The 71,100-nt window shown below is 45.5% G+C and overlaps 2 protein-coding genes and 1 long non-coding RNA gene across 3 annotated transcripts; 1 reads left to right on the top strand and 2 right to left on the bottom strand.

The window, feature by feature from the left end:
* The first annotated feature begins 2,387 nt into the window (after positions 1-2,387).
* On the top strand, positions 2,388-23,558 carry TIGAR (TP53 induced glycolysis regulatory phosphatase). Its single transcript, XM_006261540.4, has 6 exons — positions 2,388-2,518; positions 9,589-9,626; positions 13,740-13,861; positions 18,751-18,828; positions 20,845-20,955; positions 22,501-23,558. Exons 1-6 carry the CDS (start codon positions 2,487-2,489, stop codon positions 22,936-22,938), a joined length of 819 nt encoding a protein of 272 aa, XP_006261602.1. The 5' UTR covers positions 2,388-2,486; the 3' UTR covers positions 22,939-23,558.
* Positions 13,895-36,980, bottom strand: LOC106739917 (uncharacterized). Its single transcript, XR_001373281.3, has 3 exons — positions 36,862-36,980; positions 36,283-36,359; positions 13,895-17,865 (listed from the first exon to the last, which is right to left on the bottom strand). It is a non-coding gene; the product is annotated as an uncharacterized LOC106739917 (long non-coding RNA).
* Positions 36,981-45,993: 9,013 nt separating this feature from the next.
* Positions 45,994-53,943, bottom strand: FGF23 (fibroblast growth factor 23). Its single transcript, XM_006261542.3, has 3 exons — positions 53,513-53,943; positions 51,267-51,370; positions 45,994-50,518 (listed from the first exon to the last, which is right to left on the bottom strand). The coding sequence occupies exons 1-3, from the start codon at positions 53,733-53,735 to the stop codon at positions 50,078-50,080; spliced, it is 768 nt and encodes a 255-aa protein (XP_006261604.1). The 5' UTR covers positions 53,736-53,943; the 3' UTR covers positions 45,994-50,077.
* Positions 53,944-71,100: the final 17,157 nt, after the last annotated feature.

Below are 71,100 nucleotides of genomic sequence, written 5' to 3' on the forward strand. Positions count from 1 at the left end.
CTGGCAGAGATTCTCTTTTCTGAGAGGAAGATTAGGATTTCCATACTCTGCATTGCACGTTTGCAAATTCATTGATGTGTGTAGGCAACTATCAATCCTCTGGTTCATAGTATACAAGTAAGAGGTCTAGTCAGGTGCCCGATGAATGCTATTGTACGGAGTCCTGTGACCATCACACCAAGACCTTTGATGCATATGCCTAGGCAAGAGTATGGAGGAGTGGAGGCTGCCCAAGACTTACCACCCCCTTTTTAGACCATTGAGACAATCCAAAGGCCAGACTGAGTCCAGATATTCATTGTTTCAATGGTTGTAGCTTCTGCCAGAGAGCAACAGATAAGAACTGCTGCTGACTGCCTCAGCTAGAGCATGTTTTTGTCAGGGTGATGTCCCTTAGCCTTTCTCCAAGCAAGGAGTATACACAAGGCAGTAAGAGCTAGGGTGTTGAGGTGCCTTGTACTCACCTTACTCTGGAGGTTGCAACATTGTGGTATTTTATAGGCACTACCCTACCACCAGTAGCCACACCACGTTGCCACTACGCCCTCCAGTTGGATGTAGTATACGGACGTGCCCCAACATCGATGTACATGTTTACATGAACAGTAAAAAGGTATTTTTATAAAGTCAGCAATAATTTATTTTGTTCCTTTGCTTTATTTTTGTACTTCCTCTGGCCCAGCGGCAGTGTCCTCCCACATATGCTTCAGCACTGACTCAATGGGACAACTCCTGGGGGAGAAAGTAGAGTAGTAGAGTTCATTTAGCTCATGGTCTCGAATGTCAAATTTTTTGTCAGTTTTACTTCAAATACACTGGCCTTACTCTGCAAACCTGCAACATCTAGCTGTCGTGGAAACACACACAGCATACTTTTGGGTCAGGTCAGCAGAAGCTTTTATTCAAAAGAAACTACAGCTGTAGGGGGAGTTCCAAAGTGACACGGATTTCCCAAGCACTTGGAAGGGGTCCCCCCCCAAGAGCAAAATCAGGAGACTTATATACTTTTTAACAGTTGCTTACAACTCACGTGATCATATAGTGAAATTAGCATGAAAAGCGGCTATAATATTACTTCATTTTTTTTTGCTGTAATCAGGATGGGAACTAATGGGGGAGGCAAGATTAGTTCACAAACCTCCTTGCACCTGGAAATTAACTTTGTATATACTTTTTTTTTGCTACCTTCAAGGCCACGGTGAGCAAAGCAGTTGCAGAGGAGTTACAAAGAACAAACACTTGCCCTTATCTGTTCTACTGTACAGAGCCAGCAATTCTACACAAAGCAGTTATGTCATCTTATAACTAAAATAATCAAAGTTTAAGGCATATATTTTTTTTTGATTCCACATACCTCTTCCTATGAGATCCCTGTGAATTTTGCACATGGAAAGGAGAAGGGTCAGGCCCCAAACATGTTTAAGTTTCACTTGCTAGCTTAAATTGATTGTGATACCTTCTTTGCCCCACTGCTAACTTCTCCTGTCACATGGTATATGTATTAAAGCCCCAGATATTGTCGTCATCAAAGCTACCCTTAGTTTTGTCTAAGAAAAAAATAAATTCTCTCCTCAGTGTGAAGAAGAGCTTGATAACATGCATGCTAAGGTCCCCTCTAAAAATAAGCCAAGGAAAAAGGACTGTGAATGAACTATTTGAAAAACTACTACTCATTTTTAAGCCAGTCCCACAATTTTTGGGGGGTGACTCATATTTTGGGAGGCTGATTGTCCTTTTGGAGACTCAAACACCGCAAGCACATTTCCAACATCTGGTGTGGCCTCAAGAAAAGCATACTTTTTATGCCTGAGAGAGGCTGAGGGAGGAAAGCGGGTCCAGTCACTGCCCTCCCTGCCACTGCTGCCAGTTGGCAGGAGCCGCCTTTCCCCTCAGCCCCATCCAAACTGCTTCCACAGACCCGAGAGTAGCTGCCGCGCGGGAGCAGGGTTTCTGGTTGTAGCCCTGCTGGTCTAAGGACGTAGGCAGGCAAGCTTCTTTGGGTAGATGTGATGTCTTTTATTAGACCGGGAGGGACAAGGAGCACGTGGCCCCAAGCAGGTGACAGCTGTTTCCCGCGCAAAAGACCTGCAGGGCTGGATGCGGGCGCAGGAGCTTCCGCAATCCCGGGACACGGGGCTTAACCCATGCAAATGAGTGGGGGGCTTTTTTGAGGGGAGAAAGACATGACCAAAGCGCTTTTAAACGTGCAGCCTGTGCGGGGTAGAGGAGCCTTGCTCCCCCTTCCGACCGCTACGCACATCGCTGCTCACTGCAGAACATCGCCCACTACCCCCTCCTGAGCAAGTGGGGCGGTGTTGGGCTGGCACGCGTGCGCAGTCCGAGCCGGGCTCCTCGTGGCGCCGGGTAGCAGGAGCGGGAGGCGGTACTGACGTCATCGAAAGGGGCGAGGCAGTGCAGGGCACTCCGGTGGGCGGTTGGTGGAAAGGAGGCTGGATGCGTGCGCACACGCGGGAGACGGCGACGTCATGGCTCGGTTCGCGCTAACCGTCGTCAGGCAGTGAGTGCGGGCGGGCGGCGGTGACTGTACCCCTCCCCCCTATATTCTCCCCCCCCCGGCCCGGGTCTGGAGCTGCCCATGGCCCCGCCCCCTGCGCCGCCTCGAGGGGAAATGGGGGGCGGGGCGGGGCTGTTGCGGCCGCTGTCTTGCCCTTTGCGCCAAGTTGAAGTGAGGTGACGGGAGGCGGCGCTGAGGGGCCTCTGCCAAGTGCCTGGCCGTTAGCGCATATGTGCGAGTATTTCAGCCCTTGTGTGATCAATAGCAGCACTGAACAGGGCTAAGAGAAACGCGAAACTCTTAAAACCCTCGGTTCGGAGGTGATCCCTTTTATTAGACCAACTGAAAAATGGAAGCTCATTGATGCAGTATCAGCCTGAATGGGTTTGGGGTTTTTTTAATTAATATATTTCGTGTTCCAGGTCAAATCAGCCAAGTCGGATCAATTGAGCAGGACTCAGTGGGTCCCAAAACCCTACGGGTTGAGCAGACAGAGCTGGGTTGTTCTAAACCCAGTGTGTGGTGCTACAGCCGGCTGGTGAGCATCCTCCAGCCCAGCCTCCCACCTGGGCCTGTGTGCTCCCAGATCCATTGGCAGACACCTCACATGCAGGTCCAAGCTTGGAGGTCTTGGGATTCGGATGCCCTAAGGCAGTGTTCCTTGACCCCATGGGTCACTATCCCAAAGTGGGTCACAAGAACCTGTGAAAGGGTCGCGAACAAACTGGAAACATGGCCTTTCCTTTAAAGGAAAAAAACGTAGGAAACTGTGGCTTTTCCCTTGCAGGCTGGAAGTCTGCCAGTCTGCAAGGGGCTGCTTGCAGCCCTCCATGCCCACGCACCCATCCCCTGCCCCACACACTGGGGGCCTGGGGGTGGGGGGCAGCGGGTTGGGAGTGAGGGGCACTGGGTGCGGACTGTCCATTGATGTTCACAAATGGGTCTGTGTACAAAAAAGGTTGAGAATTGCTGCCCTAAGATACTACAGACAAGTATCCTCCATGCCAGACTAAAGAATCTGGGATTTCAGATGCTTCCTACTCTCAATCTTAGCCCAGAAGAGGCCTGTCAGTACTTTTCTTTATTTTGAGGCAAGCGTCACAAAAATGATTCAACTTTGACACATTCTCACTCACTAGAGACCTACAGTGAGCAATATAAGTAAATAAGATGACTTATTTGCATAGTTAGTGTATATTTTTCAACGTACAAATAGTTTTTCAGTGACTATGATAACTTTGAGCTTCTAATACAATAATTTCGTATTTAAGAGCTGGCAATGCTGCCTTGTGGCTCTGTCTTTAGCCTGGGCCCCATGGGCACGGCTCAGAGCCCAAAAAGGAACTGGCCAGTACCTCGGGGAGCTCTGGGCTCCCTGCTCTGGGGCAGGTTTCTTAAAGAAGTCTCCAGAATGAAATTAAATGTTTAAATTAAAAAATGTCAAATTAAATAATTAAATTTTTAAAAATGAAAACAATAAATAAATAAACGAATGAAGCCCAGGGTGGTGTGATGAGCTGTGCCGATCAGACCCTGTGGATCTCATGATTCTGGCCTTGCTACATGCAGCAGGAGCCCACAGGCTTTTGTGGGAGCCCCCAGCATCTGGTGCTCCAAAGGGCTAAAAGCCCTCGAATGTGGAGGGAGTTCGTCTCCTCACCAGGCTAGAAGCAGCTGGGGCCCAGGGGAGGAGGTATGCTTGTCTCTTCAGAGGTGCAGAACTTCTCATCCTCGTCCCGTCCTGCCAGCCTGGGAGGCAGGGCAAAGGTGACTTAGTTACGCACTGAAAATGGAATGAAGCATACAGTTGCCCAAAGCTTAGCATAGGTCTTGTTTTTTTGTAACATGGCAGTGCACAGAGAGGAGTATGAAACCATATCAACACCTTTAACTCACCCAGTTGGAGACTTCTTTATTTCCTAGTTGGTTCTCCACTCACTCTCCCTTCCAAAACCCTAAAAAGAACTTGCCTATGTTTGTGTATGCCACAGCTTTGCCCAGCTGATGGTGACGCTAATGCTTTCTGGAAGCCTGACTGCCTTGAGTCAGAAGCCTGTGTGCCCTGTCTGGTGTGCTCTGCTCAGTGTCCCCCCTTGGTGCACACATTTGGAACCTATGACCCTCATTCCCATCTCTGCTTTGTCTTTGAGTTGTTGCAAGAAATCAGTGATGTGCCCTTACAGGCCCCTGTCACTGGTGGCGGAGGTGGAGGATATAGTTCTACTTGCTGGGTTTTGGCCCATCTTTCCAGAATGGCACCAGAATGCATTCAGACTCTCAAAATCAGAAGGCCTGATTGCCTTGGGCAGCTACCATAAAATAGAGTATCTGTCCGTATCTTTCAATACATTTTAAGTTTTGCAAGGGAGTGTGCACTTGAAAGTATCATATAAGGTCTTCCCAGTCATCCAGGTTCATTAAATCGTTGTTGCACCTGTAAACTTAATCCATAAAGTCAGCCTTAAAACTAAAGAAAGATACATGTACTGAAAAAAAGAATGGCAAAGCAACAATGCAACCTTACACACAGCTGCATTTTGGCTCCTCCTCTGAGCAACATCTAAAAGTTTGGGATCCCTTCCATGGAGTTCTTTCCTTTGCCAAATGCTTTGGGGAAATCAAATGTATATGCTCATTCCAAAGACTTTTTCAGTTCTCACTGAAATGTTTTCTATGTTGTATTATAACGCACTTAAATTTTAATATAATGCTGCTCCAGAAATAGCTGTATTCAGAAGTATCTACAGAACTTACAACATGCTACTCAAAGTAAAATGTTGTGATATGCAAAACTGACACATCATAGTTTTAAACAGTTTTCGCCACCTAGAGTATTTTAACTTAACTCTTGAAGAAAGCATAACACTATTTTTTTGTTTATACAAAGTCTTTTGAAACAACTGAAGTAAACACTCTGGGAAACACTTTACCTGATCCAAAAAATTGCTTCCATGATATACTACTTAATTAAATCTGACTAGGCATTTGAAGTTTTCTATATCTTAATGGTTTACCAAAATATAGATGACAAATTATATCAGTAGGTTTTTTTTGTGTTGCTTGAAGTGCCCTGTTGCATGGGAGATTACTTAAGGCTATTTGTAGACTGTAAGCAGTTGGTCATAAGGCCTTCCTTCTGCCAAAAGCACTCTTGACTTTGGCAGAGGTAGAGTGTTCATTTAGGAAAAGGATAGTACCAGGTAATATTAAAACAAGCATTGATATCAGAAACTGTCATAATGTATAGCCTTAGCTTTTATCTTTCAATTACAGTGGATCTTGAAGACTTCTGAACACCATGAATAGTTTTGTGTTTTTTTTTTGGGGGGGGGGGGGGTGTGTGTAAACCAAAAGTAAATGTTGGCCCTAAATTTCTGTGACTTAAATTATCATAGGTAATTGTCAGTAGTCATTTACTAATCATATTCTTTACAAATACTTTGCTCATTTCTTTCCTTCTGCTTAAGAGTTTAATGCTTGCATTGTGCAACTAAACCAGTATCTTATCCTTTTAACTCTGCTTATTCTTAACGATCTGAATCTGCTGATTTGGTGATCCAGGTGTCATTTTTTTCCTGCTTCTAGCTCAGTTAGAAAATAAGCCAAGCTGAATCCTTTTCTTTTTAGAAAACTTAAAAATCTGAAGGTGGGGTTTCCTAAAGCAGTCTTTATCAGCCATATTTGGTTGTCATGGGTGACTTCAATTACCCGGACATCTCGTGGGAGGATCGCTCAGCAAAAACTGAGCGGTCGCAAAGCTTCCTCTCGTGCGTGGATGACCTCTACCTGACTCAAGAAGTCTATGGGCCAACGAGAGGCAAAGTGCTGCTCGACCTGGTACTGGCTACTGGGGATGACCTAGTCGGCGACCTAGTGATCGATGGGAAGCTGGGTGACAGCAACCACGAGCTGATCACCTTCACCATCCGCCGAAAAGCTGGCAAGTCAGTCAGCAACATGGAAGTCCTTGACTTCAGGAAAGCCGACTTTGACAAGCTCAGGAGGCTTGTCAGTGAGGCCCTAAGGGACCATGACCACGGGGAGAGGGGAGCTCCTTAAGGGAGCGATCCTCAATGCACAAACTAAGTCTATTCCATCTCGGAGGAAAGGCAACAAGAGGGCACAGCAGCCCCCTTGGCTCTCCAGGGACCTAGCAGACCTCCTGAGGCTAAAAAGAAAGGCCTACAAAGGATGGAGGATGGGAGTCACCTCCAAGGAGGATTATTCTGCACTGGTCCGGTCCTGTAGGGAGCAGACCAGGAAAGCCAAGGCTGCAACTGAACTCCTACTAGCTTTGAGCATCAAGGACAATAAAAAGTCCTTTTTCAGATATGTGGGGAGCTGGAGGAAAAGCAGGGGCAACATTGGACCCCTGCTGAACCAGATGGGGCAACTGACAACTGACGCCCAGGAAAAAGCCAACCTATTAAACAGGTACTTTGCGTCGTTCTTTCATCAGTCCCATGGGACGCCCATGCCCACTACGGGACGGGGAAGTCCGGGTGAGGGTGATCCCCTGCCCTCCATTGATGCTGACTTCGTGAAGGAACTTCTTGAGAAGCTGGATACCTTCAAGTCAGCCGGCCCTGACAATCTTCACCCCAGGGTACTCAAGGAGCTGGCGAGCATCATAGCCCAGCCTCTAGCATAGATCTTTGAAAACTCTTGGTGTTCTGGTGTAGTGCCCGAAGACTGGAAGAAGGCCAATGTGGTGCCTATCTTCAAGAAAGGGAGGAAAGTGGATCCGGCTAACTATAGGCCCATTAGCCTGACTTCTATCCCGGGGAAGATCTTAGAAAAGTTTATTAAAGAGGCCATCCTTAATGGACTGGCCGACACCAGCATCTTAAGGGATAGCCAGCACGGGTTTGTTGCGGGTAGGTCTTGCTTGACCAATCTCATTTCCTTCTACGACCAGGTGACCTATCACCTGGACAAGGGAGAAGAGATTGATGTCATATATCTTGACTTCAAAAAAACCTTCAATCTGGTTTCCCATGATCGCCTCTTGGAGAAACTGGCCAATTGTCGCCTTGGGTCCTCCACGATCCACTGGCTGGAAAATTGGCACCGGGGTCGGACCCAGAGGGTAGTAATTGATGGAAGTCACTCATCGTGGTGTCCTGTGACCAGTGGGGTCCCCCAAGGCCCTGTCCTTGGACCCATACTGTTCAACATCTTCATTAATGATGTGGACACTGGAGTCAGAAGCGGACTGGCCAAGTTCGCCGATGACACCAAACTTTGGGGCAAAGCATCCACACCAGAAGACAGGTGGGTGATCCAGGCTGACCTGGACAGGCTCAGCAAGTGGGCGGACGAGAATCTGATGGTGTTCAACGCCGACAAATGCAAGGTTCTCCATCTTGGGAAGAAAAATCTGTAGCATCCTTATAGGCTCGGCAGTGCTATGTTGGCTAGCACTATGCAAGGAAGAGACTTGGGGGTCATCATTGACCACAAAATGAACATGAGCCTGCAGTGCGATGCTGCAGCTAGTAAAGCAACCAAAATGCTGGCTTGCATCCATAGATGCTTCTCAAACAAATCCCGGGACATCATTCTCCCCTTGTACTCAGCCCTAGTGAGGCCGCAGCTGGAGTACTGCGTCCAGTTTTGGGCTCCACAATTCAAAAAGGATGTGGAGAAGCTTGAGAGAGTCCAGAGAAGAGCCACACGCATGATCAGAGGTCAGGGAAGCAGACCCTACGATGACAGGCTGAGAGCCCTGGGGCTCTTTAGCCTGGAAAAGCGCAGGCTCAGGGGTGATCTGATGGCCACCTACAAGTTTATCAGGGGTGACCACCAGTATCTGGGGGAACGTTTGTTCACCAGAACACCCCAAGGGATGATGACTAGATCGAACGGTCATAAACTACGACAAGACTGCTTCAGGCTGGACATGAGGAAGAATTTCTTTACTGTCTGAGCCCCCAAGGTCTGGAACAGCCTGCCACCGGAGGTGTTTCAAGCGCCTACATTGAACACCTTCAAGAGCAAGCTGGATGCTCATCTTGCTGGGATCCTATGACCCCAGCTGACTTCCTGCCCTTTGGGCAGGGGGCTGGACTCGATGATCTTCCGAGGTCCCTTCCAGCCCTAATGTCTATGAAATCTATGAAATATTTGGATTCCATAATAGTCATCAGAAACTTCATTGTACACTTTAGGGGGGGTAGATTTAGGCTGACTTTGAGTATGTTTAAAATTCTGTGTTCATAATGACTCGGATACTATGTTGTATTTTAGTTGGCTTTTAATGACATTTATAGAAGGGGAAGAACCTGCTTCTCATGACCAGCCATCTCTCTGTGGAACAGTTTGAAAACCTGTTTTATAGTATTGCCAGTGGCTCTTCATTTGGAAAGTCAGTGATGTGTTTGGCCTTAATTTTGCATATATGTAGCAAAATGTCCTTTTATTCATGTGAGGAGTCACCAAGCTTAGGTGTGTTTTTGCCTCATTGGGGCCTTTATTTGTAGTGTTGAATAAAGTCCTCTATTTTGCAGTGATGCAAACTCACAAATTGCAGTAAGCATTCATCCAAAGGTAGAACTATAGACATAGTACATTGAAAAGACTTTCTGTTCAAAAAGAATATTGCCCACAAATTATTCTGAATAAATGCTGCCTGTATGTCTTTCAGTGATCCAACCTTTGGGGCCTGTAGCTCTGCTACCAGGCATATATCCTTGATATTTTTTTCTCATTTTATTTATATCCCTCCACTTCTTGTACCACTCTTAATTCTTCGGTCTTCCTATCTTTTAATTATTTGTAGACATAAGCTTCTTCCCATTCCTTACCCTACTTATTTTCTTGTCAGGTGGCCAAGTGTAGCTGTTTAATCTTTCCTCATAAATCAATCTGCATTATTTTAGTTAATTTCCTCCAGTTTTTTCTTTCTGTCAGTGCAGTACTCAGAATGGAATGAAATACTCCATTTTGGAGGAGAGTATGTAGAACTGGTACCTTCTTTTTTTTATGCTTTTGTGTGCTGTCTTGCCCCCCTGCTGAATCTTTGGTGCCTTATATAGACTAACTTCTAAAACAAAGAAATTTCTGTCTTTCAGTGGAGAAACAAGATACAACAAAGACAAGATACTTCAAGGTTAGTGTGAATCATACTCTCACTGTTAGTTTGCTAAGTTTTAAAATTACATTCCTCTGCATGATAAGACGTCCTATAGTTAATTGCTGAAATATTATCAACACTTTCCCTTTTTTATCAAAGAATGCTCATAATAAGAATCCTTACCTAAGCTAGGAGTATGGCTTTAACTTATACAGACTTTAAAATGTTAGCATTTGTTTGTAATGGTTTTCCATGCTGGATGCCTGCCTGTCCCATTCTGATTTTTTTTGTCCAGAGTGAAATAGTTTTGGTACCATCAAGAACATTAGAACATGTCTTTTTTCAGTTATAACATGTTTTAGAGTTAAGACTATTTGATTATAGGAGGAGCTAGTAGCAACATCCGCAGTTTCAGGATGCCTTGTACTTCTTATAAGACTACGTCTTCTCTAGGTTCTAACATAGCCAAACTTGAGCTGTTCGTACTGGTTTGCCATACTGGATGACTGCATGATTGCCTCAGGCTAATTTCTTTTCTTAATATTTGTGGAGGTCCAGTTGAACTGTTTCTCAGGAAGTGTTTCAGCAAAATGTGAGGTGTTTTGTTTGTATATAAAAATAAATATAAATACAATATTTTTTTCTCTGAAGCTTTAGCCTGTATGCCTGGGGCATGGCTTGGAATTTGGCAGGGAGATGTGACTTTGGTGTTAGGATTTTTTTTCCACAGGCAACACTGACCATGACCCCAGACTTGAAAAATCACAGCATATGCTCAGTAGAAGCTTGATAGTAGCTGGCAGCTAAATTCTAAGAATATTCCATTTCTATTGAACATGTCGGACAAGACTTTTCCTATAGTTGCCACAGGCTGCTATGGTACTGAAAATGAAAGCAGGAGAGTCTCTGCTCTTAGTGTTCCCTGTGCTGGCGTAGTGAAAGTGGAAGTGGCCTGACTGGAAAGAGAAGAAAACCAGGGGTGGGGAAAACTTAAGCATAGGGGGTAGATTGGGACAAGGAGTCTGCAAAGATAGTGGAGAATTCTGAGATCAGATGAGGAACCAGAGTGACTAGTGTCTTGAAGACTAGAACTGGCTGGGAAAGAACCAGGAATGGGATTTGTTATAGGGGAAACCAGGACTCAGATAAGGGGCATGTTGCTGGCTAGAGAAGAACTGGGGAGGAGGGAAAACTGGAATGAAAAGTTGAATGGGGGTGCTGTAGAAAGTGGGAGGTATATAATGAGTAAGATGGACAAGTGCAGAAAGAGAGAGGATGGCCTTGTGATTAAGGAAGACTGTCTTAGAAAATTGGATTCTATGCCTACTTCGGTCCCAAAGCTCTGGACAAGTCACTTTACACCAATGTCTACTAATTTTGTGTTTGTCCAGGTGTACAACCTGAGACATTGGGGTCTCTATTTATAGAAGTGCAGAGTGTTCACAATTGCATGTGAAGTTGTTGTTAGCTGTGATTTTAAATGTCCACTATCTAATGCTATGTACACTGAAAAATCCAGTACATGATCAGCTTTAATTTGTTTTCACATAATGGTAGCTCTGCTTTTTTAATGTTACCTGATTGGAATTGGGTATTACCATTCCTGCTGTATGTATGTATTTCTAGAAAGAAAAGTTTTAAAACCAACTGTAGTTGTAGGAGACTGCTAATTGAGACTTTGGGCCTAATAAGCAAACTGTGGTTAAACTTCAGTCTCTTGTGCTGTTTTATCTGTCTATAAGAGCCTAAGGGATGAATTTTAGAGATTTTATGGGGTTAACAGCACCTCTATATCACAGCTTGCCTACTTTCCTTTAATGTGACAGGAACAAAAAAAAAGTGTCCATCCCTGCCTCTGAGAATAGCAGTCAAGGTCCAAATAACGTACATTTCTCCCAATCACTGGGTGTCTTGCAGATCCTCCAGACATTACAGAACTGGTACCTTTTTCAGGATATACCTTTTCTTCCCGTTTATAAGAGTCAGTTGTGGTGGAGGAGGGCAGACATCGCTATTAAACTCCTAGGCAAACTGGAAATTGAGTAAAGGAAGTCTAGTACAGGGCTGTCGAACTTCTGGACAATGAGAGACTGCATGACCCACAAGCCTCAGATATCCAGGCCACACATCCAGCAGCTATCCCCCTCCTCAGGTTATTCCCCCACCAGCCCCACAAGCAGCCCAGCTTCCTTTCAACTGTGTGGGTGGTTCTAGTGGCCCACCACATGCCCAGTGCAAGCAGTGTGGCTCCCCTGTACTGCACAAGCAGTGCCCACCTCCCTTTTGGCTGCACACACAACGTGGGCAAACCAGTTCCCCTCTTTTGCCATGTGGGTGACTTCCATTTTTCCCTGCTCTGGGTACAGTGCCGTCTTGCTGCCCTGGCCTACCCTGTCCCCAGAAGCAGGGACAGGAAGCTGGAGGTTGGGAGGAGAGCCTGAAGATCCCAGCTATCACTGCAGCAGCAAGAGTGATGAGAGGGAGCAGCAACTGGGTAGTCACCCAGGAACTGCATTTTTCCCCTTGGGGGCCAGATTTACCCTGCTGGCTATGATTTGGACAGCCCTGGTCTAATATGTATAATGTTTAAAGCAGGGGTTCCCAGACTGGTACGCATACCTCTGGGAGCACACAAGGCCTCTCTGGGGGGGTACAGAGGAGAAATTGTGTAATGGTGGATTTAATTTTCATTATAATATTGACATTTAAAGGGTTATAATATGTGGGTAGGGGTACGCAGGGAGCTGATAAATCTGGAAGGGGATACGCAATAAGAAAAAAATTGGGAACCTCTGGCATACAGGATATACGAGGAAAAATGACATTAAAAAAATCTTCAAAAAATGGTGGCATAGAGGTATCCCCCGGCCAAAATTAGAAAAGAAGAAAACTTATAGATTCATGGAGTCAGAAGGGACCTCAGTGGGCCATCTAATCCGACCCCCTGCCCCGGCAGGCAAGAAAAGAGTCACCAACCCTAGGGTCGTGTGATCCCAGCCAGGTGACTGTCCAGTCTCCGCTTGCAGACCTCCAAGGATGGGGCGAGCACCACCTTCCTTGGGAGCCTGTTCCAGACTCTGACAACCCTGACCGTGAAGAACTTTTTCCTAATGTCTAGCCTAAACCTTCTCTCCAGTAGCTTATTTATGGCCATTGTTCCTTGTCATTCCAGGGGGTGCCCTGGTGAACAGATCGCCACCTACTTCATGTTGCTCGCCCCTTATAAATTTGTACGCTGCCACAAGGTCCCTTCTCAGCCTTCTCTTGGAGAGGCTGAAGAGGTTAAAGTCCCTTAGCTTTTCCTCGTAGGGCCTTCCCTGCAGGCCTCTCATCAGGCGAGTGGCCCTTCTTTGGACCCTCTCCAGGTTTCCCGCATCCCGCTTGAACTGCGGCGTCCAGAACTGGACACAGTACTCCAGCTGCAGTCTGACCAGTGCTGCATAGAGGGGGAGCATCACTTCCCTGGCCTGTTTGTGAAGCACCTACGGATGCATGACAAGGTGCGATTGGCTCTGCCAACTGGTTCATCACATTGGCGACTCATGTTCATCCTGGAATCAACAGTCAACTTACTAGTGATTGAAATTTTACTTGCTAGTAATTTTTGAAAATTAAGGCTCTGCATGTGTGTTTAATTCTTACATACGTAAATAAGCTGTAAGCCTTGGACATATTCATTTGTAGCACTACAAAATAGATGCTGGTGAAAGGGACTGTGCTTGATAGCCATGGCTGCCACTACACAAATCAGATATTTGGCAGAGCAAAACAGCAGCTTACCAAGGACTGTCAAGGAGCCAGCTCTCCCTCATGCACCATTATAGATGTCACAGATCTGCCAGACTGGTAGCAGATGTGCTGTGCTTTTTGATGCTACAGGTGGCCTGAATGTATGCACATTTCTTTTGATAGCTCTACAAGCATAAGTAGCACTAGAAAAGAGTTGTTGTCTTTGCTCCTGGAGTTTTAACACACACTGTTCCTTTCTACTTAGTTTGCATGATGTTTGTTGAATTTTGAGTTTCTGAGGCATGGGAGATGGGGTATGGTATAGCAGGGCTCCTGTCCTGCCTGTGTGCTCTGGATGCTATAAATGGTAAATCAACTAAAACCCATGCTTGAAGTGTTTGGGAACTTCTTGTTTTGTAGGTCAGGGTATTGATGAACCCCTTTCTGTGACTGGTTTCAGACAAGCAGATGCTGCTGGTATGTTTCTCAGTAACATGAAGTTCACTCATGTCTTCTCAAGTGATCTTCTTCGGGCAAAGCAGGCAAGTACTTTTTGAGGCATTTGAAAGCAAATGTGAATGTCACTATTTGGTAGTTTATTTAAGCGAATTTTTTGCTGGGGTGGAGGCAGCATGAAATAATACAGCAATTGTGAAGGAGACAGTAAGCTTAGAATTAAGCGGTGGGGTAGATATAGATCTTGGGCTCTTCTCCAAAGAGCACAAAACTTGACTATTTCTGAGTTAACTCTTGTTGACTGTGAGTTGTGTCTTTAATGCACATTGTACAGTGTTGTCCTATTGCCTGCCACTTTTTTTTTAATTGTATATACCTGTGGGTTGGTGTTGCATTAACTCATCTTGGCAGTAACTCATCCTGGTAGCTCAGAAGTCTGGCACAGTGTCTAAAGGTGATTTTGTAACACTTCTAAGATCTGACTTTTATTTTAGCTTTAAACCTACCCTTTAAACATCAGAATCTGTGATTATCATCTCTTGCTTAATCCTGATTCTTCCACTTCACTAAATATGGTTAAAAGGATATTCAGTGGTTAACATTACCTAGATAATATGAAGTTATTAAGAGTGTAGGACCCAACAAAGTTCACCCTGTTATAATTTAGCAAAGGATCCAGCAGAGAGGGATTGCTGCTGATTGCCATTTAGAACCTATAGGATATATGCTGAATTCCTGAAAGACTAGAAAAGGGCTAATGTGCATTAGAGTATATTAAAAGAGAAAGGGGGGATGTGGGGTAGGACTGCATAAATCTACCAATCTTAACTTTAATGCTTAGTTATTTAACAAGGCAATATTTGACCATTTGTAAGAAATTGAAATGCAAATTTGAGGGCAACATGGGATAAGCAAACATGCACAATGTTAAAGCAATTTACCAGTAACTTCCTTCTTTGGCAATGAATACAGGAAATAGACTATAAGATTGCTTTGTTTTACCTTGTGTTATATGGTTACGTGTTAGATTCTCCTAGGGATTTTAGATAAACATGAACTAGATGAAACTTGTCATAAGCTAGATATCTAATTGGCAAACACTCGTAAAGAATGCCCTTGGTTGACAGAACTGACTATGGTGCTAGAGAGATGAGTTCTTGGTCCAGTGCTAAGATTTTTCACAGGATCATAGTTTTGTAATTAATTGTTTCAGAGTAAACTTTAACAGAAGTAAAACAAATTCTTCCTGGACTTGCTTATATATCTACCCACAGGACCAGAGTTGGAAATATAACTGGACAAGGGTAGAAACCACATGAGCAGTATTATGTATGCCAGTTGTTTGGAGAGCAGACAACCCCAGTTTAGCCTTGTTGGTTTTAGTGCCAAGGAACATAGTAATGCTTTTAGTCTACAGATCAAGGATAGAGTTAGTCAAGACTAGGTTATACCATCCTTAGGTTTATTGACTAGCAGTTAACACTTGGACTACTGCTATGTTCAGTCTGGGTGGCAGGATTATTACTTGTATGAATTAGGGGCAAAGAAAACTTGTGCTCATGTCTTAAGAGCATACCCAAAGTATCATTCAGCATAAGAATTTGTTTAAAATAGTTGGGCTTGATTTGCAAGCCTTTTGTGTGTGGCACTCTTAGTGAAGTCACCTTTTACCCATCTTCCCTCTGCCTTGGAAAGTGTTTAAAAAAGCAAGCATATGCGTATGTAGCAGGGGAGGGTCAGATATGCAGAGGAATGGCACATTGCATTCCACATACATCATAACCTGTATATTTATATTTCTTACAGACTTTAGAAAGAAAGATCAAGTCTCATTTAAAAAAAATATTTCAGTCTCTTAATTGAAATTCCAAATACTCTTCTAACAATTATATATTCAAACCTTCTGCAGAATATTAGTTATAAATCACACTTGGCCTAATATCAACTCTTTCTGTAAAATACTGTTTACTTGAATAATAGCTGTGATTTTGTTTTCCTGAAATTTTGTTTCCAAGAGAGCAGGTGCCCCCATTACATGCACCCTAGATAAAGACTGAGGAAGTGCCACGACTAAACAAAACCTGTAATTTTGTGTTCAAACATTTGTCTCCATGTCTTCATCTGTACAATTTTGTAGACAAGACTTAACGCAAAGTGAAACTGCTACACCTTGTGTTATGGGTTTCTTTGGAAATTGGATGTGATCATTACACAAATACCTGTTTTTCAAAATTTTGAGATAGTAATCAAGGGTGCAGCTGTCATATGTGTGTAAATACAAAATCCTCTGGTGTTTATTGTAATGATTGTTTTGATTGGCAAACATAGCCATTTGAACTGCTTTTTTTTCCTCACCAGATGACTGTCACAAGCTGACTTTTTTTGTTTTTTGAAAAGTTCATCCATTTCAGAGTGGAAATGGGGAAATGTAAAGGTTTTCAGGTTTTTTGTTTTGTTTTGTTTTTGCTAAAAAAACAAAACAAAACAAAAAACCCCCCACACACACAAACAAACCTCTGAGAAGGTCTGACACTTCCATGTTTTAGAACAGGGACTTGAAATTTGGCAGCAAGGCGTTTTTACTAGAGGAAAATGCCTGTTGGCGTTCTTTTTTGTAAATAAACCCAAATTTGGCCAAATTTAAAAACCTTTGAAAAGCTGCAGTTAGCATGTGCCAGAATCTCTCTAAAATATCCTTCTTGAGCGTGCTCCATCCCCTTGCTGTTCCTAAGGTATGAGGAATGCAAGTTCCCTTTCCTCAGAAAAAAACTGAGTGGTCTCCCACCGAAGGCTTCAGTGGCAAAATTAAGCTTTTCCTGTATTGGCTTCTCCTACCTGCTGCCATCCAGGGTATTTTGGGCCACTGCAGTTGAGATCAGGGGACTTGTCTTTCCTGTGTGTCCACAAACTCTCAATCATTCACTACTGGCACCCAGGCAGTGTTGAAGAAGCTATCTGATTTGAATACAGAAGGGGTAAGTGAGACTAGGAAGGAAGAAAGGAGTAGGTGGATACTGGGGAGAGAAATTTCCTGTCTGGACAAATGTATACCATGGGAACAGTTGGACTGAGTCAGTGGTGGCAGAAAGAAATAGTATTAAGGTACTGGGCAGGGTGAAACTGGGGGACTGCTGACTGGGTGAGAGACACTGCAACTTCCTGAAACTGGAGGCTGACAATAGGAATCCAGGAAGCAGGAGAAAGGAGACAGATAAGGGCTGGACAAGGAACTTGTTATGGGATATTGAGGGCAGAAGGAGAAAGTGGGAGTTAGACAGCAAGCTTGGAAGGGGAAGAGACAGAGTGGGTGGACAAGAGGATGGGATTTGGAAAAGGAGCCAGGTAAAGGAAGACAGGTTCTGGATTGGGATAAATTACAGAGGGTGGTACATGTGGGAATAAGTGGCATAGGGAATGGGCAGAGGTATGCAGGTCCACTAGAGCCCTCTTATCCTGAGCCTGGAATAAAATCTAAGATTTCTGAGTCTCACCATTCCATTGCTGTCAACAACATATTCCTCTAGTGTTGCTCCATAAAGAAAATGGCATCCTGTTACTGCCATTTGTAAATTGGTTAGCTCACAAGGCAGAGATTTGTGTGGTTGATCTAAAGGGCCCACCCCTGTTGGAGAAGGATGTGTATGACAATATGATGACATGCAGTGGAATTTGGGTTTTTGTTTGCTTTTTAAAGCCTACAAAATTGTGTGCAACCCCCTCCTCCAAACCCCCCCCAAAAGAAACCCCAACACGAAATAACCCCATGTATTTAAACAATCTAAGATTAGAGCCAAAAGATCAAAACATACAAAATGCTATCATGAATTCCATGATCACGTCTTTTTTTTCCCCTTAAGACCCTTGGCTCTTTCTCTTAAGTTTAGATAAACCTGGTCTAGGTTTGCATCAGAGCAATGTAGTGAAGGAGCATTTTGTCATTAGGAGCTTCTGCTTCATTTATTGCAGAAGCTGAAAACATGTTATGTGAAGCAAGAGTTCATAAGAAAAAATACGGTGTCCTCAAGCACTAGGTTCTCTTCTGTCTCTGCCACAGATGTCCTGTATGATGCTTAGGAAATCAGCAAATCACCTGAAAGAAACATCCATATCTTGTTAATAAAAATGTAAAGAAATAATCAAAGGAGAGTAAGTTAATGATGACCTGAATTTGTTGTGGAACAGCTGGTGCATGCTCACAGTTAAGCCATGTAGGTGAAAACTGAACCAGGCAGCTCACCCCTGTTTCATTAAGGTGTAAAGTGTCCTGGTTCCATTTTCACTCAGTGGGTACATCTACATGTGCGCTTTACTGTGGAATAGACTAATTAACTCCACAGTAAAGCATCACAGTCTACATGTGCTGGTATTAGGGCACACTAGATTAATTAATTCTGTTGTACTATCTTATGGCAGAGTACTTGCGTGCGTTCAAACGCACGTATAGACTGTGGCAGGGCACATGGGTGCTAAAGTGTGAGGGCTGCCTGCCAACTAGGTCTGCACTGTAGCACCCTTGTGCCTCAGCCAGACTCTCTGCCACCCAGAGCCTGGGGGTGACCCCCCCCCGGGCTCCCTGCCAGCCCAGGACTGCTTCGCCGTGGCTCAGTGTCCTGCAGTCCTGGACACATGTAAACACTGTGCCTGGAAGCAACTGACTACAGTGTGAACTGCCCCAGAATTTATTGCATGGCTCTAATTGCTCATGTAGATGCACCCAGTGTGAGGTAATTGTGGCTGCAAAAACAGTAACTATGTATCATTAGCTGTAATTGCTTGCCACTATTAATTTAGTTTAATTTGAGCATGAGGAAAGCATGTGTAGCCCTGGCACACACTACTGCAAAAAGGATGCAGTCTTGTGTACTTGGGTTACATGTGCACCAGCAGTGAGATTCATAGACGTGCTCTTTGCGATGTTCTGTTTATTGTAGGGCGAGTAGCTGTTGGTTTATACCACTGTATGTTTGCTTTCCAGACTGCAGCTGCAATTACAGGAAAGAATAAGTTTTGCAAAGATATTTTAATAAAGTATGATGCAAGGCTTCGAGAGCGGGTAAGTACAGAAACAGGAGTTCTTGTTTTTAAATTGAACACTTTGAAAATGTATCTAGCCACTTAAACAGAAAGATTGGGCACTCCTTTCTGAATGCTTAGGTAGGCTTCTTACACCACTTCTATAATTATCGAGGACCAAATTCTGTCCTTGAATGTACAAGGAATTCTATTTGTTCCAGTGCTTTCTGGTTTCATGCAAAGAGAATTTGATTGGACCTGTATTTCATTATCACCTGGTATATGGACTGATGCAGAAACTATCACCTTGCTGTAGGATAGCCTGTGTACCCAGTTAACCTTTCTAGTCTGCCCAAGTACATAATTTTGCCTCCTGTATGAGCAAAACAGTGTGCTGAAGTAAAGAAACTGAATCCCAGGTTATGGTTGTTACTGTGTTAACAGAAAGTGCCCTCAAGTTGCTATCCTGACACATTCAGCTTAATTTTAAATGAGGAAATAAACACAACAAAAACTAAAAAGGATGGCAGACTGCCAGTAGGTAAACAGTTTGTTTAAAAAAATTTGTGCCACTTCCTCATTCTTTTCCCTCCCTCATTCTTTGTTTGTTCTCCTCGTCATCTTTTTTCCATAGGAATCAGCAACACTTGTCTCCTAAATGACTGGAATGTAATTTTGTCTTAAAAGTTAAGTGGCATAGGCAGAGTTCTGCATATGTTACTTTGTTGGTTCTTCTAGTAAAAAGCCCTTCAGAAGGGAAGGAATGAGAGGAAGGAGGGAAATGAAGCAGTGGATTTTTTTTTTTAATGTAGTCTATAAGAATTGACTTTCATCAGCTGTAGAGTCTTGATTCCTTTTGGGGAATTTACCTTAACACTTTTGAGCTTTTCTACTTCAGCATTTTACTTTCTTCAGCTGCAGTGCCTTTGTTAGCAAACAATTTCATTTCTGATTACAGGAATAAATTAGTTGTTATGGTGGCTAATGGCTTGGATTTCCATATTTGTAATTTACATATTGAGAAATAACTGAGCAGTGATTATGTAAACTGGCAAGCAGGGATTTGTGTAAGAGAGGTCTAGCTATGTATTTTTCTAATTGTAAAGCATCTCTGTTCATTTTTTTCTAAACATGAAGCAGACCTGCAGCATTTTAATTTTCCATGCTAATAAAGGAGTAAACCTATACTTCACTTAAATAAATTTGTATTTATTTATTGTCAATAACATGGGATAGGGTGTTAATGCCTCCAGAGTGAAGTATTCTTGATCTAAGTACAAAAAAGTTCATAAATTAGCAAGGTGCTATGTATCCGTGCAGTATATAGGATGTGCATTACAGTGTACATGCCTGTACATGTAAAGTGCACTAGAAATCCTACAGATTGCTTTAAAATATGTATTTTGGTTCCCCATAATTAAATTGAGGGGAACCTACTTAAGCTTCAGTCTATTTTTGCCACAAGACTTTGATTTGGGACTTTTCTCAGGCACTTCATTGAAAATGTTACATGTTCTCCAATCCAATAAAAACAAAAAATGCATATTTCTTTAAGTATTTTTAACTTAGATCTTTTTCTAGTTAAAAAAAAAAGTATTTGTCAGCCACTCTGAAATAGTTTTGCATGGGTTATTTTCTTGGGAAATCTAGAAGTTATTTTCAACAGTTAGTGCTCCCATTATAATAATAATTATAATAAGTAGCTTTCCAAGTGGATCTATTTTGTGAATTTTGTAATTAATTTTCAAATGACTGAGAGGATAATTGTGCAGAATTCAGTTTTTTAAATAATTCCCTGTATAAATTTATCAAATTTTAGCTCTTTCAGTATATCTTAGTTGAGTGGGGAAGGGAAAGGGAGAAAGTATACTAAATGAAGGACTAAGATTTAGACTTTAAAGACCTAGAGTAAGAATACTAGCTTAAACCTACTTTCCTGGGTCAAAAGGGAAATGGAGGAACTGAATTTTTAAGTGAAGTTGAAGCTTGAAGTTGTATTTATTTTTCCTTCCCTTAATATTCAACTAAACAATTTTCTGTAAATGGTCTTTTGCAGAAATATGGTGTTGCAGAAGGCAAGCCTCTGAGTGACCTAAAGGCAATGGCGAAAGCTGCTAGACAGCAGTGTCCTTCATTCACACCCTCTGGGGGAGAAACATTAGATGAAGTACGGTATACTGTTTGTTTCTTCAGTCCATCTTCCATGTCTTCTTTTTACTTGTGCAGGCACATCTATTTCCTAATTTTACAAATGCTGTTTTGCTTCAAGCTTAGTCCAATCAAAGCTAGCATTTGTCAGTTCCATACTGTTCTTTCCCTCTGGACATTAAAGACCATCCTTTATTTTACTCCTTTTTGTCTTGATATGCTGCTTCAAGAAATAGTGCTGCCTCTGTTTTGGAGTGGGATTAATCACACTTGATTGGCAGAAGCTGAATTTGCAAAGCATCATGTGTTAAACAGTCAGCACGTGCTGTGAGATCAAATCTGACTTTGGTTTGGCTTATTTAAAATATTAATCTTGGGTTGTATTTCTTATGAATTTGTTTCCTTTTTACAAGATTAATATAGCTCTCCTTGGGTTTGAGCGGCAAAAACTCTCTCTAACAATAGTCTCTACATTCAGAACTTTAACCTGCTACAGAAACAGTTACCTGGAGACTTATGTACTATGCGTATGTGTTATTAGCATAGGCAGCGGAAGGCCAGGGCTAAAGACACTTAGCCCCACCAAATGCAGAGCAGCGGATAGAGCCACAGGGCAGCTTGGCCATGGGCTTTGGGCTGCTGCAGTGGGGGGGAGGGGCATGCACACACAGACATGCAGCCAGGATTGCAGCCCTGGCATGTGGATTACTCCCCAGCATGGCAGCCAGGCAAGTTGCAGCATACTCTGAAGGGGAAGGGGCTTGGGTAGGGGTGGGGAGAGATCGAGGCCCCCACATTGCAGGAGAGAGTGGGACAAAGGCAGGGACTGAGGTGAATGGGGCCCCAGGCCAGGTCATGGAACGCTCGGAACCCGGGCGGCTCATCCAGAGGCGGGAAGGGTGCTCCCACCACTGCGTGTACCCCGGAGGAGGCATGGGGAACACGTGCCCCCGGGATCTGTGCGCAGGGCAAAAGCAGGCTGCGCTCTGCATCCCGCTGCCTCAAGAGCCAAGTATGCCACTGCACTCTGCACCCCACGTGCAGCAGGCACATGGCATGGTACCGCTTCCAGTCAGCGGGGCACAAAGTGCAGCCCTTCTCCATCCTGCGCACAGATCCAGGGGGCACGTGCCCCCCATACCGCCCCCAGGGTGCGCACAGCTGCGGGAAACCCCCTGCCTGGGGATGAGCTGCCCGGGCTTCGAGTGTCCCACAGCCTGCCCCTGTCCTGGGACCCCATTCACTTCAGCTCCTGCCCCTGCCTCTGCCCAGCTCGCTCCCTCACTGCAGGGGCCTTCATCTGCCCCACGACCCTTCCCCATGATAGATTTTCCGGGGGGGTATGCACACTCACGCTCAGCGTGCCCCCCCCCAATATTTTCTCCCTCTGGCTAGTTTTATTAGGAATACAGCTGCTTCAGATTTCTGTTCTTCAGTCTAAGATGCATGTGTAAACTTTTTTTTTTACATAAAACATTGATGTTAAAAGTTACTCAGGTCACTGGACTTGAATACTTTAGCAGTCTTCACACATGTATTCGTTTTTCCTAATGTCTCTTCTTAGGTGAGAGCACGTGCAAAAGATTTTTTTGAATTTCTGTGCCAACTCACTCTTGAAGAAAGTCAGAAGGAAGTTGTCCTGGATACAGCAGGCAATGGCTTGGAAACATTAGAAGAAAAATCAGTTTTCCCTTGGACAAACCATTACAATGGACCTGAATTTAACTCTGATAATGACAAAGCTACTAAAATGTTAGATGTCAATATACTGGTAGTGAGTCATGGGGCATACATGAGAAACTGGATTCATTATTTTGTTTCAGAGCTTGAGTGCACTTTACCAACAACTTTAACAAAGTCGCAACTGTCTTCTGTGAGTCCTAATACTGGAGTCAGCCACTTCATCATAAAACTTGGAAATGGAAATATTAAACCTGAAATCAGTTGTGTTTGTCTTAATCAAGATGCACATCTAGTAAATGTGGATAGTGGAAATGTGTAGCTCAAAAATGTCGGCAATATTCAGTGTGTTTAAAACATTAAAATGCTATATAAGTAATTAAATTTAAATTGATTTAAAGCAGTCTTTAAAACACAAGTGGATTTTAATCAACTTCATATTGTACTTGATAAACTGGCCTTATTAGTTAATTGTGTTGACTTGAATTCTGTTACCGGCACTGTATTATGAGTAAAGAACTACAGTTATCTGCTGTCTTCATAATATATACAATATATGTTGCTGTAGTGGCTGATAATAAAAGCCAGCATGTAAAAATAGCAAGCACTCTTTATGAGCATAAATTTGATGACATTACTGTTCAGATGCTTAGATAGTTATTTTTACAGTGCATAGTTTTCAGTATCTTCTTACCATAAAAGGGTTGCAGATATTGTCAGTTACTTAAAAATATACTGTCAAAAATTATTTATTTTCTCTCTCAACAGCTTCATCAAAAAACTTGGAAATGGAACTATAAACTTCAAATCAACAGTGTGTGTCTGAATCAAGATGCATATCTAATAGATGAGAGTAGTAAAAAGTGTAGCTCAAATGTCAGCAATATTAAATGTATTACATAGCATTTTTAATGGTTTATATTATTTAAATATTAAATGTAATATGTTCTGTAGGTAATTGTTTTAAATTTGCATCAACCTCTTGTTTTAATGACTTGGTATAAGAAAAGGGATTAGCTGGTGGGCAGAGCATGCTCGGGGCTGCTTTCCTGGTTCTGCCACTAACTAGACCCTCAGCCAGGTCTTTTTTCCATCTGTAAAATAGAGGGATGATACATACCTACCTCAGAGGGTTGCTGTGGGGAATGAGGTTAGTAAAGCATTCTTGATCTGCGGCTAATAACATTGAACAAAGTATTTATTTATAACAGTAAGCAGAGGAACACTTAAATTGCATGTAGCCAAAATTTAAAGCCTTTTTCCTGATAAGACATCTGTCAGTGGGAATATTAGGATTGCATTACTTTGCAGAGTTCAGGAAATGTAGTTGCTCAAATGTTGCTCATATTTTCTGGCTATATAATATATTCCTGCATCACTGCAGTCTTTGTATTATTTGTGTATATGTTCAGATATGACTTCTGTTATTTATGGTCTCCATATGTTGAAGTAACTCTCATTTGCGTATTCTAAGTCCAAATAAAATTATTAAAGTTTCATGCATAGCAAATGTCATTAGTTCTGTTTTTTCCACAGAGTATGAAAAGTTTAGGGATTGTCTACATATTGCCCTCCAGTAACAGTGTTACTGTGTCATGCTTTAGTACAGCCTTTTGGACACGATGGAGACAGCTCCTGCCACCGCCCATGCTAGCGGGGTGGATCAGGCTGCACTGTGCCCTGAGGGGCTGTGCTGCAATGGGCATGGCCCAGCTGACTGCTGCTGCCAGCGGTGTGGCCTGTGCACCACAGGGGGTGGGGGGGGGTAGGTGTGTGGCAGCCCCCCCCCCCCCCCCAAACTCCACACAGCCCACACCACACCCCACATCTTTCATTCTGCATGCCCAGCTGCCAGACAGAATGAGACCTGCTGGCAGGAGCTGTGGCTGCAGGGGCAGCTGTCTCCACATCCTGGTTAGCAAAGGGGTCAGGGGGAGCTCTGATTTTTTCTATGATAAAAAAACCAAAAGCAAATACCAAAACATAAAGGTATTTAGAATGTATTTTATTATGATGATGGAGGCACTAGTAGGCTTTCAAATTGCTTTCAAATTGTACATATATCAATAAACCATTGCCTAACTGATCTCTCTCTCTCGATAGCGGTGTTTCATTTTAATACTGAAAGAACACAATTTTTGGGGCATTTTAAAGAATGAATTTGGGATTTTTTTAAAATCACACACACATTCACAGAAGTTTAGGGCTGGAAGGGATCTCGTGAGATCAGGTCCAGCCCCCTGCACAGAGAATTTGCTATTTTTAAACAGGGAACACCAGGATTCCTGTTAGTGAGGCAAGTGACAGGATCCAGGCAAAGGAGCCTGCCCAGAGCTGATACTGGGGACCCAGTTGGAGGGCAAACAAGATGGCTGACCTGGCCATTTGGGGCCAGGAGGACAGGATTTGACAGTTCAAAGCAGGCTACCACACTGAGAACATCTTCCAGGCAATAGCTACCCAGATAGCAGGCTGGGGGCACATATGGTAGCAGTGTCGCACGAAGGCCAATAGCGCAGCCACTGGCAGCTGGCCCAGAGGTGCAGATGGTTCTGCCACAGTACCCATACATACCACAGCCCAGGCGACCATGCAGTCCCCATCCAGGTCTGGCAGGCATGCAGACATAGGACTGCAGGTCCAAGAGATGGATATCGTTGCAGGTGGCAGCAGGACACAGCTAGGCAGCAGCCTCCGCTGCCAGACTGCTGCATTGGGTAAAGGGCGCAGAGGCCACTCTAGGTCAGAGCTGCTGCAGCAGTCAAGCTGGCATGGGGGGGCTAGTATCCCCATATGTCAACTGGCCAAGCCTCAGAAGCTCCTGTCTATTTGTAACATTCAAATAGCGTGGGCTGTAAGTAGCCCCTATTATATGGGGGCTAATGGGCGAATGCTACAACAAAATACTTGGAACAACATAGGCAAAAAACAGGACAGGAGTGACATGAGGGTCAAAACCTAAAAATTAGTGTGCCTGAGGTGGAAACCAAGCAGAGTCCCGTGGGCCGCACCCACCGGTCCTCAAAGGCATCCAAGGAGTCGGTGGATCCCACCCACTGGTGCTCTGCCCGGAAACGTGCATGGACAAGTGAGAGGAAAGCAGCCTTGCAGTCTCCGGGCACCTTCCCAGCCAGAGCCTCCTTCCTGGTCATGTACAGGGCCCACTTGGCCAGGGCCAGGAGGAGGTTGACGAGGAGGTCCCAGGCTTCCCTGGCTGGGGTGACCAAAAACAAAAAGGTGGGGGGTGAAATTCAACTAGAACCTCAGGAGGAGGTTGTGGAGGGGCTGCAGCCTGGTGCACACGAGGGTCATGTGTGCCAGGGTCTCCCTCTGTCTGCAGAAGGGGCAGGAGATCAGGGTGTTAGTGAAGCTCACCACATACATGCCCGTGGCAATGGCTCCTAGGAGGAGCTGCCAGCTGAGGTCCCCAGTGGCTCGTGGGAGGAGGATGGAGTACAGACTCAGCCACTGGGGTGCCCCAGCCATGCCCTCACTAAGCAGGTCCCACCACTTGGTGTTTGGGCAGGACGCAAGCGCGGCATGATGGATCCATGCCGCCCATGACCATGTAGAGGTGGTGGTGGTGGATCGTGGAAAAAAGCAGACCAGTTGTGTCCTCCAGCTGGCTCAGGTGGTGGGGCGGGAAGCACCGCAAAGCCGGGCGAGTCGCCAGCCCCACAACAAACTCCAGTGGGCTGGAGGACCCAAGGGGTTGGGGGGCAGGGACCACCACCACACAGGACCTGGTTGACAAAGGCAAGGGCAAGAGCATCGGGAAGTAGGGCAGATTTCACCTCCTGGACCAGACACCCAGGTTGCACGTGTCTTGACTAGACCCATGCGCCGGGCCAGTGCAGAGGGGTCCACCCACTCCTGCCTATTGTAGTCCAGGAGGTCTCCAATACAGGTGACAACAGCCAGGATCAACCTCTGTCACAAGCAGGGAGCCTCTGCCGTCAACACCTCCAGCTGGGGGTTCCAGAGGAGGGGCTTGATGAGCAGGTTGGCACCCTGGGCGACTGTTGCGAGGGACCTGGAGGCGGTCCTAGTAGAAATCTGGCAGCCCTCACAGGTCCCGCAGGGAAAAGCCCCACAGGCTGAGCAGCTGCCAGGCATATCAGAGCCCCCAGAACTGGCAGAGGAAAGTCCACCCCAGGTGGCCCCATGCCGTGTGGCTACCAACACCATACAGCAGTCGTTGCAGGGCCTGAAGGTGGAACATCAGGACCTGGCTGCGGAGGCAAACCAGACTCTGGCTGCCCACCCACAAGGGGAGGCTCAGGACCTCCGCAGCAACCTAGTGCTGTCCTGGCCAGAAATACTCTAGCGCCCATCTCTGGAACCCTGCCAGAACCTCAGGGGGCACAGGCAGGATGTGTAAGTGGTGCCAGAGCATGGACAGGACCTGCTGGTTCAGCACCAGCACTCTCCCACGCAGGGAGACACACCTCAGGAGCTCTACCCAGGCCCGGAGCCCTCCACCACCCTTACCTCCAGCTGGTGCCAGTACTCTAGCAGGGAGGGGCCTGTGGTGGACAGGTAAACCCCAAAATAGAGCAGTGAACCCACACTCCAGTGGATGCTACGGAGCATGGGTGGGAGTAAGCCCACCTGCCACCTACCACCAGGCCAAAGCTCTTGACCCAGCTGACCCAGGCAGAGGAGGCCTCCAAGTACAATGCCTGGCAGGCCTCCACCTGTGCCAGGTCACCTGAGTCCTAGACTGCGAGGAGTACATCGTCAGCATGCAACGATAGGACCAGCCGCACCGCTGGCTCCTGGAGCATCAACCCTGCTACCCGCTTCCACAGGAGAACTAGGAAAGGCTCCAGGGCCAAGGTATACAGCTGCCCTGACAGCAGGCAGCATTGATGCACCCCTCTCCTAAACAGGATGGGCTCCTTCAGGGTCCAGTTGAGCTTGAACAAACTCTGCAAAGGCATACAGCACCTGGAAAGCCTGCACAGAGCAGGGCCCAAAGCATGCCTGTGAGATACCCATGATCCACTCTGTCAAATGCCTTCTCCTCCCAGACAGGCCCTTGCAGTGAGCTAGCTCCAGGAGGTCCCGGACCAAGTACAGGTTGTCGAAGATGGAACGTCTGGGCACCACGTACATCTAGTTGGGATGGATCATGTCCGTCAGCACACATCGCAGGCACAGCGAGATGGCCTTCGCTGCTACCTTGTAATCCATGCACAGGACAGACACGGGACACCAGTTCCTCAAATCATGAGGGTCCCCCTTCTTTGGTAGGAGGGTCAGCACGGCCCTCCAGCATGATGGGGGGGTTCCCCACTTCCCTCAGATTTGACCCAGACCATGGCAAAATCCGATAGAACTCCGTCATCAGCCCATCGATGCCCGGCGCCTTGTTGCCAGGCATCAGGCAGAGGGTGGCAGAAAACTCAGCCAAAGTGAGAGAAGCCTCCAGCCAGTCCTGGTCACCTGCACGGACTTGCGGGAGTCCCTCCCACAGGGTCCGACAGGCTTTGGCATCCGATGGATCCAGGGAGAAGAGCTCTTCATAGAAGGCCCACATGTGCCAGCACATCTCACCTCAATCCATGAGGGCAGAAGGCAGGTGATGTACTTCTTGGCCCGTCACCTCCTCTTCGGTGCATAGAAGCGGGAGCCACAGTACATCTCCTGAAGGACCTGGGCACATGAGCAGACACCACACTGCAGGCTCAGTGGTCGTCCAGAGCACAAAGCTCTTCCTGCCTCTCCCGACACTCTTCGCAGAGGGACAGGTTGGTTGAGTCGGTGGCCAGGTGCCTCTCCAGCTCCAGCAGTGCCTGCTCGAGCTGCTCCCAAACCACCTCCCTCTGTCAAGTGTGCCCCCGAGTGTAGTGGTGGCAAAAGGGCCAGATACGTACCTTCTCCACATCCCACCATCTCCAAGCTGAGGGGAAAGCTGCCCATTGCTCCTGCCAGGTCAACCAGAACTCCTGAAAGGCCTCCCTGAAGCCCACACCCTCCAGCAGACTGGCATTGAAGTGCCAGTAGGCCAACCCCGGACACCCAGGCCCTAGTGTGGCCTGGGCCCAGACAAGGTGGTGATCGCTAAGAGGGGTCAGCCAGATGCCAGAGGAGTGGGCACAGACAAAGTGCGGCAGAGAGATACAAACCCAGTACAACCAGGAGTGGCATGCCTGCTCCTCCCCCACCCTCACATAGGTGAAGACAGGGGGGTCGGTAGGGTGCTAGGCATGCCAGACATCCACCAGGGAATAGTCTGTCAGGATCTCCCCGAGGATGCCCATGATGGCCTGCTTCTGCTCCCTGCCCGACCAGTCTCATGCATCTAGGGTGACGTTAAAGTCCCCGCCAAGGACCAGGCACTCACGAGGGTTGAGGGTGCTGATGTAAGTGGCCACCTGGCAGAAAAAATCTGCCAACTCTGGGTCCCTCGCAGGGGCGTACACGTTCAGAAGGTTCAGGACCAGCCCCTGCACCTGGACCCAGAGGTGCAGCAGGCAGCCCGGCACAACCTCAACGTCCTGGAGAACCTCCGGCTGCAGGCCTGGGGAGAACAGGGTGGCCACCCCCCAAGAGGTGGCCAAGTGGAGACTAAAAAAGACCCTGCCTCCCCACTCCAGCCGCCAATTAGGCTCATCAGCTGGAGTCGTTTGGGTCTCCTGCAAGAATACCACAGGGTGCCACCCCTCCTGAAGGAAGGAGAGCACCTGGCATTTCCAGAGATCCTTCCTGCAGCCGTGGACATGGAGGGTCACAATCTTAAACAGCCTCATGCCTGAGGAGGTGGAGTGGACGGTCCAGCAGGGGCCTCACGCATCTCAGTGCCCAGTGTGCAATGCCCTCCCATAAGTATAGAGGGCGAATATGAAGCTGCAGACCCTCCTATAGATCCAGGCATTGCAGCTTTTGGGCCCCTTGCCTTCCCCCACCAGTGCCCTCACAGTGGTAAGAATGCTGTCAAAATCTCCCCAGCAGTCCAAGGCAAGCTGTACCTTGCTGGCAGGCTGGCAGGTGTACTCACGGTCAAGAAATGCAAGTAGCTCCCCCCTGGGGACCGCTGGGACCGAGAGGTCCGCAATGGAGCCTGTTAGTTCTTGGGTATCCTCCTCCTGGTCCTGGGGCTCAGCGGGCTCCTTAGACACCATCTGAATCCCCCGGTCTGCTAAGACCCCAGACTCTGGTTGGGACTGGGAGAGCTCTGCCGCCCCTTGGGACATGGGTGAGGGTGGGGCTCCTTCACAAGATGGTAGGCTAGAGCTGGAGCCCTGGGGGACCTGCGCAGGGTCCCCAACAAGATCAGGGTGGGGTCCTCTAACCAACAGGCCGACCTCCCCTGGTGCAGGCTGGAAGTGAGGTTTTTCTGGGAGGGGGAGGAAAGAGACCCGCCAGACACCAGGGTGACCTCAGTGTCTGCCCTGGGGTCCTGGGAAAGGGGACCTCCCTCAGGACTCACCGGGGTGAGCCCCAGGGCACCTATGTCCCCCAGATCATCGGGGGGGGGCTCTGCTACCAGACCTTCAAGTCGGCCAAGGCCTCAGCCTCGGTTCCCATGGTCTCAGGGGGTAGGCCCCAGCCAGCAGAATGAGGGGCTTCCTACAGAAAGGAACTTCTTGAACAGAAGTTCAGGACTGTCCAGCAGCCCCGAAACCTCCTCCATGGGGATCACCCATTTGATCTTTCCTGGGGGTGGGGTGTCAGGTGCAGTCAAGGAGGCCCCTGGAGGTTGGGCTGCTCCCCACCCCCCTGTGTGGTGGTCTTGAGAGTGGGGCAGGAGTCCTCCACATCAGTGGGCTCCAGCTGTGCCTGAGTCTCTTGCCTTTCCACCTGCAGGGGACCTGCACCCACTTAGCCATGGGGTGGTCGTCAGGTGGACAGGCTCCAGTAGAAGAAGGTGAGGGTTGGTGGGGTGGGGTGGGGTGGGGTGGGGTGGGGGGGTAGGGCAGCTACAGCGCGAGCATAACTAGGGGAAGGGGGGCCCCATTCCCCCTCTCCCCTTGGTTGCTTCAGCCCTCCCCAGGACCCCACCAAACTTGGTTTGGTAGCAGGGTCCCCTGAGTTCATAGGGAGCTGGATGATGTGGCTGGGGTGCCAGAGGGGCCTGAGGGGGGAGGGGTACTGGTGGCAGGGGCACCCCTCTTGCGTTCGGATTATGGCTGTATTATTTTACAGCCTTAATTTTAATGTAGTTGTTTTAGATGTAATAACTTAAAGGACAGGAACATACCACTGGAACGTGCTCCTGGGCCACAGAGTCAAATCACCTGCAGTCACATATTCATTTATCCAAAGCCTCCTCAAAGCTGTCACTTCAAACCCTTGCCCACAATTACCATGGACTACATGTAAAGTGCTGCAAACAAAATTAGAGAAAACAAGGGTCCTGCTACTACAATGATGTGACAATGTAGTCACAGTGAAATTCATCCATTAACTTTTCTAGATGTTCTGTTTTGCAAGCTTGCTAGTGCTTGTCATTTGTGTGTAAGTGACCTCACTCTTCTCTGTGGTGGTGCTGCTATGACTACAATAACATCTGAAAAAAAATGAAGAACATTGATTTGCCATTTTATTCATTTATTGGATTAGTATGCTGCTCTACCTGCTCTTCTTCAGGGTGTTTACAATAAGAAACCAAATAACTTATTTAAACAGAATGAAATATTAAGATAATATAACAAAACTCCCCCTAAATTAAAAAAAAAATCCAGCCCTTACCACTAACTTATCTCTCACCTAACAAGAGTGGGTTTTTTAAATGAAACTTATTTTCATTTTGAATTTTTTTTCTAGGTTTAGAGGAATATTTGGTATAGTAATTTTGAATTAGAAAAAAAAAATCAGCATTTTGAGTGAATAAACATTTTATTCAACCCCAAACACTTCTTGGGCTTTTCAGTAAGCCAAAAAATGATTTAAAAAAATATTCATTTTGACCAAAAACTTTAATTTTAAAACTTTTTTTTCTGTACAGTCCCATATTTATCGAGTTTTAATAGTGTTATAATCTCCTAAAAACAGACTACACGTGTGTAAAAGAGAATTCTTTGACATGTCAGAATTTTAGGGGAAACTATTCAAAGGATATGAAAGAAGAAACGGCAGCTTAAGAAATAAACTAAAACAGGGCTAAGTGGCTTCCCACGAACCCCTGCAACTGCCTTTCCCACAGCCTTGTGGTAGGGAAGGGGCTGTGTAGCAGGTCAAGGAGCGGCTCGCCACTGGTGGTAGTGCCTGCACAGCGGGGCAGAAGATCCTGGGGGCAACGATCCTATAGCATTTGGCTGGTGCGATGTCTAGCCCGGGGACAGCATACTGCCACCATGTACAGCCCCCAGCTGAAGGGAAGTTAACTCTGAACTAAATCTTCCTAGTCCCAAAACAGGTGCCTGTAATATACTTTGTCCCCAGCTTTGCTGAAACTTGGACTGGTGTTGGTTGCCAGGGACATCGGAATGTTTAAACAGGGCTAATAGAGTTCACAGGAGACAACAGGCAGGAATTCATTCTTGATTTAAGTGCTTGTCATCTGGAGTGCCTGCTTAGTTTAAGAAGGAGAGTTTTATAGCAAACCTCTCTTTGTTTATGCTTTATATAGGTTGAATTTTTCTGTAGTCAGGATGTCCTGAATTTTGTCAGCTACTTGTTTTTGTTTCAGAGGTTGTGTTTCGTATGTCCTGGTGCCGCAAGAAACTGTTACCTAATCAACAGTTTCTACTGGTTTTTATTAACTGGAAGATGTGAACAGAAATATGCTGTATCCCACAGAAATTATTGTATTTTTTGTTAGGTATGTTTCTACTACTTATTAAAAGAGCCTCATTCCCTAGAGTTGGGCAAACTACCAAATTTGCCTACAGGAACTGTGATATATGAGTTCAGTTACTTCCTAGCAGTTCCATCATGTTTCAGAACAGGAAGGTAAACCTATAACTCTTTGCTTTAAGGAAACAGATTTATTTGATAAATCCCTTTATGCATCTCTGACTTTCTTCTTGTGTCAGTATGTTTTACCTGTTTTCAGTATTTGTAGGCATCCAGAGACTGATTCTGTTTTGTGCATCTGGATGTTTATAATAAAAGAGATTTTTCCCCCTTTTGTTCAGCTCCTCATGATTCTTGCACCCTTAGTTCATAATTACCGTATTCACCCAAATCCAAGATGACTGAATTTAAGATGACCTCCCTCTCCCCAAATAATTCAATTCTATATATGGAAATTTTTTATAAATTCTGTGGCACCCTGGGTCAGACTCAGTAGACTAGATGAAAATACTGTAAGGTAGATACATAACTGATTGGTTTATTGTGCTCAACAATGTCTGCTGCAGTTCTGAATTTTCTGACTTTACTTCTCCCCACGCCATTTCTTTTATGCACTCCTCATCCATGGCCCCACCAGTCTTGTCCAGACATGAAGGGATGTATAGTTTGTGGCACCACAAACCTTTTTGTGGTGCCACAAACTGCCTGAAATGAATATTAAACATGCCCCGTGCTGCAAATTTTGCACTGTGAAGCCAAAATTTGCTGCCAGTATTTCCTGGTAGCAAAAACAGGCACAAAAAGCAGCACAATGCATCCAACAACAGAGGCTGGGCTGTCCAGAGCAATGTTCCAGCTGCTGCCTAGGCCTCCGTGCTGTCCAGCCTGTGCCCCTGCTGCTCCAGGCCACCAGATAAGACTGCTGGGGCTAGCAATGGTGCTGGCCCCAGCCTCCAGATCTCCCTCGCTGAAAAGCCAGGAGGAGCTGGGCAAGGGCAGCACACGTGCAGGGGCATGTGCTGCGGCACAATTTGTGTTGCTGCAAGCGTATGCCCCAGCATGTCTGGATGCAGCCACAAAGTCCTAGGATGTGATCAGCCTCTTCTTGGCCCTAGCCAAGCTAGTGATATTCCTGATATACCCAGGCAACTATGGGGGCATTTTCCTGTCCAGGGAGGAAGCATCAAGTCAGGTCCCCCAGGAGTCTGTCCTGGGCCTGGTATTGTTTAATATCTTCATTAATGATTTGGAGGATGGAATTGAGTGCACATTTAGCAAATCTGCAGATGCCATCAAGTTGGGTGGGATTGCAGACACTCTGGAGGGTGGGGCTGGGTTTCATAATGACCTTGATAAACTGGAGAAATGATCTGGAATCAGTAGGATGAGATTCAACAAGTGCAAAATCCTGTACTTGGGACTGAACAATTGCATGAACAAATAACTATTGGGGATGGAGTGGCTAGGCTGCAGTACCGCGGAGAAGGACATAGGGGTCACAGAAGACCAACAGTGTGCTCTTGCTGGAAAAAAAAATGGCTAATAGCATACTGAGCAAAGCAAGGAAAGTTATTTTCCTGCTCTGTTCAGCACTGGTGAGGCCTCACCTGGAGTACTTTGTCCAGTATTGGTCCCCTCATTTCAGGAAAGACGTGGACAAATTATAAAGAGTGAAGTAGAGAGTGACAAAAGTGATGGGAGGCCTGGGAAACATGAGTTATCAGGAAAGGCTGAAAGAAGTAAGATTATTCAATTTGGAGAAGAGAAGACTGAGGGAGGATTTGATAACAGTCTTCAAATACCTGAAGGGTGGTTATCTGAAGGATGGACACAGACTGTTCCCCTTCCACAGGTGACAGGACAAGGAGCAATGGTCTTAAATTGCAGCAAAGAAATTTAGGTTGGGTATTAGGAAGAACTTGTTCACTATGAGGGTGGTTAAACACTAGAACAGGTTACCCAGAAATGTTGCGAAATCTCCAGCTTTGGATGTTTTTAAGAGCAGGCTAGACAGATACTTAGCTGGGATGGTTTAGTTAGGTATGATCTTGCCCTGATCAGGAGGTTGGACTAGATGACCTTCAGAGATCCCTTCCAGGTCAGCTATTACATGATTCTAATGAGGCTAGAGCTTAATCAGATTCTGAACAGGAAGGGGCATTTGAATCTTCCCACTTCAGAGCATAAGCCAACCTCCTGAAAAAAAAATTCCTGGAAGGCAGGTTATTCTATTAATGCCTGCTTTGAGGTCCCTTACGTCTTCTGAATCATATGACAGTTGTCACTGAAAGAGAAGGTTTATTTGTTACACACAAGCAACCTGTTGGCCTAGGCCACTCAGAAACTAGAGACCCCCCACTCTAGTTCTAGAGATGGGGCCTAAATGTGTAACAATTAATTACTTAGGGCAACTAAAGAGAAAACAGCTGGGAGTGTAGATCACAGGTTTTTAATGAGTATTCCAAGGGGAGACACTGAGCAGAGCACATCAGCCAGCACCCACTAGGTCTCAAACATATCCAAGGAGTTACTAGATGCCTCCCAGTTTAACAACACAGAGATGTACATGGATGAGGGACAGGAAAATGGCCCCACAGTTGCCCAGGTATACCAAGTATATTGCTAGCTTAGCTGCTAGACCCAGGAGAAGGTTGACCAGGAGGTCCTGGGACTCCATGGAGCCATGAACGGGCAGAGCATAAAATAAAAGGAGTGGGGAGAAGCAGGAAGTTCTGGAGAAGGTGGAAGACCTGGCACTTCAGATAGCAAAGGGAGACCCTGGTGCATGCCTGGCAGAAGGGGCAGGTGCTGGGAGTTTCTGTGAATGAGTCAGAAACATATCCAAGGCAATGGTTTCATGTAGGAGTTGCTAGCTGAGGTTTCTAGTGGCTCATGGGATAAGGGTAAAGTGCAGGCTGGTCCACTGGGAACCCTTGCCGAGGTTGTCCCGCCACTTTGTGTCTGGCACCCCAAAACAGGATGCTGAACCACATGGTACCCTGGCCATTCCCGTCTTCCTGTGTTGTCAGAACACCAGGCAGGAACCTAAGTCCTCTTTTTCCTACATACCCATTAATACATTCGTATTGCTCATATCCATGTAACATCTGACTGCTATTATTTACATTTTGCCCTTGACTTGTGCTTCACATGAAAGCACACTAGACTCGGAAAAAGAAAGCTTCATTCATCCATGAGGGAGTCATTAGAATTTAAGTGAAAAAACAGGTGCAGAATGTACTTTGTCGTGTTGTCTCAGCATAAATCATCCAGTGACCCTTCTCTCCTATCAAGTAAGGACTTTCCATCAAGGTGTTTGATATTTGAAAAAGGTTGCATAACAAAGACAATCAACAGAAAATGTGTACATAAAACCCAGAGCTAATGACTTATGCAAAGGGAACATAAGCCCTCTGCCAATGATTTCCCCCTATGAGCCCTTAGCCAGTGATTTTTCCTGAGGATGGGACATTTCAGCAACTATTAGAAAACTGGCTGCTATTTGCTAGCACTGCTTTGAGGGACTTCACTGCCTAAGACGCAATGAAATTTGTCAGATCTTCTCAGTACCAGTCAGAGCTACATCAAGCACTCACTGAACATTACGCTGATCTGGGCAGCTATCAATGCTCCTGTCCTGCCCTTTATTCCATAACTGTCTGAAGCCAGCAGCCCCTTTTTTCAGATACCTACATATTGTACTGACAAAGGTTTCAATATTTTTGACCTGATTGGGCCTGAAGAATATAATGGAACTGGCTTGATGACCAATAGCCTGACTCTGCAATCCTATCAGTGGCTGAAATCAAAGGGAGTTATGTGAATGGAAGGCTTGCAGGACTGTGACCTGAGCAATGCAGGCGGCGAAGCAACTTTGTTGGGAATGCAATAAAACCCCATCACAAAAAAGAATGACACATACCTGCACAGTCCTTAAAGCTGCCAGCTCAGCAACTTCAGCCTGCATCTTTCCATCAGAGATAATTAAATGCTAAGATCCTGAAGAAAGAAATGGCACTTTAAGGACAGCGTCTTGATAAAAGTGGAAAGATAAATAGGAAAGTCAAGCTTTAGAAGCCCAATTTTGCCAAATGCAGCAATTTTGCCAATGCACTTCATCGTTTTGCAGACTTTTAATGCATCCATTAATTGCAAAAATGAAGGCTTAAGCTTGCTCTCCTCACTCACACTTCTGGTGGAGTCAAATAGGAATAAGGACAGCAAGGTCCAGCTCCAAGAGTATATCTCACCAGAGATTTTTAAACCCATGTTTTGGGCTTACAGGGATCCAGGATAGGGATTTTGTTTACTTGCTTCTTTTGCTTCACATGAGCAGGTTTTGCTTCACATGAGCCCAAATAAACCACAAACTCAACCTGAAGCAGCTCAGAGCTGTAGCAGGACACCTAAGCTACGTACAGTCAAAAAGCCCAAGGCTGAATCAATTCAGTCTTTGCAGGTTAATCTAAGCTGCAAAGATTAAATTGAAACAGACATTTACCTTTATTTCAGGAAATACAGCCACATGCCTGCAGTGGCCCATGCCAGAAGCTGAGGGGCGTGACTGTCTAGGTGTGTTCACTTCCTCTTCCTGCTGCCCCCCTCAGCTCTCTGGGATTTGCAATCTTGAATTACAACAACACAACTCTGCCAGGTTGCTCATCACTTCCTCTTCCTGATTCCTCTGGGATTTGTAGTCCACAGTAGCAGCCAGCAGTAAGTTTGAGTGGAGAAAGGAGTGTTTAACCCACCTCCCAGGCCCCAGGCAGGTTTTGTTGGGGGAGCAGTCCCCTTCCCTCCACCCCTCTGCAGACTGGGCTTGCTTCCCACCCCTTGTCAGCCTTCACTGCTAGCCTTCACTGGTCCCACTAGGAGCAGAGGGGTGGAGCCAACCCTGCTCTCTGGAGCAAACAACATAGCCCAGCCTAGGGCTGGAAAGTATGCTAAGATAGTGGGGGGCTGTGATTTAACTTGAACCAGGAAGGGGTCTGGGACAGAAATTTCATAGACTGGTTTGATCCAAGTCAGTTAAGTCTGATACTACATCCAACCAGGTTTATCTTAAATCAGTTTCAGCCATTTTGAAACTGGTTTATGTGGACTGAGCTTCTGTTCTGTTACAGGTTTAAACCAGTTTTGGATCACTTCATAGAATCATAGAAGTAGGGTCGGAAGGGGCCTTGTAGATCTTCAAGTCCGACCCCCTGCCTGGGCAGGAGAGAAACTGGGCTCAAATGACCCCAGCCAGGTAGGCATCGAGCCACTTCTTAAGGACCCCCAGGGTAGAAGCCAGCACCACTTCCCTTGGAAGTTGGTTCCAGATCCTAGCCGCCCTAACTGTGAAGTAGTTCCTACGGATGTCTAATCTAAACCTACTCTCCAACAACTTGTGGCCGTTATTCCTTATTATCCCGGGGGGCGCTAGGGGAAACAAGGACTCCCCCAAACCCTTCTGGTCCCCTCTAGTGAGTTTATAGACGGTCACCAGGTCCCCCTCAGCCTTCTCTTGTGAAGGCTGAACAGGTTCAGGTCCCGTAGCCTCTCCTCGTAGGGTCTGCCCTGCTGTCCCCAGATTATGCGGGTGGTCCTCCTCTGGACCCTCTCAATGTTGTCCACATCCCTCTTAAAGTGGGGTGCCCAGAACTGGACACAGTACTCCAGCTGTGGCCTGACCAGTGTCACGTAGAGGGGGAGGATCACCTCCTTGGCCCTACTTAAGATGCACCTGTGGATGCACGATAGGGTCCGGTTAGCCCTGCCGACCGTGACCTTGCATTGTCGGCCCGTGTTCATTTTGGAGTCAATGATGACTCCAAGATCCCTTTCTGCCTCCATGCTCTCAAGAAGGGAGTTTCCCATCTTATGTGTGTGCTGCTGGTTACTACTGCCCAAGTGCAGCACCCTGCATTTGTCAGTATTGAAATGCATCCTGTTTTTGTTAGTCCACCTTTGCGACCTATCCAGGTCTTTCTGCAGTCTTTCCCTCCCTGCTAGCATGCCCACCTCACCCCAAATTTTGGTATCATCAGCAAATTTGAACAGGTTGCTTTTCACCCCGTCGTCCAAATCGCTGATAAAGAAATTGAACAGTGCGGGCCCAAGAACCAAGCCCTGGGGGACTCCGCTGCCCACTTCCCCCCAGGTCAAATATGACCTGTCCACCACCACCCTCTGAGTACGACCCTTCAGCCAATTTGCAATCCACTTAACTTAAACCAGTTCATGCGTAATTTCTGTCCTTAGCCCTAAACTCCTGTATCTACCACTACAATCTACATGGAGCCTGGGTGGGTGACAAACTCTTAGGTGTGGGCTCTGCTCCACAAATGCTGGGCACTGACACCAGCCCAGCCTTCTGTTCATAATGTCACTTGCTCAGCCTGAGCTCTGTACCTTAACGTGTCCTCATAGCGTCTGCTGTTTCCTCCCTCATCCATTATCGCAGGCACAACAGGGAGCTCTGTGCCCATTGCTGCTGCCATGCCATTTGTGACAGAAGCTGTTTTTGCACCTCTCCCTCCAACAAAGTTGCCACCTAGGGCTTCTGTCCCCCTCACCTCCCTTCCCCTTGACCCCCATCAGTTATGCTAAATCCTTCATCCTTTCTTATTTTCCTTTCCTACCCACCTTCCCCTTCTTACTCCCCTCCTGCTCAAATCCCTGTCCTTTACACGCACCTTGCCCTGTTCTCCAGTATACACATGCAATTTAAATAACCTAAAAAAACATTTCCCACATCCCCAAATCCTACAGCCTTCTGCGTAACCCCTAGTAATCCCAGTATCAACTATTCTTTGTACCCCTCCACTTTTCTACCTCCTCCCTGTGTTTTGCTTTCCCTTGTCCCAACTGGTGCTGTTAAAATCTGCATGGAAGAGACCAGAGGCCTCCACCCCAGTTCCCAGTGCTTTGCTTTTTGTGCTTATATTTGCATACAGTGGTTGAAGTGCTACCAGCTCAGAACTCTCCAGTCTTCTTCTCAGGAGGGAACATTTATTATGCAGGAAGGAATGAGGATACAAAATACCAGGCAGCTGTGAATCAAAATGCATAACTATTTGTCTTGCAGGACCATTGATGTTACAAAATAAGTAATGATAATAGTACTGTGTAAATGAACCTGGGTTATCACCACTAGTATAGGGTTTGGGTGCAAGCTTGAGTGTCACCTGATTCGTACACATAAAACAAAATATGTATACATATAAAGCTGTAGAGGCAGCTCACAACTGTATGATGACAAAGTGATGCATAAAGAGAAAAAATATATATTTCCTGTCAATGCAGGAGCTGGGTAATGTAAGGGTTATAGGGACCAGAGCAAGCACCAGTGAACAGCATGAACAATACCATGTGGGAGAGAGCTACAAGATAACTGTGCCATGTTACTCTTCCCACAGCCAACCCCCAGATGGTCTTTCAAAGTAGTGAAAAACAGATGAAAAAAAGGGAGTCAAGGGATCTTATACAGAAGGGCCAGTGAACAGAACAGTGAGAACAGAAGGGAATTTGAGATCCTTTTGCACAGTTAGTTTGGGAAGAAGAACATGGATAGAGTAAGGAACCAGAGGAAAGAACTTCATAGCTGAAAGTGGGCTTGGAATCACAGTGTGAAAAGTTGAGTACATTAAAAAGTGCAGGCTGATGTGTATATGCAGTCATGCCCTCTTCTGGGCAGACTTCAGATCTGCTGAAAGATTTGTGGTGCAAGGCACTGACAGTGAGAAGACAAGCTTTCCCTGTAAACCTTTTGTCATGGGAGAGCAAACAGGAGTTTCCTCTTCAACACAAGTGATGGAGTTCTGCCTCTTTTAGAGAAGGAGGGAATCTTTATTTCATTATGTGTGAGGTAGCTATCCAATTACCATGTATCACTGGAAGACTTTATTACAGCATCAACCCATGTACACAGAGCTCCTGGTTCCAGAAAAAGCATCTTGCCATCTGATTCACTCGCCATGCAGTTCTCACGATCAGGGTGAGGTGTAACACAAGCTTATCCCCTGTGACAGGGCATCCAGTCTGCAAGACACCCAGAAGCAGGGGCACAGGTAATCCCTGGTGGTTCTTTCTTACCAACCCAACTCTACTGGAAGATGTGCCTTGTGCTGCTTGGTCCATGAGGAAGTCCATGGCCCCTGGGAGCTTTCCATTAAACAGTGTAGGCCTCAGTACTTTGCCACCATAAGCAAAAATGACTTACGTATGTCTTCTTCCGGTTTATGTTTTTTGCTGGAGTTATCTAATTAATAATCAGTTTTTTGTACTCTGTTACAGCAGGGGTGGCCAACCTGCAGTGCACAGGCCACAAGTGTCATGGGCAGGTTCTGTGTGTGGCTCATAGCACATCAGAGATGGGGCAGGCAGTACACTGGCAGGTAGGGCAGAAGCAGAGCACCTGGTTCAACAGAGGAAGAGGATTGGAGTGTCACTCAGGGAGGTCATGGGGCTTACTTTGTGGTATGCCTGCCAAACCCTTAAAATTGCAACAGGCCTAGAAAACTCCCCCTTCTGCCCTCAGGCAGTCAGATCAGATGAAAAATTATCCCTTGGCAAATGCTGCTTTGCCAGCATGGCTTCCTGCAATCTGTTTCCCACTTTCCATCTCCACTTCCTTCATTGTTTTCTCTTCCCACTCCTGCCCATAGCTGTTTCCACCCTTTTTCCACTTCTCTGTTCCATGGCTACTTCTCTCTCTTAACTTTTCTGGGACTGATCTGTAGCTGCCACTAATGCCTGCTGGAGCTGTGCATATTTTGTGTTATATTCTTAAGAAATCAAGCCTGAATTTCAAAAACTGAAGGCAGAGGTGTCCAAAAGCAATGGATGCTGGTGAAAACTTGCCTGCAAGTGACTATTCCATGGTTTCCAACCTGGAGGAGGGTTCTGAGAGGATGACAATGAAAAACAAAAAAGACAGAATTATTCTTGGAAGGGGGAAGTACAAAGAAGCTGGTCACTAATGCAGCCCTGTTTAGTTAACTAATGTCTCCAGAGTTCATTGAAAGTGATGTTAACTGAAGTAACTAGGCTAATAGTTAAAAAAGAACAAGTAAGAGTACCAAGACATCTGTTCATTTGTCTTTGCTTTCTAAAATATAGATCATAACTGATGGGAAGCCTAGGGACAAGGAGCCTGATTTTCTTTTATCCTCTCGGTAGTCATTCACCTGAGTGGTAGACACTTGGCCTAATTAGGTAATGATTTGCACCTTGTATGAGTGCCCTGTTCTGCAGGCCAGTGAAGAAGTAGACCCAGGGGAAAGAAGTAGGTTTATTCTGCTAACAAACTAGTGCCATTTCTCCTGCTTTTTTTGCATCTCCTCAGGGGAGATGAGGATGGTGAGGGGCCTGGAATCTATTACAGAAAGGGTAGGTAAGAGCTTCCACAACCCCTCTGGTACAGCCAACTGGTAAGGGGGTGGGGGGGGGGGCACATGCCCCCCTTGAGATTGGCATCTGATTCAGCACCACTTAGGACAGGGCAGTTTCTTTTCCATGTTCAACAAGCTTTAGTTAAAGCGCCCCATCGCCATTTTTCAGCGTGGGAATGCTGAGACATGTGATGCTCTGGGCACTTAAATTAGAGCATCTTCTGGAGGCACTCTAATTCTAGCGCCCCCCCACCCCCCCACACACACACACCTACCTCCTGGAGCATGTGTACAGAGACTAAATAAGCCCAGTTCTCTCAGCCACCCCTTGTTGGTGCTGGATTTAGGACCCAGAGGCCTTGTTCCCCCTCACTTCCAATCACAAATTGTCTGCCACTGCCTGAGCAGGGGTCCTTGTCCAGACATACCTTGTCTCTTTCTGTGCCCCATGCTGCCTCTATTTTCCGGGGCACACAAGATACCAAAGTATCTGTCTCACATTCCTCTCTCAAGTGTCTCTGAACTTTCTGAAGCTGCACTGCCTGGATAACACTATGCCTTGCCATAACCTGCACCTATAACCTTCACCTTACAGACTCCACAGAAGACTATAACCCTTTTCAAGGACCTTAGAGTCCCAAGGGCCCTGTCCCTGTTCATTCACACAGTCTCCCCAGCAGAGAGAGCTGACTTTCTCTGCTCTCTAGTTTCCTATTGCAAACACAATTTGGCGGTTCTTACTTAATCCCAAGCAGACCACAGCACTTACCTGTGTCCACTACTTTGCCTGACCTAGGCAAACAACATCTCCTGCACAAAACTTACAAACCTACACAATTACCATACAGCTCTACCTTACTACAAGTTCTAGCTGAACTCTCTAAAAAGGGTTATTCTGTATCAACAAATTCCCTGATCTGTCAGGTTACTGCCCTCAAGTTCCAGTTCCAGGATTCCAGTCAGCCATTGCTGGCACTGGACCTGGTCCCCAGTTCCTGAGTCAGAGTCCCTAGCCCCACCTTGGGCACTAATTGTTGGCTCTGGATTTAGGATCCAGATTCTGGGGGTGGGAACAGCAGGGGTAACCCACCCTCAGACCAACCACGACCTTTCCATTTGATAATAGGCAAATTTATTGATACATAATGATAACAGAAAAGATGCAATACAAACAATCAAGCAATTCTATAGCTACCAATCCTAGGGCTGTCATCGGAGTCAAAGTGCACCTGGCCAGGATGCAGTCTCCACTCTGAGGCTCTCTCTCTAAGGTGTCAGCATTCTGGAGTTAGGATGCTGAGGCCTTCCTCCCCTCCCCGCCACCCCGGGGTGTATGATGGGCTGGTTGTATGCCCTCTGTCCATGGTGGCTTCAGGGTCCCTTTCCAGGGATGGGGATGGGGACCCCTCTCAGGGAGGAAAAGGAGGAGGAGGAAGGGACTGTTTGTTATTCTCAAGTCTCTGCTTTTGTATTCGCCTTCCCTCCTGATGACCCCGATGATTCTTCATCCGTGGCTGTTGCTGGTTGGGTGTCTGTCTTTCTGTGGTCACACTGTCTACGTACTGTGTCGTCAACGCATTCCAAGCCATCACATACACACCTACTAATTTGGTCTTTCCAAGCCTTCTCCTAATTTGGTCTGGTCCACCAAAACTGGGACTCAGACCCCCTGCTCTGGGGCCTTGTAGCTGGTGTCACTTTATCTTGTGTTATGGGACAGTATGGTATATGCTCTCATTTCCCAGGCTGTTTTCTAAACTATGTTTCCTTGTTGTGTTAGACGACCTGTCTGCCTTACAGGCTCTGATCTCATGTTATGGCATGCCCCCTCAATTCTCAGGCTGTGTGTCCATCCATTGGCCTTGTTGTGTCAGGCAGCTCATTTGCTTCCAAGGCTGTGAGAAACTTTGTGTGTGAGACCCAAGCTCCTTAGAAATCAGTTAACCCCTGCTGCCCATCTTAAACCATTTCAATGCATACATTTATATCTATCAGCCAATTCCCCAAAAACAAACCTTTAAATACCATTTCTAAGCCCACCATCCTCATTAGTTATGTCCCCCAGTCTCCTAACCATTTTTGTTGCCCTCCACTGGACTCTCTTCAATTTCTCTACATCCTTTCTGCAGTGGGGGACCCAAAACTCCAGCCCCCATCATTTGTATCGCAAAAGAGGTCAGAAATATGTGCCCCATAAAATAAGCCAGAACCGGGCTTCTTCCTGATTCCATGTTCCCCCCAATGAGGCACGAGCTCTGTGTGGCCATACTGGCTATTCGCTTCATCTAGGGCAAGATTTTCCGCTAAAAGTTGTGAGGCCTCGCCCCGTAATTGCTGTCAAATTTCACACACAGTCTCTACTGAAAAATGTGTCTGACAACATGAGGTATAAGAGAAAGTTGTGTGCTCGCTACCTCTCCTGTAGCAATATGAACTAAATCCAGCTTCTCCCTTCAATAAATACATAAATAAAGCTACCTAGGCTTAACCCTTCCTTGTTTCCATACAGAATAATGCTGTTTATGCAAATAAATCTTAAAATTCCATTATTAGACACAGCCATTTATAAGAAGAATTAGGAAAAGCAGTCCCCTGGCTCTTCAAACTATATTTCCCAGAATGCCCTTGGCTGAGGGTCAAGCATTGCCCCTTTTTCCTGTGCATAAAGGGTGTTTGCACTGCCAGGTGTGCTTGGTGCAAACCCACAGCCAAGGTCCTGCTCTCAGTGGCCATCCCATAGCATCATCAGTCACATTCAGCACAATGTTGAGGTAGTTTCCCTGATGACCAGCAGGTAGTTTGGGTTACTGGAGACAGCAAGCTACCTCAGAAGACACTCCTTCGGTCAGTGGTTCCCAACCTTTTTTATACTGCAGATGGGCAAACATATTTAAATTTAAATATAAATATTTAAATTAAATTTTTACATTGGGGAGGAGGGGTGTTGCTAAGATCAGGTTGTGGCACCACAGCCGCAGGCACCAGGGGACCCTGTAGGTGAGGGGGCTGTTCAGGTGGTAGCCCACGGGGACCCAGCTGGGACTGCCTGGGAAGAAGGGGCTCTGCTGCCTTCCCTAGGAGCAAGCAGCAGAGCCACCTCCCCACCCTCTGCCCCAAGCATTTCCCCACCCACATCCCTTGACCCCCAGCCATGGGCAGGACTGTCCAGCAAAAGAAGATGAACAGCCTTCCTCCCAAAAGACAAACACACCACCATGCCCTTAATATTTGTTTGTCTTGTTCCCAGGCTTTATCCATCTGTCTCTGACTTTGGATCCCCAGTCCAATGGGGGAGAAGTAAGCAGGGCTTCTGAACCTGTGGCTCTAATGCTCCTCTCTCCTCTTTGTGCTGCATGTGGCACCATTGCAGCAGGGAAGGTGCCCTTTAACTCTGGGTTAATTTTTGATTGGGGTGCTTGAGGCTGGGCCCAGGAGATGGAATATAACAGTCACAGCTTTTGGGGCTTTAAAGCCCACTGGTATCCTAAAGCAGTAGTTCTCAACCTCTTTTGTACCAGGACCCATTTGAAAACATTGGCCAGTCCCAACCCAGTGCCCCTCACTCCCGACCCACTGCCCCCAGTGTGTGGGGCTGTGTGGGGTTATGGGGGGGGGGCCAAGCAGCCCCTTGCAGGCTATAACTCTACCAGCCTATAAGGGAAAAGCCCCAGTTTTCCACATTTTTCTCCTCTAAAGGAGAATCCATTTTTAAAGTTTGTTGATCTATTGTTATAGTTTGTTTGCAACCCTTTCATGTATTCTTGCAATCCACTTTTGGATTGCAACCCACGGGTTAAGAAACATTGTACGAGAGTGAACTTCAGTAGCCTTATGGCCTGAAGGCCCTTTCAGGATGTGGGAGGTGAGAGGAAATGTTGGTTTCTGTGGTCTATTCAATCTCAGACTTCTCTGCTGGAGGGTTGACAGTAAGCCTTAGGCCTCTGCAGGAAGTTTTGGGAAATAGGTGCATGTTCCTTGTGCAGGGAAATGCCCCCTCATTGCAGACAGACCACTAAGCAGCACTGATGGTAATAACCATATCTTGTACAGGGCTTTTTAACTGAAGATCTGCAAGTACTTCATGATACTCTTCAGTGTCATAACCCTGCTGGGGCCAGATTGGAGCTGTCCACAGAAACTAGTGGATGCTGTATTGGTTTTATGTCTAGCTAGTGAGGGCCATGGATTTGTATATGACTGAAAACACTAGTCTGATGATGAGGAGGGAACTTAACATAAAACAGGCAGTGACCACCAACTGAGAAAAGGAAAAAGTTTATTTGCATTTTATAAAATGGAACAGTTTTTCTTTCTGTTTTTGGAATACATAATTATAAATATCTATAAATATTCTGCTATACCTGCAATCATTCAAATAAATAAATAAATATTGCAATATATTAAACAAAACAAAAAGAAGAATGCTTTCTTCAAAGCTGGTGATGGCCAGCACCTCCTTAGAAGAATGAACTCCAAAATGCCCTCCTAATTCTGCATGGTTACAAATAGATTTTTGATGCAAACACCCATTCTACCTTTATTTCTGGCATAAGAACTAAAGATCCCCGACTATCAGGGGAGATTAAGTGAAACAACCTTTCTCCCCATCCTTCACACCACTTTGTGAGATGCTCAGGTCTAGCATGGTTCTGTAGTACTATAATGTTCCGTTAAACTCTGTGGGTGCTAGTATTGTACGGTAGTAGCATGCAGTATTGCAACTCTTCCTGAGCCTGTACACTCACAGGGGCAAATCTTTAGATGGTGTAAATTGTCCCAGCTCCTCTGACTTAAAGTCTTGGAGACCTTTAAAACCAGTGGGGCAAAAAATTTATACCAGCTGAACATGTGCCCTAGTAACTTCAGTAACATCACTTGCATCAGCCCTTAATTTTCACGATGAGCCCAATTCTCTTTTCATGTATGCTGGTATAAATCAGGAGTGACTCTCCTGAAGTGAATGGAATTGCACCGGCATGAGAACAGAATGGGGCCCTGTGTGATCTTTTTTGCAATATGCTTGTATTCTTAATGCCCAATTCTGACTCTAGCTTACATCACTTGTACAGAAAGCATGGCTTTCCATTAGGATATTTCAAGTCTTAATTCCACTTTTAAGAAGTCCAGAATATGCTCCATTGGGTAGACTTCCTTTTTTCTCTCAATATGATTCCAGTATAGAGTTCTCAGGGGCCAAAGGCCAAAAAAAGAAGAAGTGAATCAAGTGGAATGATTAAAAATATAATACATAAATAAAGTCATTTTCTGCCTATTGTATAGACAGCATACTAAAGAAAGTCCTACTAAAACTTAACCTGTTAGTAAAAACAAAACAAAATTACCACTCTTTGACCCCATTTAGCTTTTTTTAAACAAAAACATCCTCCCTCGTATACCAGTGTAAATCGAGAATTGCTCCCTGGGAAGACACTGTCATGACAGGAGAATCAGACCCAGTGTCTCTCCCAACTTAAACTGCAAATAGCCTCTGAACTGCTTTGCTGGCCCAGGCATCAAAACAGAGATGCCTCTCCCTATTTTAGGGAGAGAGAGCTATTGTAAAAGACAGTAGCAGGACAGTCAGCCCTCACCCCTTTAAATCTAGAAACATTTCATGCCAGGCAGTGGACACAGTGTGTCCAGTTCTGGTCCCAGTGTAACCCCATTGACCTTGCTGACATGACTTTAGATTGACAGTGGTATGAGTGGGATCAGATTCTGGCCTGCTGCTGCTTCTGTTATTGCTCTAGATGCCCCTATGCCTAATGCATAGTTATTCGGATGCCTCGGTGCTGTCTAAATACATTTAAATAAATAAATAAAGCATTCTGGTGAATCTGCATCTTGAGGGGGAAAATACACACACATTCAAAATAAAGAGATTATGTTAAACATCCATCACATTTGACTTTCCTGTAGAGCCTGCTTCTGATTTCTCCCCACTTCCAGTGCGTGTGTGGCATAGCTCCATAGATTGAAAACCCATGTAAGTGAGATCAGAATCAGGCATGAAAAAAAGGACATGGTAAAACCATTAAATATAGATACTGGGTCAGTTCTCTTAGCTGGTCCAAATCAGTGTAGCTCTTTTGAAGTCAGTGGAGCTCTGTGGATTTCCTCCAGCTGCGGATTTAGAGAGAATGAGAAGTTCTGCTCCAAAGTTATCTTTGGGCAGAAACTCTTCCAAAGCTAGAAAACCTATTTAGGATGCACAGCACCAACCAGGTTGCTGGTCAGAATCCACTCAGTGCAAGTGGTTACCAGTACTCCTCACACCTAGTTTCTTAAGCAATTGTAACAGCAGGAGAAGCATTAAGAAAGCAGGGCAAGGCTTAGAGTTAATGTTTCTATCATCTCCCTCTTTGTGTTTAAAGATAATGAGTTAGATTAATCCCTGGTAGAGCTCCACTGAAGTAAGTCATACTTAAATATTCCTGCAAGCAAAGCATAGTTTGTTTGACACCTGTCTCCATGTTCTGTGCAAAGGACCTAATTCCGCTACACTGAAGAACACGGGAGTAGGAGCCACTTGCTGCCACTCCTGCACTGAATCATTTGATCCAGGAAGAGACTGTTTTGCATAAGAGTACAGCACCTGGTGCATCCCAGGTACTTTCCCTTCAGGATAGCTAGCCAGTCTGAAGGTAAGGCTTCGCTGTCTTAAGGAGTTTGGATACAAAAAGAACTGTTTTGACCAGCATCTTGACCTAAAACCCAGTCTTTTTTTTGGAGTTTGGAATACATGTTTCAAATTGTCTTTCATATCTGTTCCCTCTCCTGCTCTTAATTATTTTGAGACCAGTTGCTAAATTACCAAGTTAATCTTAAGAGTGTTTCTAGCTTTATCAGAAGCAGGAAGTACCAGAGAAGCTCATCACAAGAGAACCTTATTTGGGATCTTTTCCAATCCTGTCTTGCAGATCTATGGGAACAAATAAAAATTTAGAAAAGTATAAAAACTCCATCAGACCTCTCCTCTGTGGTTTGTCCATCCAGAATTTTCCATTTATCTGTTGGTGAAACTACATTTTAACTTTGGGCAGACCTCAAGAGAGAGGCTCAGTTCTGATAAGTGAGCTTATCTAGAGTGTTTACCAATCCATCTAGATTGAACCAGGCTGGAAATCACAGAAGGAGTGTTTTTTCCCAATACTTGCAGATCTTAAGATAAAAGTATAACTTATTGTAGGAAACAATGCTGTGTAGGGACAATACCATGTAGGGACTTCCCTGTACAACTCTGCAGCATGATATGGCCCTCTTGGACCTTCAAGGAAACAGCTGGGATAGAATTCAAGTCTTCCACTCCAGAAATACTCATCCTGACAGACTCTAGTTAGAGGAGTATCTCTATTACCAGTTAGAGCTGTGCAGGGCCTATGACATGCAACTGAGCAACTATGATTTTCTCCAATAGAGTTAAGTAGTATACATACCAAAAACATTAACCTGGTGGATACAGTTGTGTCATACCTGTTATTTTTTGGAACTTCTTGCTCTCTGGGTTGGAAATACTGCAAAAAAACTTTTCTTCATTTTATTTCCCTACACTTCTGCCCTAGACCTTGGCTGACTGCAGGGAGCACAATATAGAAGGAACTATGAATAAAAAGAGTAAAAGACTGCCAGAGCGTTTCCAGACCCCAAAGTAATTTCAGTATGGGTTCAGCATGGTCAATTCTTACTGTATCCAAACTAACTCTTTCTCCTTAGGACCAAATTCTCCTGAAAATTATTCCAGTTTTACTCTCCTTTAACATCAGTGGAATTACTTTGGCTTTACACTGGTGTGAAAGGAGACTTGGACTCTGATCTTAACAAACCAAAATACATTGAAGGAAGTTTTCTATAAAATACAATCAGTTATGTACCCATTGTCCTAGAGTTTGCAGGGTGGTTTGGAAGTGAATTTCCCTGCCTACACTAGAATTTAGACACTGTAGGACCCAAATCTCTCAGGCCTCATTAGGAATTGTATATAATTAATTCCTTGGTTAGGAATTGTATACAATTAATTCCTCAGTCTTGGGTAGAGTTCCTTCTTATTTACACTGAGGTAAGTGAGTGGAGATTTGGACTCTCCAATGTGTGGTTTGTATTATTACCTTGCAAATATAGCTTATTTCAAGTAACATAAAGCCCAATCTGTAAAAATACATTGTTCAATTTTCCAGTAACAGGTCATTCTCATGAACAAAACTCAAATTCAGCATCTTTCAGGTTTCTAATAGGCCATGTGAAAGAAGGTTAGAGATTGGGTATCAAAGCTTCTAGGGCACGAGCCAGTTCTTTCTGTCTAATATATTCACCCATGTCTCTAGTCTATGGTGGAGCAACACCCCGCTATCTTGTAATGTAGAAACGAGGGCTGGCGTGCCTCCTTGCATCCATCATGGAATGAGGGTCATCTGGGTTGACCACATCATTTGGATTGAATCGCATGGGCTCTCTGGGCAGGTGGGCGAAGTTACTTTGAAACCGTTGTGGCAGGGCCTGCACTGCAGAGATCTTTCTCTGGGGGATCAACATCTGGTGGGGGTCCATAGGATCAATATCTGCATTTCTAGTGTGCCTGTGGGGTTCAGGCGTGTTGAACCGGATTAGAGGGATCTCATTTCTCCTGGACAAAAACTGGGAATAAGGTGGTGGGTTCATACCAGGGAAAAAAACTTGCTTAGCTCTGCCTAGGCTGACCAAAAAGTGGTACTTGGGAGACTGGTACACGTCATATCCATTTTCCAGTGTCCTTTGTTTAAACACACAGTCCTCTTGATTGAAGTAATGCTTAAGAAACAAAAATAGGGCAAGTGTTAATGGTTCAGTGGGTTAACAAGTATCAGTAGGCAACAGGGGGACCAGTGGCTACATCTGGCAGTTCTCACTCTTATGAAGAGCTCCACTGGCTTCAACAGGCCCTTTCACATGAGAAAGAAGTGCAGAATTAGGCCCTTCAGGTTTTTTTAAAAAGGTCCTAGGGGCCAGTACAGCAAGTAAAAGTGCCTATCAGCCATCCTTGATGCTCATCAGAGCTGAGGAGGCTTGCTACCATCAAGGATGTACTCAGAGCATTGTAGGATTGGACTCTAATTTCTCTCCTCAGACCCTGGCTTTAAGTAGTAGCAAGCAAGTCTTAGTAAAATGTTAATCTGATAAGCACTCATAGTCCCTCCAAGTCTTTGAGGTTATATCTCTGTTCATATAAAATAACTTCTGTGAAGGTGTCAATGTCTTCCCAGACATACCCACAGATGACATGGATTTGGACCTGCCTGGGTTTATCCCATGGCAGCTCCCTTGGCTTTTGCAGAGAGTTGCGTTGGCACAACTGACACAAAAATTAAGTCTGTTAATATAACTAACTAAAAGCAACACAGTTATTCTAGACTAATGGCCAGGTCCTTGGCTGGTGTAAATATTTCAGATTAGTGACTGGAACAATGGAAATTTACACCAGAGAGGAGGTAGCCCCATAGCAGTTGGCAAGACTTGCTCTGCATTTCACTCGAGTCTCAGGAAGGTTAAAAATACTCACTGATCCAAAGATATTTCCTTGGATGTCCATGCAGAGGTAGCACCCGCTCTTGACACCGGTTATCACCACGTAGCCTGCATTTTCAGCTTTGATCATGAGAGCACCTGCAGAAAAAAAAAAGTATAGTGTCCAAAATCAGGGAAGGGTTTTGCCTTTCAACAAAGAATTAGCTGAAACTTTCTTTGCAACCTGTTTTCTTGGCACTTTAAAGTTTAGTTAATCACAGTTTTCCAAAGTGGCCTCTCTCTTTAATTTCAGGCCAGTGCAGCAAATACTTTTTTTCCTGTATTTTTATTTCAGTCCAATGAAGCATAGATAAATTATGAGTCTCTTTGCTTTGAACTAAGGTGCCCAAGTGCTACTTAAAACTATGTTTATGGGGTACCTGTGCTAAAAGTTGCAACAGTTTAAAAAAAAGTAAAATGTATCAAACATGGATGAGCTAAGTCTATGGGAGTTATATACAAATCACTAAAGCTATGTTTATTTCAAGGTCAATTTTTTCAAATTTACTTTTTTGCTCTCATGTGCTCAGGAAGAGCAGGTCTGACAATAAGGAGTGGGGGAAGGGACAGTAGGGGGTAGAAGCTGGCAAGGACAAAGGGGTTAGCTGATTCCCCCAAATTTATTTTCCGTGCTGTAGCTGTGAGAAGGGGACAAATTCAAGACAAACCTCCAATAATTATATTCTGTACCTGGACAATTATATAAAATTTATAAATGTTACATATTAGGATCTAATTATTGGAGGGTCATATTATAATCAGGGTTGTCTTATATTTGAGTAAATACAGGTAGCATTGTTCAGTTGTTCCAGTGCTTATTTTCTGATAAAAAGTCATAAATTAAGCAATAGATCTTTTATCCAAAAAGAAAATAAACTTTTATCTCTATTATCTACACATTATCAATCAGGAGATGTATGCTGCATTAATAAGTTGGAAAACAATCCTCAATATTCCTAGTAGGTTAACGTTTGAGTTGTGAAATGACCAGGGTGATTTTTAAGTGTCACGAAATGCATCTGAATATATGGCTTCGCACTTAGGGTAAGTTTTGAACAGCAAAAGAGGAGTCCCTTAATTATGCTAGAACAATAAATTACCTTGAGCCAATTTGTGAAACTTTTAGTCCCAGTGGAGATCAGTCACATATGAGAAGTCCCACAGAAGTCAATGGGAGTTAAAAGTTTACCCATCATAGCCTGGCTTTTGCAGATTCCATTATTTAATTTACAGTTGGACATACAATTATGCATTTCATATGCACAGGGATATTTCTCACACAGTGATCAAATGAATAGTTCCCAAGCTTTTCTCTCAAGCAGATATTCAAAGAAGGGAACAGTTGATGCACTTGCAAGTGAAAATTTATGCATGCAAACACATGGATGAAATTAGCCATCTTCCATTCACAACAGCAGGCTTTGTGGACACAATCTGCTTGCCTCTATTATTTGCACTTTCCTCAGAAAATGTAGTGGTTAGATTTATAAGCTGCTTTGGATGTGTCATTGTCCAACACAAATTTGAGTTGTGACAGGAAACCGGGGACATTCCTATAGAGAGAAGTTGCGTCTGGCAGTTTTTGACAGGTATCCTGCATTTATTACTTATAAAATGAAGACTGAAGGTCATGTCATTTGAATTGTTTTAAGCAGCTTTGTTCATTTGTTAAACAAAAGGACAGGGTTGTTTGAATCTATTCCAGGAGGTTTGTGGAACGCCAACATACCCATGACACACAACGTAACCATGCCTGTGTGCTTAAGTATATCAGTTTTTGATTATGGTGCATAGACTTTACATCAGGAAGGCAAATGTACATTACTGTTACATTTTTAAAACCCTGTATAAATCAGATTCAGCATTTAATATTTATGTTCATGAATGACCTATCATTTATCTCCTGGGTGACTCTCAGCAGTCTCCTGGAGATTTATATCTAATCCCTGGAGACTCCAGGGAAATCCTACAGGGTTGGCAACCCTACAAAAGGATAGTCTTTAACTAAATTCTATTTTCCTTTTATCTGGAGGGAAAATGCAAACGTTTAATTAACCATTGCTCTCCACGTGCGAGTACATCTCCCATACCTGGTCTCCAAATAATCTCAGTGCATTATTCAGCCTCCTTGCTCTAGCTCTCTTTCCTTTGTCTCACCTGAGGTAGGATGCTTCCCCAGACCCTGAAAGTAGAGAGTCTGTCCTGTTCAGGGGAGGTCTGTGTGTGTAACAAGCTACTTACTGTAAATGGTTTGGTGAGGGGTCCCATCCACATAACCATCAGGGTTGATTTGCAGATGAAAGCTGTTCTTCTCCGTAGACGTGTACAGGTGCATCAGACGATCTGTGCTTCCCCAGCTGGGATTCAGCAGTGGAGAGGAGTTGGGAAAGGCAGCTATAGCCTTCAAGCTGCACAGGACAAAGAGCATGAAGTCCAGGCGGCTGTACTGACTGGTCTGCAACATGGTGCTCTCTTCTTAGTGGCTGGTGCTGTGTCTGAAACACGATACTTTGCACTCCTTCTTTTCTGCCTCCTCTTTGTGTGTATTTGGAGTGTGAGTCCTCAGATGGGTTCCCAGCTTTTTAGCAGCCACTTATAAAGGGCAACCAAGTGACATCACACAGGAAAAGTTTGTTGTCCACATCCTCAATTTATTTATTTATTTTTGTCAGAGCAACATTTTAGGCAAGTCCTGAGACCCAGGGAAAGGCAGGTCCTCTGTGCAGTGGCGGGGGTGGGGGCCGGAAGGAATACATGGTTTTTAAAGACAGCCTTCAACAGTTAAATGTATGATTAGCTCTTATCTGCAACACTGACATCAGAAAGCTTCTTGCCCCCTGCTCTTCCCAAGAAATAAGGAAAGAGAAGTCATTATTGTACTGTATGACTCAAATGCTACAGTGTTCATTTCCCTTTTTGCCTCTGGGTTCAGATGTATTTTTCCCTATTTTTCTTGTCTGAGCTGACAAAACTACAGGGAACTTCCTAAAATGCATCCGATGTCCTCAACTCCCTCTCAAGTCAAAGTCAAGGCACTTTGCTGGATCAGGCCCACAGTTTGTTTCAAGAGACAAGTGTGCAAGTGCATGGGCTTGGCTCTGCTCTCATGTTGATGAAAATCAGCAGTTTACTGGCCCAGGGGAGCCATCTTTGGGCATTGATCTAGCAGCTGAGGGGAGAATCTGCCCTTTTAACATAAACTCTCCTTATTATTTCTTCCCTCTTAAGTTCTTCATTTTGAGCCATCTCCATAGCCTGATTTACAGTGACAAGGCAGCTGGAAGCGTCTAAAAGCACTTGGCAAGAGAATTTTGTTTATCCGTTCCTGCTTTGAGCACCGAGATGGCACTCCTTTTACAGATTCTTGGCCTGCCAAACAAACTAGCCCGGTGAATATGAGCTGAATCTGATCTATTTAACCCATGAGCACATTTAGGGCTGTATATACAGCAAGTATCTTCTCAAAGTCATAGAAGGGACATTGCCAAATTGAAGTAAAATCTTTAATAAAATGTCATTTTGGACACGAGATCAGTGGTGAAGCTGTCTTGCTGATTTTGATGCTGTTGCGATCATTTGGGGGTTTTTTTTCCCCTATTTCAAACTTTTCTTTCCTACCTTGCAATCAAAATAAATCATGCAAATAGGAAAGGAAACTGATAGCACAGAGAATCTGTGAATCTAGGTTATGCTAAAGTTGCTTTCAAAGACACAGAATAAAATGCAAGAATTGGTGGAAAAAAATAGATTTGTCTTTCTCATTTAGAGAAACCCAATTACGCTTTGTAACATGTACGTTTTCAAGCAGACACAGAGAAAGGTTCCCAGAATCTCCTTCCATCTGATGCACCAAATTCTTGGTTTCAGTTGATTAATCTGGAGCAATGCCATCAAAGTCAGTCAAATTATTTTAGCTTTATACCAGTATCATGGAATCTGTCCCAGTATGTTTTGCTGTTCAGTAACTATTTAAAACAAGCATCTTAGTGCCAAATCCTACTCAGACACACCTATGTAAATCTTGACTGATGCCACATCTGTGTACACACCTGTGTAAATGATAGCAAAATTCTGGCCCCAAATGTGCAATGTCGGGCCCCACAGTGGAGCAAATTGATGAAGCTCCATCGATCGATACCCACTGTGGAAATGCTTCCTAACGTTTCATACAAGGAGGTTTTAGGGTGTAGTGACCGCAGGGATTGATAATCTTTCCTTTCATTCAGGAATTCCATGTAGTGTGAGAATGGGCTGATCAGTGTTTTTATCTATGTTAGGATTGTTTGATGGGGAGCTCTTCAGGTTGCTATTAGAGCACAGGTATTTCCCCCTGCTCAACCACTCCCTGCTCTCCCCCCACCCAGTTGCTGCCCCATGTAGTTCAAGCCAGTGTCAGAGACGGTATCTAGCTCCAGACACTTCTCAGACAGGTGCAAGCAACCCTGGAGTAGGTGAATGTGTCTTCCCTCTGAGGGCACATCTGTATGGAAAAACACATGTGAGGAAGTTGTGCCCACAAATACACAGTGCTGTTTCACCCATCAGAAAGAGTGTGGCCACATCCTGTGACAGCTTTGCATTGCTATGTGACATGACACATCAGTCCAACTCTCAAGCTCACTAGTCCACTTGAAGTGATGTGCAGAGGTGGCTACACTCCTTCTGTCTTTGGAGGATGCACTATGTGGAGCAGTGCAACTTGGTTTAAGGGCCTGCTTCCTGGCTTAGTGAACTTCCTATGTAGGCATGGCTGTCTCCTAATTGCTGATAGTTAGAGATTGATTTACAACCTGTGGGGTAAAATTTTAAATCCTGGATAAAACTGTTCAGCACCTATTCTATGGTATGCTCTGCTTATCCACATAAGCATTAGGACTGTGCGAAGCTTTGGGTGGTGATTCGATTCGGAGGAGATTAGACCCGATTCAGTGGCCAAATCTCTGAATACAAATTGAATCAGGGGACTCATTTAAAGTTCCGAATCAATTCAAAGCTCTCCAAACCTTCGGCAAAGATTCGGAGAGGTTTAATGATTTGGGCAGTCCCTGGTGGCTCCAACAGGGAACTGCAGCCGCTTGGATCTAGTAAGTACTAGGGGCAGGGGAGGAGGGACTGGGGGATGTGGGAGAGGACCATGGGGGGGGACCCCTGCCAGCCCCCCCCCCCGGCCCCTGCCCACTCCCAGAGCACCCCCCCATTGCTGTTCCCCCCCCCCAAGCTCATACTTAAAAAAAAAAGTCCTGGTGCTCACCAGATGCTGCCGGGCAGGGGACAATTCCCACTGGCCCACACTGCATGGGGGACTCTGCACGAGCCCCCTCCACCCCCCCCCCCACAGCTGCCCCACCTGCCAGGGCTCTGGCCCTTTAAGAAAAAAAAAAAAGCTGAGAAAAGCCCTGGGACTCACCGCTCCTCATGCAGCCCGGGGGCTTCTGGGGCTCCTGCAGAGCCCCCACGTGGGTGGGGCAGTGGGGATCGCCCCCTGCCGGCAGCGGTGAGTCTTGGGGTTTCTTCAGGTTTTTTTTTCTTAAAGGGCCGGAGCTGGCCCATGCAGGGCATCTGTGAGGGGGCTGGGGGTTCGGGGGCTCATGCAGAGCACCCCACACAGCGGGGGGTAGCAGGGGGCAGCCGGGATTGCCCCCCCCCACCCAGCAGCACCTGTTGAACAGGGGCTTTTTTTCCCCCTGAGTGCTGAGAGCTAGGGCAGACAGGTGGCCATTGCTGGGCTGGGAGAGGGGTGGGGGGTGGGCCTGGCCTGGCTGATTTGGAGATTCTGCTGCTGCCGAATCTCTGAATCAGATTCGGCCGAACCAAATCAGGACAGTGATTCAAATCACCGAGTCGAATCATTTCCCCCCGAATCGGCCAAATCCGAAGTGAATGCCAACTGCTTCACACAGGCCTAATAAGCATCCAGTCACACCTTATAGGTTCACCTTCTTTGAAATAGAGCTAAATCACTGAGGAGAATTTGTTCAAGCTCCATCTTGGTGGATGGCAGATGTCCCTTTCCCTATGTGGCATAGGAGCAAAAGCCACTGCTGGGTATTTCAGTGCTCAACGTTTTGCAGAGGTTCCAATAGGGTCATTGCTGCCCCTGATTTTGCTGAACTGTGTTTGTTTAAGTCTTCAGGCTAAAGCAAATTTGCTTAAAATCTCAGCTTGTCAAACTCCTAGAGGGGAGTTGCTTTTTAAGGTTTTTGCTTTTTAAAACACTTCTTCTTTCTTTGAGTTTGAATTTGAGGTAGGTGCATGTTTGTAATTTATATATTTGTTTGTCTCCTCTTTTTTCTTTCCAGTTGAACCACATGCTCCATTGAATGTTGATATATGATTAGTTTGTGTGACATTTCATTTTGGTATATGAATTTATATTTTCTAGTCCTTTATGTGTGTTTGACAGAGGAATGGGGTGCATTCTCCATGGTGCCTTGAAGACCAAGCCATAGTCTGGGGAAAGACCAAGAGAGAGATTTTCCTCCCTGTACAGTGTTCAAAAAAATTGGCTCTGTTTCAAAGACTTCAAAAAATCGTGGCAGCTTCATAATGCCAGTATCATTACTGTGACTTTTATTTGCATTATCGTAGCATGGAACAGCCTCAACAAAGATTATGGCCCCACCGTGCTAACTCATTGTAATGGGTCATCCCTGTCCTGAGAGGCTTACACTCTACATGGACAAAAAAAGGGGTCATTGATTTTCTTTCCCTCCACGTGGCAGGCGGGAAGAGAGAAGCACAGAGGGATTAAGTAACTTGGCCAGGGTGGACTGAGAGCTCTGTGACAGACAGAGACTGAACCAAGAACTTCCAAGTCTGAGGCCAGAATCTCTAACCAGAAGACCATTTCTGGCCTCTCTGATTGTCCTGTGGTTAGTCAAATCAGGGTATGTCTAGACCGCGGCCACAGCAGTGGCTGCAGCTCAGGGTAAACACACCCAAGCCAGCTGTAAAGTCATCAGCTTGAGTATGGACAATGTAGCTGCAGCAGCCGAGAGCTCTCTGTGGGTTATCTGCCCAAGTACTTTGCTTCTTGGAGGCAGGTGCTGCAGCCCTTACTGGGCCCCATGCTGCTGCAGATATGCTGCTATCAGTACATGAGCTAGCTAGTTTTAAAGCTAGCTAGGGTATGCCTACATCATACTTGGCATGGACCACAGTCTAAATACACCTTTAGAGGTCTTGTGTAGAATATATCTCTTATGAATGTAAATATTTACTGAAACGGCAACATTGCTACTTTAATGTTGTATATATTTCATTTCATTTTGTTTTTCTCTTCCTGATCGTGCCATGTAATTACCCAAAAGGCTCTGGTAGCTTTTTGTAAGAAGAAGGGTGTTTGAGTTTGTGGTGTTTGAGTTTGTGGTTTTCCTTTTGCCCATGTAGAAAGAATCTTATGGTTTTCAGAATCTTCCTGTAGCGTTGTCCGACTTTCACCTCTCTTTCTACTTGCCAACTGCTGAGCTAGAAAACTGGTAGACCAAAAGACAGGCAGGAACTGAGGACTGGACTCAAATGACAATTCCTTTTTCCCTTCAGATATCTCAAGTAGTAGGAAGAGGAAAAGGGCTGCTAGCTTTAAAGTTATGACAATGAGGGACACTGGAATTTGTGGCTTCCTATAAGGCTTTTCTCCAGGATCCCCATCAATGGTTTGTGGAAGGTGGGACCTCCCTGAAGACTCCTATCACTTTTAGAATGACTCAGATGCCAATGTTTGCCTCCTCTCCTGGAAGCCTTAAAGCACAAAATAACTCTTAATCTCCCTGTTAGGTCAATTCTCTTTCTCATACTTAGGTTCAAGGGCCATTAATTCTGTGAGTTGATTTTTTTTTGGATCAGTAAAGTGAGTAGAATAGGTTCTGTTGGAATTTATGTTATCTAGTCAAAGGTACTTTATGATTCCAGTAATAGCAAGTATGGGTGTCCAAAAGGAAACCAGGATGTAACAGCTCTGGAAGAAAGAGAAGAATAGCGTGCTTTAAATGTATGAATCTTTCACCACCTATTTAAAATAGACCCGATTCAGTCCTTGAGTAAAAAGACAGTCCTCCCACTGAAATGAAAATGAGATACATCGGGGTTGAAATTGGCCAACTAGCTCTGAATCAGATGAGATCAAGTCATTTTGTCTGCATCCGTCTGTTATAACCTAAGAGTAAACACACTTGCTCTTAGGGTCAGCAAATCAGGATCAGATAAAATAAGAACTGACTCAGACTTTTGGCCAAGAGCTTGACCAACAGCTGTTTAGGGGTTTGATGACTTAATAATGAAAAACATTCTTTGTCTGATTGTCCACTTGATTGTCTGGCCCAGAGGCCTAATTACCATAGTGTCATGAGAAATATTGCTTGAGTGGTGTTTACAGACCTAGAGGCAGGAACATCAGAATCTGTGAGGGTCTGTGGTTTATATTGCAGTACTGGAGATACAATTAAGTAATGTAGGAACTAAGAAGGTATAAGCAGTAGGGAGCACAACCTTTATTTTCATTAAATATGAACTAATATTTGGTGTTTTGTTATGAAAATGCATTATATAGGATTAGTAGGGTTAGAGTGTTATTGTAGTTGTGATGGTCCAGGTAATGTATGAGAGTCAAGAATTTGTTGTGTTATCTTTGGACCAACTCTATAGTTGAGACAGCTGCTGGACAAGCTTTGGGGCATCAAGTGTTCTTCTTCAAGTCTAGGTTTGTTGGATGAAGAGGCCCATAAGCTCTATTTCACTGTGGGTGGATCCACACAAGTAAATACAAGTACCATTCTGCTGCAGAGTTTTTTACTCCATAGCACTGGACGTGTAGATGCCTCCCTAGCTGGCTGGAGCACAAGGGTGCTTCAGTGTGGGGGCTGCCTGCCAGCCAGAGCTGCTCCAACCCAGCTCAAACTGCTGTGCTCCCCGGCACACATTCAAACAGCAATAAACACCAGAGCAATAAAGTCTGGAGTTTATTGCTTCACATTAATTGCACATGTAAATGCACCCTGTTATTAGCAGGTGCATGTTTCCCTATCCAAAATACTGTTATGTTACCTACTCACAATAATTTACATATCCAATGTGTGTACGCTCATTCTCTCTCTCTCTGTCTCTCTGTCTCTCTCTCTCTCAGTGTCTCTCAGAATCCCTTCTTGACCCATACTCTCAAAGTCTGTCTTGTGCTTGTTCCCTTACTGCCCACATGTAATGGCACCCTTCTTCCGCACAGAGTGAGGACATATTTTCTGAGCCCATGGAGTCATTTTGGTTTCTGTAATCAGATTGCCCTCTCTCCTATTCTGTTGTTTCCCATCCGGGTGTGAGTCGCTCTGCTTTGGCTGGCACTTGCAAACCTTTTAGTAACCATAATTTGGGCATGTCACGCTGTGACATTTATTTCCTCTTGCTGGCCTTTAATGAAGACATTAACTAAGATTGGATGCAAGGCCAATATTTTATAACTCCTGTCACTCATTACTTGTTCTCCTTCTCTCACCACTTGCCACAGGGTTTGTCTAAATTACTTTAAATTCATGTTTTCCAAGTCACAATTTGTCAGCAACAGTGTAATTTCTTAGGCCCTGAGGGAGGAAGTATGGTTAGTGATGAGATTATTACTGCTCTTCTGACAGGCTGCCTTTGCTGCTGGGGTATTCAGGGAAGCTTAATATACTATACTACACATGACAGTTTTTTATTAATACTCAGCTTGTGGCAACATTTGGATGCTAGTCAGGTCGCCAACACATTGTGCTAGGTGATGTCCAGGCTTTAAACTATTTTTGTGGTGTATAATTCAATTCCTGTTAAGTGTCAAAAATTAGGTGAAGATGTACTGGCAAGTTGGGTAGATCCAACTATATTTAAGGCTATCTGATGCTTCCCGTTATAAGACCCTGATCAGATTTACTGTTGGATATTTCCACCCCCACTTACATCTTAATTGCTAGGTGAGCTCTTCCCTACCAGGTGTCGAAATGGTTATGAAACATGTCAACACACTGGACCAGGATTATGTAGTAACAATGGTGTTGAATGTGTAAGACCCAAGCCTCATTTGCTGCAGAAGTTGAAAAGGGTGCAATAAGGTCATTCTCACATTGTATTCGGCCTTGGTGAGGCCACAGCTGGAGTACTGCATCCAGTTTTGGGCTCCACAATTCAAAAAGGATGTGGGGAAGCTTGAGAGAGTTCAGAGGAGAGCCACACGCATGATCAGAGGTCAAACCTTATGAAGAGAGGCTGAGAGCCATGGGACTCTTCAGCCTGGAAAAGCGCAGGCTCAGGGGTGATCTGGTGGCCACCTATAAGTTTATCAGGGGTGCTCATCAGGATCTGGGGGAACATCTGTTCACCAGAGAACCCCAAGGGATGACAAGGTCAAAAGGTCACAAACTCCTCCATGATCTTTTCAGGCTGGACATAAGGAAGAACTTCTTTACTATCCGAGCCCCCAAGATTTGGAATAGACTGCTGCCGAAAGCGGTTCAAGCACCTACCCTGAACGCCTTCAAGAGTCATCTGGATGTTTATCTTGCTGGGACCCTGTGATCCCTGCGGACTTCCTGCCCCTGGGGCAGGGAGCTGGACTCGATGATCTTCCGAGGTCCCTTCCAGCCCTAATATCTATGAAATCTATGAAATGTATCACGGTATTTTAAGAGATGAAAGGATGGGCTCCTGGGTAAGGCAACTGAATGCTTTCCTGGAGAACTGGATTTCATGCCCCCTTCTGCTACAGAGTTCCTGTGTGTGAGGCTGGGAAAGTCATTCAAGCCAGTGTTTTTCATAATTGGCTGCTAATTTGTGTTTTTATTTTTTGGGTTCCTGACTTGTAATGCAGGAATCCGACTTGCAGATGTTCTGAGCTCTCACAGCTGCACCTGAAGTCCCTATAAACACTACTTTGAACATATAGAGCAGAGGTGTCAACAAGCTTATGTTGTCCATGAGCCAAGTCTGGACTACCGGGCTCCTTACAGGTCAGATAAGCCCCTGGGCATCTTCAACTGGGCATTTGTAACTGGTGAACATTTCACCTTTGTTTCTCTCTTCTTTAGTTATTCCTCATTAAAATAGGACTGTGATATCCCATTAGCTAACTGGGATGTTGTGAACATAAATTCATTCATTTCTGTAAATTAATGCCACAATGATGAGTGCCATAGAAAAGCCCATGAGGAAATGGATCATTTGTATTCAGTGCTGAATTTGAACAGCATGTAGTAAAATAAGGTGCTGGATCACAGGCTGGACCATGAAGATAAAACAAAATATGGAGTAGATGCTTGTTAAGTGAGCACAATCAGATTTCTGCACTGAATGAGGCAGGACTCCTGTGAGGAAAAAATAAGCTGTGATCATGTCATTAACAGACTATAATATACATGTGCAATGGAGCATGTGTGCATTAAAAATGTGTATATGTATTAAGGCCACACAGGCAATCTCAACCCTTGATGTTCCTGAATTTTGAGAGCTTCGTTTTTCTGCCTTTATGTTCTTTCAAGGTAGGTTTGGGATGCAGTATACAACTTAAAGTGACTTCTTTCTTTGTTACCTGCTAAAACCTGTGTGGTCAGCATGTGTGTTTTGCTCTTGGTGTGATTGCCAGTACTCCCTGTGTCTGTAGCTCTGTTGTTTCATTTGTTTAACAACTTCAATCAACTGTGGCATGAGTAACCATGAAATTGGATCTTGGAAGGTTTTTAAAAACAAACACACACAAAAAACTTTTGAGCAGACAATCTGTGGTTTGTCCTATCTGTTAAAGTGCACAAATGAAGATCTTTCATGTTCATAAAAGGATCATCTTCTAGAAATCTACCTGAAAGTAAAAATATATGTGCATCTCCCAGGTGTGTTAGTTTACCTAATTTGCAGTATCATTGCAGGGTTTTTTTCCCACATTAAACAATAGGTATAGCCTGTGCTCTCCCTATATGGTGTCCTACTGGGGATGGGGCAGAGGACTGAGCAATGGCCATTGTATCAATGCCAGTGCTGGTCACTCTGTCCCCATGCCCTGGTGTTCTGGGAGCACTGTTGTGCATGGGGAAGCGTCGCTCTATCTTTTCCCAAGTTCGTGTGTGTAAGGTAAGCCCATCTACATGTTACACTTAAGGCATGATTAACTTGTCAGTCATGCCTGAAGTGGTCATCCAGCCACATGTTCAATCAACTAGTGGCATAATAAAAGGAGGAATAAGCTACAAATTATTCCACAAAATATGTGTACTAACTTTGTTGCTGCCTCCTATCACACCATTAATTGAACATGTGGCTAGGGGCCCCTGTGGCTGGGAGACCCATCAGCTGATTGGAACTCCCAGCTGAGAGGGCCTATGTGCACCCCTGAGCCTGGAAGCTCCCTGCTGATGCTGTGGGTGGCCTCATGCATCCCTGCAGCTGAAAGACTGCAGCTACTGCGATCACCCAGCTGCTGGGTGCCTCCCCCCCCCCACCCCACAGCTGGGAGATCACAGCGGCTGTGGTTTCCCACCCATGGGGGCGCATGGGATGCTCCTGTGGCTGGGAGCCCCATCAGCTGAGGAGGCTCCCAGCCATGGGGAGCTTGCTTCTTGCTGGGGGACCATAGCAGGGGAAGCCTAGATTGTGTAGATTGCATGTTAGATCCCATCATACCTTTACCTGCATGTGTAGAGGGGCTCTTAGCCATGGTAAAGGTCACACTGGATTTGTGACTTGGGATCTTGGAAAAGTCTGTGTGTTTAAGATGTTATAGAGCCATTTTTATTCCTCACCAGCTGCATCGTGTGTCTTTCAAAAGTTCAGAGAATCCAGCTTTGTTCCTGCTCCCACCCCCCATTATGAACCATTATAATCATTTAGTTCTAGGACAATGGTAGAAATATGAGGGCAGGGTGGTTCTATAACAGTTATTCTAGGAGAATGGCATGAGAAGTCAACAGTAAGTACTGTAGATACTTTCTGTTACTGTGTACACTCTTGCCACAGATTTTAGCCTGAGTGTTGTTAAACACATCTTGCAATGACCTTTTTTGAATGGCCTGTCTGTCATATTGCCCACAACTAAAACAAACATCCTGCTTAGCTCACCTACGTGAAACAAATCAAGTAAGTGCAGCCCACTGGACCTGGGATTGCAGCATGTACTAGTAATTTTGGCAACAGACTGCCAAAGGCACTATCTTGAATCTAAGGTCTTCTCTACTATTTTCCCTTGACCATGGACTTGTAACCACGGTGAGAGTCTTGGAATGCTATTTCTAGCTTCAAAAATTGCAACTCAGCTGGGCAAAGCAGGTCAGGCAGACAGTGAACATTGATGGAATATGTAGTTTGACGCGCTTGTGCCCGCATCATGCAGGATGTACACGGGCTTCCTGAGAATTGCTCATCTTTTCTTTTTTAATGTCAAGGGGTCAGCACCAGGCAGAGTTACTCGCCTGAGCTTTCTTTTCTTCCTGGCTGTGTCTAAAGCAAGGTTTTCCTGTGTGCTTTCAAAACCACTGGGGATACTTAAATGCCACAATTAATTAAGATGCATTTAAAAAAACCCTCACCAATAACAATGCACTTTTAAAGATGACATTGATAGCAAAGCGTGCATCCCTTGTAGGAAACTCAGTTGTGCTGTTTTGAGGTAGCTATATCATTTAGGGATAAAGACCTTTGCACCAGCTCCTGTTGGAGTTATTGGTAAAACTCTTACTGCCTTAATTGGGAACAGGCTGCTCCTTATAGTAGGACAGCCAAAGTTTGCATACTGTCGAGTGTCTTTAGGAGCCTGACCTGAACTTTCAGAGGTACTGAGCTTTCTGTAGCTCTTGCTATCTCCAATATTGCTGGTCCTGAGTGGGTGCATCTACACATGCTGATTTAAGGAGCTTTAACCTGATTTAAGGCGCTTTAGGGATGCGCATCTATACATGTGTGCCCTTAATGTGCCTTAAAAATGGTGATTTTAGGCACAAATAGCTAAAGCACATTAATGCATTTGTAGACGCATTAAGGCACATTAAGGATTGACGCGGGACTAACTTTAGTCCCATGTCAGTCTGCGCACACAATGTTAATGTACTTTAATGCATGCATGTGTAGATGCAAGCCTAAATTGCTTTAATGCACCTAAGCTAAAGTGCATTAAATATAGGTGCACCTGAATGCATGTGTAGACACACCCAATGTGTCCAATACCAGCCTACTACTTACATCTGATCCTACCAACCTCTTTGCCTCAATGTTTTGTGATAGTGCAGTCCACATTCTTTTTAGATTTTCTTTTAAGGATGCTGTGTGTTCACTTTTAATTTAATTATATGTCCCATTGGCTTGTACAGAGAGGAAAAGGGTAAATGATTGATATGAATGACCTTCTGATTATCATTAGCTATTTCTCCATATATGTGTCACCTCACCTTTTTATTTAGTCTTCCATTTCTCATATGAGAAATTTCTCCCTGCTCCTGATTTTTTTTGTTTCACTTCTCTAAACTCTTTTTTTTCCTATTTCTGTAAAGATTCAAGTGTGGATGCTTGTTTGTCATCTCTTTGTGTCCCAGGCCACGAGGCTTAGAAATAGATCTCAAAATGCACAGCTGTAAGGATGGCGTCAGACATTATAAATCCTGCTGTCCCTCCACATACATCTCCATTCTGTTCCTGTATCTCCTTTTGTTTTACCATAGTTTCATCTCCCTTTGCTGATGATTTCAATGCTACTCTCCCTGAACAGCCTAAATCAGAATTAAACTCAGACTAAACCATGAGCTGAAATGCAAGCAAGCAAGTGTGTACAGTTTGTCTGAGGTCAGAGAGAGAGAGCAAACTCATACTGAGGCATTTTTAACCTTAGCAGACTGTAGAATGAATTCTGGGAGACAGTGTCTCAATACAATAATGTTAGTAGAGGGCACTGTACAATACAGGGGCTAAATGTAATTCTGCAAAAGAGAGGAGTTCATAGGGTGCCTAGTGATGAGTTTTAAAAATTAGAAAAAATAATATATTAGTCTATATCTTTAAAGCAGTGACATAAGTATAGCTAGATAGCTGGTATCATGAGTTCCCTTAAAATGTTGCAATTCCCTTTTCTATCATTAAGCTATGTGCAGTATTCTCTGTTTAGAACAGGAGCTAGCACAAGTGCTTTTGGTAACAATATCAATGGCAACTTTTTAAGGATGTGTATTATTGGAGGAGTCCAGGTAATGTCGCCCATTTGCTTATACAGCTTTTCAGAGCCTCAAGAGCTTCAGGGCTTGTACCCAGCCTCTTGGCTCCCTCTGCACCTTTTATTTCCTTGTGATCCCACAAATAAACCCAATCATTGGGTTTCCTGCCCCTCCTCTTACTCTTCAGGCTTAAGCAAACTGAATTTTGCCTCTGAGAGTTATTCAGGGCTAAAAGATGCTTTTGGTTATTTAATGCCCTTATCTCCTTGTTTAATGTTTTACCAAGACCTCTGAACTGCATTCAGACTTTCTGATGTGACTGCTAGATATGAGGGGATGAGTACCCCCATGCATCCCAACACTCAGACGTAAGGAAATTGCATTTGCATTATATTTTTCCTTTTAACTTTTGCTGTTTATTTTACTAAAGCTTGATTCATCTTCCCTTCCTCTCCCATCTCATTTCATAATACTGATGCAGACCTTTCTATTTGTATATTTTCACACTCTTGGCTCTGCTACACTGGGGAGAAGCAGCCTTTTTAGAATGGTTGAAGCTGCAAATTGTTGACTATGATGGGTCACAGAGGGATCAAGAGTTAGCTTGGTGGGACAAAGTGGTGGCAGAGGGAAGGACAAGCGAGACTACCGTTTTTAAGGGACTGGTTCAAATCAACCATATCAAGGATGGATGGATAAAAAAAGGAGAAAGTGGGGTGCATTCATGAAATGTATTGTGGAGAGGATCCAGCTGTCATATGGCATAATCTTAGGTTGATCTAAGGAAAAATATTCTTTACACTTACGGCCTCTTTACATGTTACACTGTGAGTTTCTCAAATGTTGATGAGTATTAGTGCTAGCTAGTGTTTGGAGCAGTCACACATTCAGGCCACCAGGGTCCTAGAGGACTGAAAAGTAAGAATCGCCCCTCCCCCCTCCCCCATCTCCTCCCTCCCCAGCCCAGGGCTGTCCTCTGCACACCGCTGCTCCCCTCTGCTTATTTGTGGCTGCCTTCACTATTTGTTCCAGGGGAGCAGGCAGAGAGGGGTTTGTTGCCTGCATGACCCCTGCTGCCAACGCTGCCAGATTGCTGCTCTTCTATGGGCTGAGCCCAGCCTACACAGCAGCAGTGGTGGCAGCTGGGCTGGCAGGTTCCCTTCCCTACCAGCTCCCATGGGACAGAGTGCAGGCAGCCACAAGTAAGTGGGGATGGGGCAAGCAGGGGCCAGGGAAGGACAGTGAGTGAGGATCTGGGGTGCTGGCAAGGGCAGGAGGCAGTGGGCCCAATCTGGGTCAGTGGGAGAGGGGGTGTGGGTGGGGCATTTTCACTCATGTGTAGCCTAGAGGGGCTACATGGTAGTGTAACATGAGCTGGGTAGCATGGATCAGAGATAATCCTAGGCTGGAGTGGTGTAACTTTAAGCTGCCTAAAGAATGCTTAAAACTAGTTTCAAGTGTTAATGTTTGGACAATCCAGGGGTTAAGAACTCCAGGGGCCACCTAAAATTAATGTGTAACAAGGCCGTTAGCCAGCAGGGGAAGCTGAGCATGGTGGATGGAGAAGGGTTTGGAAGAACAGGAATTAGATATTGTGTCAACAAAGCGATCCTTATAGAACTGTAGCTGGCAACAGTTCGGAGCCATGGGCCAGACCAGTCCTGCTCTGGTCTGATGTGGGACAGCGTTCTGACCTGGCAGCCACTGCTGCTTCTCCTTGATGCCTAACCCCACCACAGGTGAGGCGCCCACCCCCGCCCCCAATGCCTGAACACTGACCACCAAGGCTTTCCATTTCTACAGGTCATATATTGTTGACCTAGCATCTGGTGGCCAATATGGAAATTGAATATGTTCCTACCATTCTACAAGGTGCTAATGTATACATTTTTGGGTTCCTCATTATTCTGTATTACAAGAGGAATGGCACTGAGTTTAGCTGGAGACATTAATGTAAAAGCCATGGACAGAAGAACATGGCAGGTGTTCTTGAGGGACTGAGTGGAGGGACTTGAAGGACTGAGGATGAAGAGCTAGCAAGGAGAAGCTGAGAGTGCAAATCTGGCAGGTGACTATGGGAATAATAATATGATCACTTCATAACTATGATATAATCATATGATTTCTGACTTCAAGTGAAGGCAAGTGGTTGGTCTAGAGCTGGCTTGTCCAACATACAGCCCGCGGGCCACCACGCGGCCCACCAAGACATTTTCTGAGGCCCAAGGTGCTGCGATGGGCAATGAAAGTAAACACCTTTTCCTTTCGTTCCCACCCCTTGTCCCTCCCCCAGCCCCTCAGCAGGTGACCGGCGAACGTGGATTACGAGGCAGTTGGCTGCCCGGTGACTGCTGACCCTCTCCCTGGGGGGGAGCAGGGCCCCTCTCTCAGCTCCACTGACCGCAGCCATGGAGGCCAGGACGGGTGAGCTCATACCAGGCGGGTCCCAGGGCCTGGGCCAAGGAGCTTCCTCGCCTCCTTTGCACCCATCACGCGGCTCCTTTAAGCCCCGCACCGGGGGCGGTCCGCACTGCATCGATGGGGAAGGGGCGGCGCAGTCCGGTCTGGGGATGAGCGCGCGAGCTTGAAACATGGCTGTCCGGCTGTCAGCGGGGCTGCGTCCCCGGGTGGGATGATGAGGAGCCCGCACGGGGGTGCCATACATGTGCATGTGCTCATGAGGAGGAAGCACAAGGTCACACTCATGACTTCCTCCTCCTCCTCCTCCTCTTCCTCCATGGGAGTGGGGGGCAAGGAGGGAGGCAGGCTGTGTGCACGTAGCCATGCATGAAGACTGGGCTCCTCATCCCCGATGGAGCCAGGCAGCATCCTGAGGCACTGCTTCTCCTCCTCCTGCCCCTCCTCCTCCTCCTCCTCGCTGCTGCTGCTGGAGGCCAACAGCCAGCTGCTCCTCCACGGCTTCCTCTACCTGGTGCTGTACGCCCAGGTGTCCCAGGGCAAGCCTGCATTACGCTTCTTTCATTCATTGAGAAGTGAGTAGAAGTGAAAGTGCTTATTTTAGTCAAGTGTTTGGTATTATTTCATTTTTGCTTTTATATTATTTTTGTTTTGGATTTTAAACCCAATTTCCAGACCCATTTCATTGTCACTTCCTGCAACCTCATTGGTGTCAAAGGTCACGTGACATAATTACCTGATGTGGTGCGGCTTCCTGTGAGGTCTTTGAATATGGCTCGCCAGCCCACTGGGTGATAAAAAGTTTATGATCCGGCCCCACATTCAAAAAAGGTTGGACACCCCTGGTCTAGAGGAATTCATGACGAGGACAGGTTCTGGGGTTGCTTATGCTGTACCCCATAGCTTAGCTAAGGTCTTGTGCAATAGCCTTTTTCTCCTGTTTTTGAGGTTCATTCATGGGAACTGTGCTTCTCATTCTCTTCCATTGGTGCTTTGTGTGACTGCTCCAAAGGTGGTGGTGGTGGGGTGATATGATAGACCAAGGCAGGGCTGTCCAACTCCCAAGTGGCTAGGGGCTGCGCCAGTAGGGGCTGCACACCCCACAGGCCACACAAGGGTAAGTGGCAGTCCAGGCCCTCATCCCCATGGCCATACACCTCATGGAGATCCCCTTCCACCACCAGGTTGCCTACCCATCTTCTTTCCCTGTTCCCCCCCACTGCTGTACCCCATGTCCATGCATCCCCCACTGCACAATGAGCCTGCCCCTGGGGCAGAGGCAGGAAGCAGGAGCCAGAGCAATGTGAGGAGTGACAACCTAGCAGGAGCCTGGAGTTCACAATTTTACCCTTTGCAGGTCTAGTGCAACCTGTGGGCCACCAGTTGGACAGCCCTGGATTAAGGGAGCTGTAAATACAGGAACATTCAAGGACAAGCCACATCTTGGGTTTCTTCAGGAAACTGGAGAGAAACAACGTTCTGCACAGAATGGGAGCCACACAGTTTACTGAAAAGCTAGAAGTTGCTTATTTCACGTATAAGCCATTTGGCTGAAAAGCTCTCTTGCTAGTGTTGTATATAAAGGGAATGTGCCTTCCTTTCTTATGCTTGCTTCTGAGTGAGTCGTAGCATTAGCTAAAGCAAAAGGCCAGACTGACTCCATTACAGGGACATTATCGGTGTCATGGAGTAAACCGCTCTGGCTAATCAAGGCCCTAGAGGATGAACAGCACTACAGTATAGCCAAGCAGTACCTGTTCCTCTTTCAAAGCAAGGACAAAATCCCCAGTTTACCTTGGATCCAGCGGCAAATCTAGAGGGATGCAGTGGTGCACCCTGCTTTGATTCCTGCTTCACCCAGATTTTCAGACCAACTGCCTGGGAGGGGAAGCAGCATTTCTATTCAGGCTGCACAAGAGAGAACTGGAGACAAAATGGAAGGGGAGGAGGCAACAGCAAACAAAGGATCAAAAGACATGGATGTGGGGGAGTAGAAGAAGGAAGAAACCTGGCAGACAACAGAAGCGGAGTTGGAACAAGGAAAACACCCAGAGAGACAGGCAGCAAAAAGGAAGAAAGTTCACAGACAGAAAGTCAGGAAGAAGAAACCTGATAAAGAGTCAGAGTTGGAGTCAGAGAGCAGCTTCCTGCCATAAATGCTCCTGGGCTGCAGCCCAGAGTGGAGAGCAGGGGACATAAAGTGACAGGGATAAGGGAAAATGAAAGCCTTCCTAGCTGCAAAAGTGATCAGGCAGCTTGCAAGAG

Source organism: Alligator mississippiensis, chromosome 4 (assembly GCF_030867095.1).
Source record: "Alligator mississippiensis isolate rAllMis1 chromosome 4, rAllMis1, whole genome shotgun sequence".
NCBI classification, from domain to species: Eukaryota; Metazoa; Chordata; order Crocodylia; family Alligatoridae; genus Alligator; species Alligator mississippiensis.

What these genes read in the sequence shown, in the direction of transcription:
- TIGAR (XM_006261540.4), top strand. Translation starts at nt 2,487, where the DNA reads ATGGCTCGGTTCGCGCTAACCGTCGTCAGGCA. An exon ending in ATCTTCTTCGGGCAAAGCAG is followed by an intron (nt 13,862 to 18,750) that starts GCAAGTACTTTT and finishes TTTGCTTTCCAG; the next exon opens with ACTGCAGCTGCAATTACAGG. An exon ending in GGGGAGAAACATTAGATGAA is followed by an intron (nt 20,956 to 22,500) that starts GTACGGTATACT and finishes GTCTCTTCTTAG; the next exon opens with GTGAGAGCACGTGCAAAAGA.
- FGF23 (XM_006261542.3), bottom strand. Translation starts at nt 53,735, where the DNA reads ATGTTGCAGACCAGTCAGTACAGCCGCCTGGACTTCATGCTCTTTGTC. An exon ending in CCCTCACCAAACCATTTACA is followed by an intron (nt 51,371 to 53,512) that starts GTAAGTAGCTTG and finishes TTTTTTCTGCAG; the next exon opens with GTGCTCTCATGATCAAAGCT. An exon ending in AAGGAAATATCTTTGGATCA is followed by an intron (nt 50,519 to 51,266) that starts GTGAGTATTTTT and finishes TTGTTTCTTAAG; the next exon opens with CATTACTTCAATCAAGAGGA.